The sequence below is a fragment of the Syzygium oleosum genome, unplaced genomic scaffold (assembly GCF_021117445.2).
Source record: "Syzygium oleosum isolate NSW1041296 unplaced genomic scaffold, Sole_v2.1 Sole_v2.11, whole genome shotgun sequence".
NCBI lineage: Eukaryota > Viridiplantae > Streptophyta > Magnoliopsida > Myrtales > Myrtaceae > Syzygium > Syzygium oleosum.
This window is the reverse complement of record NW_026607495.1, coordinates 8,218,449-8,277,495: the sequence shown is the minus strand read 5'-3', so window position 1 is coordinate 8,277,495 and position 59,047 is coordinate 8,218,449. Positions and strand designations below refer to the sequence as shown.

General features: G+C 39.5%; 3 protein-coding genes, 1 long non-coding RNA gene and 1 pseudogene across 16 annotated transcripts; 3 read left to right on the top strand and 2 right to left on the bottom strand.

Moving 5' to 3' along the window:
- Window positions 1–5,091: 5,091 nt before the first annotated feature.
- Window positions 5,092–11,650, top strand: LOC115686670 (probable 3-hydroxyisobutyrate dehydrogenase, mitochondrial). 5 transcript variants are annotated; one of them, XM_056315733.1, is made up of 7 exons: window positions 5,092–5,835; window positions 6,371–6,459; window positions 6,847–6,961; window positions 7,523–7,673; window positions 8,443–8,525; window positions 9,266–9,361; window positions 10,175–10,498. In XM_056315733.1, the coding sequence occupies exons 2-7, from the start codon at window positions 6,398–6,400 to the stop codon at window positions 10,304–10,306; spliced, it is 639 nt and encodes a 212-aa protein (XP_056171708.1). In that variant the 5' UTR covers window positions 5,092–5,835; window positions 6,371–6,397; the 3' UTR covers window positions 10,307–10,498. The 5 variants fall into 5 exon arrangements, 3 of the variants coding, with proteins under 3 accessions (XP_056171708.1, XP_056171710.1, XP_056171709.1); XR_008817422.1 differs by adding an exon at window positions 7,099–7,144 and having other exon boundaries at window positions 6,371–6,961; window positions 7,523–9,361; window positions 10,175–10,218; XM_056315735.1 differs by lacking the exons at window positions 5,092–5,835; window positions 6,371–6,459; window positions 6,847–6,961; ... (1 more) ...; window positions 8,443–8,525; window positions 9,266–9,361 and adding exons at window positions 10,853–10,908; window positions 11,058–11,127; window positions 11,248–11,367; window positions 11,464–11,650 and having other exon boundaries at window positions 10,316–10,643.
- A 2,917-nt stretch (window positions 11,651–14,567) lies between these two features.
- On the bottom strand, window positions 14,568–18,939 carry LOC130139222 (uncharacterized). 9 transcript variants are annotated; one of them, XM_056315732.1, is made up of 7 exons: window positions 17,957–18,888; window positions 17,071–17,221; window positions 16,912–16,950; window positions 16,726–16,800; window positions 16,255–16,314; window positions 14,909–14,972; window positions 14,568–14,682 (listed from the first exon to the last, which is right to left on the bottom strand). In XM_056315732.1, coding segments are annotated over exons 1-7 (456 nt in total). In that variant the 5' UTR covers window positions 18,022–18,888; the 3' UTR covers window positions 14,568–14,680. The 9 variants fall into 9 exon arrangements, 5 of the variants coding, with proteins under 5 accessions (XP_056171707.1, XP_056171705.1, XP_056171702.1 ...); XR_008817418.1 differs by having other exon boundaries at window positions 14,574–14,972; window positions 16,726–16,804; window positions 17,915–18,831; XM_056315730.1 differs by having other exon boundaries at window positions 14,574–14,972; window positions 17,957–18,939.
- A 2,821-nt stretch (window positions 18,940–21,760) lies between these two features.
- On the top strand, window positions 21,761–22,315 carry LOC130139223 (uncharacterized). The gene is made up of 2 exons (XR_008817423.1): window positions 21,761–21,822; window positions 22,002–22,315. It is a non-coding gene; the product is annotated as an uncharacterized LOC130139223 (long non-coding RNA).
- Window positions 22,316–37,589: 15,274 nt separating this feature from the next.
- LOC115686708 (kinesin-like protein KIN-14B) lies at window positions 37,590–43,385 on the top strand (annotated as a pseudogene).
- Window positions 43,386–44,191: 806 nt separating this feature from the next.
- Window positions 44,192–48,190, bottom strand: LOC115686685 (G-type lectin S-receptor-like serine/threonine-protein kinase B120). Its single transcript, XM_030612059.2, has 7 exons — window positions 46,773–48,190; window positions 46,078–46,188; window positions 45,770–45,999; window positions 45,481–45,691; window positions 45,139–45,376; window positions 44,888–45,035; window positions 44,192–44,592 (listed from the first exon to the last, which is right to left on the bottom strand). The coding sequence occupies exons 1-7, from the start codon at window positions 48,130–48,132 to the stop codon at window positions 44,284–44,286; spliced, it is 2,607 nt and encodes an 868-aa protein (XP_030467919.1). The 5' UTR covers window positions 48,133–48,190; the 3' UTR covers window positions 44,192–44,283.
- Window positions 48,191–59,047: the final 10,857 nt, after the last annotated feature.

Genomic DNA, 59,047 nt, shown 5'->3' with positions numbered 1-59,047 from the left:
GAACAACATATCTCTAAATTTTCTATTTTGCTTGAAAAAGAAGAGAAAGATGAGCAATATCTTGACCAAAACACCCTTTCGTATGTAAATATTCCAAAACATTACTGTTAACCTCTTTCCTTAAGAGGTTCATATTTACAACTAAACTAAACTAAACTTGAAAGAAGTGTAAATTAGGTTCGTGCTAAATACCTAATACTGTCATGGTTCCTCCAACTTTACTGTGAAAAGAGCGTGAATAAGAATGAGCAGTGTAGTGCCTAGAGCAACATAAGCTTGCCATGAAATTAACAAGAATTCAGGATTTTCATATACTCCTAGAAGGACACCAATTTGAAAGGATAATCGAATTTAGCTGTCACCCAATCCGAAACCGCCACGTATCATCTGTTCACGAGGCTTCCCCAAAGAGCCTCCGTGGCTTTTCCCAAATTAATTTGGTTTGTTTTCTATTTATTTTTATTGATACGCATGGCTTCATGGCTCATGCTTCGCGTTAGCTATGTTTAAGTCGTGCTCTTCCGACGAAGACCACATTGCCCCCCTTTCCGATTGTTATTTTTGACGGATTGGGTGGAAGAAATTCGAGTGACCCGGGGGCAAAATCGACTATTCCTATTCCTAATTGGTTGGCCAAATTATTATTATTATTTATCTAAATTTTTCCTAGAAAAGTTGGTCAAAATTAATTTAGGAAGGAAAGTATGGGGATGGATGAACATTTAATAGATGGTGGCAATAATTGACATGGTTGCGTTTGCCGAAATATGGGAGCATTTATTATGAGCATTGTGATTTTTTTTATTTATTTATGGAAAAGCGTAGATTTAATTTATGTCGACGTTAGTTTTTTTTTTTTTGGACATGCTCTGGTCGAAAACTTAGAATTAAAAATCATTTTGCTTTTTGGGCGTTTTTTTTTTTTTCAAAGGAATCTTTGTGGATTCCTCCGCTTTTTGAAGAAAAACTACTTTTTGAAAATGGTGCGTTTTATAAAGTCTAAATCATACGACTTTGCAGCGAGCGAACGTAGTCTACTGCTGCTCGTCATGTTTTGTTCTTGATGGACAGTGGAAAATGTCGACATTATGGCCGAAAGACAAAATTTACAATGACCTCCCATTTTCTTTATTAGCTTTTTATATGATGATTTCTTCTTGTGTTGTATAGTATTGTCTTCTTGTAATTTATGGTATGATATTTGTCAAAGCAAAGCAACTTATAATATTATTAAAATTTTCACAACACCAATTCTCACGATTCAACCTACCTCATAAAGTATTACCGCTTACCATAAAAGAAATGAAAATATCTTATCTCAAACTATAGAAGGTAATATATTCTTCGTTTCAATTGTTAAAAGGAATTTGACCCAAAAAAAATTGTTAAAAGGAAAAAGAACATTATCAATTCCCTCACATCATGAAGGAAATGGTTGTATCTACTTATTTATTTATTTTTTCCAAATCATGAGTGGATTTTCCAACTTTTTGGTCGGCCAGACACGGCCATTTGCATTGTAGCCCCAGTAAGAGGCGGTGAACAGAGCCTTCGACCAATTGATCTTCACTCGTCCGCCTTGTGTGGCCCAATCTTCAGCGCTCCATATAGTCACGTACATCCTCATCGGTCGGTTGGTCGGGTATCGCACTCCCTTCAATCCCCAGTTGTTGTAAACCCTAATAGGAACTTCAACCACCAAAATCTGGCCATCTTTCAGAAGCAAATGAAATTTGACATTATTGGGGTGCCTCCATAATTTCTTAAATAAATTTGATTATTGTTGGTTAGGCAGTACAGTACAAGCAAGAAATATGCGAACCATATGTTATTCTTGCAATGTTAGAACTTTTGAAGAAAAAATTTGTACAAGGGAGAGACGTCATCTTGCATGATGTTTTTAGGGTTTCACACATTTGAGTACAAATGGAAGTCCTTCGTGGGATCGAACCACTGAAAGAACTCCTATTCCTTGCCTCCTTTCCCTTGCAGGATTTTGTTCATGTGGACAATGTATGGATCTCCTGATAAATTGCCCAATAACTCAAAATCGATCTCGTCAAGGGTTGGTCCTTGAGAAGACAACTGCAATATTGGTTAACTATTGTCGCAATAGTATTGTTGTTGCATGAATAAAGGCTGTGGTTGATGAGAAATACGTATGTACGCACACATAAAATGTGGTGATTGTGCCAGCAGAATCTTCCGGGACTAATTTCATCCTCATGTTGAACCTTCCGAATAGATACTCGCTCTTAAAATGCTGGAAGTAGAATTCTAGAAATAGCATAGTAATACTCTCTATGAATATGAAATGCTGGAGACATGATATATTTCTTGAAATCTTTAAACCCTAAATATATATTTTGTAAATTGGATATCTTACATTGTTGTACTATGTTAAGAGTTTTTCTAGGGTTTATGCTAGTGGAGCATCTCCAATTTCCAAATGACTTTGAAAAAAAAAATACTAGGGCGAGTGATGACAATCCCCTTTCTTGCTTGCTTTCTGCATCATGAAGCATTAATACTACCTCACAAAGGCTAAAAACTGCTACCAATACCACTCTCCATGTTGTTCATCTGATTGCCAGAAGGATCCGCCCACGTGTCCAGGTCCGAGTAAACCAAGTCATTCATCACATCACTCTTCATCGGTTTGCACTCGCAGATGGCCCCCAGCCAAGGCAGCTCCACTACCTTCTCCAGTATGTCCCCCAGCTCTTCCAGTCTTGATACATTGTCGGTGCATGACGACGACAACAAGCATGAGGAGTAAGAGGACAACATCCTCAGTGTGGAGATAGGTGGTGACAATGCGTCCAAAGACGACGGTGTGGCGGCGTCGGCAGAGGCAAAGAAGCTGGTCATGGAGGCGGACTTGGTAGCGGTGGCCTTGACATCATCGCGGGAGGAGGACTTGGCGTGGGGGAGGAAGGGGGCCAGTTCGAGGAAGTTGAGGATGGAGGAGTTGTCCTTGATTGCGAGGGCGGCAGCATCGTGGGCACACGTTGCCATTTCGGCAGTGGAGAAGCTGCCTAGCCAGATCTCGCTAGGGTTCTTTCCCGGCTCGTGGATCCATGACACCCACTTCCCCAGCTCCGCATTTGCACCCCTTTTGTACACTGGGTGCTTGCAATTGCCCCAATTTGTCGACTCCGGCATCGTAGGCTGCTGCGCGCTCGGCAACGACCCCGACGGCCAGGGGCACGAGCTGACGCTGAAGGACTTCGGCTCTGAGTTCAGTGGTGCCGCCATAGACTATTTGGTCTCGGTTCTTTTTGTCCTCACCGACTCTCTCTATTCACGGCTTGACTTCAAATGGATACCTCTCTTTAATAATCTCCATTTATCTGTTTACCTGTTACATGGTAATGATCATATTCCCTCTGCATATTAGATCACTTACCCGAACGCGTGTTTCTATCCCTTGTTGACTAAAACTTAACTTCTTTGCACGTTTCTTGCACTTTTAATAATAACAGCTCTTTAAGCGAGTACAGGTGCAAGGATTGAAACTGACAAGATTAATTATCTTAGCATGCATCACCCATCTTCACAAACCACTCTCTCGACACGAGGCGAATGGGCTCCAAGAACAGAAAAAAAGAAAAAGAAAGAGCTACATAAAATCTAAATAGGCCATTTCTTATTTCGATTGAGGCCAAGAACTAGAGATGGGTGGAGACTAGGGAAAACGGTAATTTTGAAAATTATGGGTTAATTGGCATACATGACCAACATTAAACGGCGTATTCAATAATAGTAGATGGAGACGGGACCATGAGAATAGGCTTAACCCTCCCTCTTGTCGAGGACAAGGCTGCTCTTTGCTCCATCCCTCTATTTAGTGGGTATTCACATGAAAAAGAAGCCATCCATCTAGGCAACAATTAGACACAAATGCAAACATATTCCATGAAATGGATTAATGAACACTCAATAAATACAATACTCAGTTAGCACCTGCCGTCCTATTAGGCAATTTCAAGAAATGGATTCACAAACACTTGTTATGAACACGTTTTGTTTATTTTCTTGGTAACTTTGCCGCCCATGATTCCATATGCTTTTCCCGGGATTCGAACCTTAGACCTCGCCCGATCCCTTCCTTCTTTTCTATTAGGTTGTTCAGGATCGCAACTTCGCAAGTATACGAGATACACTGTCTTTTCGAATGAATAATAAATGTCCTCATATTAACTAACTTACAGCTCGAAAATCGGCGAAAAAGAAGTTCTAATTTTATAATTTGAGAAAGGAAAGATCGACCATCAAATAACGATTTCAATATAAAATACTAACGCAACCAATCATATCGCGATGCCTTTGCAAAATCATCTGGACGGTTTAATCCGTAACCACTCGTTGAATCATTATACGGCCTTGCTACGGATGGAAATGGATGGCGACTCACTTTGCTTGACCTCTTACATTAATGAATCTAACATTTAAAAAAATAACCCCTAATTCTCGGCGTCCCTAAATAATTGTCGAACTATCGGTCTTTGGAGAAAGAAAAATTAAAATCCGACAAAAAACATTAAAAGGTCACAAACGACATTATCGTATGATAATGTCGGGGGGCAGGCGGGTGGGGGACGGCCAATAAAAAAAAGGGGGGTGTACGATTTCCATGAGTTTCCGGGCATTATGCAAGAGAAGAGATTACCTCAAGAGACTGCGAAAGGACATTGCAGCAGTACTTGTTTGATTTTTTGGCCGAACTGCAGTGTTTTTTTTTTTTCTTTTGGGTCAAATCACAGCAGTTCTTGATTCGATAACTAGGTAGTGTTAGACTGTTTAGTACTCAAAGATAACAAAGCAGCATCATTGATCCCACACCAGTATCCTCTCTCTCCTCCCCTCCTCGGACCCTAGTAGCCGCTGCACAGTGGTCGTTTCTGCATGGGAGAATGTCGGTGGGGAAGTGGGACCCACAAAGAGAGACAGAGACCGAGAGAGGGAAAGAGGTCTTCTTTAACGAGAAAATATTGGGTACCACTAGGGATTCCGGAGAAATAACAAGTCTTAGGTGGCGACACATGTCCGAGGGGACCCACATGTCAGGAAGGCTTCCCGGTGGATGAGCTGAGCTGAGCTGAGAGCAGAGCAGCTGGGAGAAAATTTTTAAAAAACAGCCCTCTCTCTCCACACTCACTCTCTCTCTCTTTCGCGCTCCCAATCGAATTCAAGATCTGGAATTCGCTCTGCGCTCCGTCTCCCTCACGCCGACGAGCGAGGTCCGTCTCCTCGCCCCGACGCCGACGCCGCCTCACTCCGACGATTTCTCTGTCTTGCAGTTCGAGCCACGAAGCTTGGAGCAGCGGGAGCGGACAAGGCCCATATCCACAAGTGGCGCTCCGGAGTTTGGAAACCAAGCTTCCGAGATAATGCTTCACGAGTGAGTCGCGCTCCAATCCCCCTCCCTCCCTCCTTCCTCCTCTCTCTCTGCCCTTCTTTCCTTTTTTTTATGTGCTGTATGGCGAGTCGCGGAGCGAGAGCTCTCCTCTCTCTTCCCAAGCGCAAACTCAACGTGTCGTCTCCTCTCCTTCGACCGCCGCTGCCGGCGCACGGTCTCTCCTCTTCACCGGATGATGCACCGTCGAATCTTGGAGTAAGCAAAGCGAGCTCTTCGTCCTCCTTCTCATCCTTCTGTCGTACAAACCGCTTCAGTGTTGTACAGAACTAAAGAGATACGTTGTTTGTGGACGTTTGAGATAAAAGGGTGGCTTCGTGCTTTTGGGTTCTAGAATATCAACAAGATATGCTTATGTGAGCCAGTAATGAAGTCCTTGGCCTCGTTTTCTCTGTCTTGGTTCATCTTTCAATTGGGTACCGCTTGTTGCATTGAATTCTAATCCATGATTGGTGATATATAGTCTACTTGAAGAATATCAGACCTTTATGAACTGTGAAGTTGGTAGCCACAGTGCAGAGTGATGTTCAGTGGTAAAAATGAATAAGGACCCTCGAGTTTAGTGATGGTCTGTGGTATTACTACCCTTTGTGCTTGCAAGAAGTCTGAGTTGGCAAAAAGACTGGATGCCCTGCTTGTTTGCTTCTCCCGTGGGAGAGTTGGATCTTGTTCATATGTGCTGCCACAGCATCTTTTTGGTTTTTAAGTATGCTCTATCGAGCCATAGATTTCAAGGACTTTTGTTTTTGTTTTGAGTCAAGAACCTTAATCCATCATCGTCATGGTTTGCTCAATTTTTAGCTTCAACGATATCTCAAATATTGCCCTTTTAATTTACCATGTCCAGCTAAATCATAGATGGGGTTTTCCATGGTTAATTTCATATGACAGGTATGGTTTATAGCTTTTAGCTCTTGTTTGTTTCTGCTGAATTTGCTTTTACATTTACAGAATGTTGGCTTCATAGGCTTGGGAAATATGGGATCCAGAATGGCGAAGAATCTTGTTAAAGCTGGATACAACGTCGCCGTGCATGATGTGTAATGTTTGGGATTCTGTGAATCTAATAATCTGTAAATGCATTTCCTCGAAATGATAATACTCCAAAATGATCTCATTATGTTGCTATTTTGAGCTTCCAATGCTTTGACATTAACTGATTAGCTAGACCAACAAGGAGATGAATGTGTTATGAGCAGATTAGGATCAGAATCTTGGTTTATTCACATCCCTTAGGAGACGTTCAGAGAGTTCTCACTAGACGGAAGCTTATCTTTATAAGTAGTGTCCAGACTATCCTTTGACTTTCCCAGTAGCATCACCTTTTTCAATTTTGTATTCATGTATAATGGAACATTCTTGCAATCCAATTATTGTGGAGCATTTAGTGCCCATTTGTGTAAGTGAAAAAAAATTATTCCTTTCAGAAATGGTGATGCCATGAAGATCTTTACTGGCATTGGAGTCCCCACCAAGAAAACACCCTTTGAAGTTGCAGAAGAAAGTGATGTAATAATGACAATGTTGCCGTCATCTTCCCATGTAAGTTCTAAATTTTGTCTTTTATGTTTGTCCTTTTCTTGCAGTAGCCTTTCTGTCATCACAGTTATATTACAACTGCAGTTAATCTTTACGATTGTTGTATAGATTTTAAATAGAGAATATTGTCTTGGTTGTAGTTCTGATATGAACCAGGAGTTGTGAATTGAACTGACCAGAAAGAGGGTAAATGTTTCAACCTTGGGAAATAATATGTCTTAATGCTCAGAGGTCCATTCTTTCCGGCTATAAGTGATCTTATATTCGGTGGGAGATCATTGGCATTAACATATAGGCTTGGGTATTGATGAAGAGGTCCTGTTTTCCTATTTGAGGAGCACTTCAATTACTTTGGACTCATGTTAGGCATTAACTTTTTTATTTCATGCATCAATCGTAAGTGTATGCTAGGAGCATGCCGTACCACGGAGAAATGTATTTAAATCAATTTGCTCGGCGTGTACGTTGTTTATCACTGTGATTGTGGAGCCTTTCTCATAAAATTTGCCAGGTGAAAGACATATAAGGATAAAATTGAATAATCTATCTATACGATTAATGTAGGTATTTGATGTATACACTGGACCGAATGGATTGCTTCATGGTGGAAATCTCCTAAGACTGTGGTTATTGATAGATTCTTCTACGATTGATCCCCAAACATCGAGAAAGATTTCAGCACTTGTGTCTAACTGTACTTTAAAAGGGAAGAGAGGTAACGGGAAGTAAACTCAGAAGAGTTATCCTTTAAATAAAATTATTGCTTGTAAGTGTCATGCTTAATAGCCCATTGTTCCATCAAGATTATTTCCCAAATAGTGTGCAGTCCTTATTTCCTGAAAACTGCTTGACCGTCGTCGTCATCGTAACGTCCTAAAAATATGATTTACCAGGATATATGATTATTGCTATGGAGGCATACTTATGCCACATCTCCATGTCTATTTGCAAGAACATGCACTCTTTCAGTGATATTTAATGGAATGTATGTGGTAGTTATCGGTGCTTTTACTAGGACTTAATACTTTGGATGGAACGCCACCATTCTCACCATCCCCATAGTGTATGAGACAAATGGATGAGAAATTTAAGGTTTTCTTTTTTGTCAAAATAAGACTTGAGCATGTAATGTTCCATCAGGATTATCTTTGGAGGATTAAAATGCATATATCAACCCCTCCACAGATTCCTGCAGTGCAGGAAGCCTTGTGCACTTAGACGCCTTTTTTAATTGCTGTAATAAGTAGATATGGCATCTCAGACTTGGAATACTCAGATTGTTTGATGCAGGGCAAAGGCAACTACATACCTTGTATTAAGAAACTGAAGATGTATATAAGTCATACACATTCTATTACTGCCTTTTGAACATCATCTTTTGGTCCCAGAAGAATTGGTAGTTGCCCCCTTTGGATTTGTTTCTCATCTTTGTTTCTTGTGTTATATGTATATGCTGTACAAGCTTATATGTTGTAAATAAATAGATGGAGGTGGAGTTCCTATGATGCTGGATGCACCTGTTTCTGGAGGTGTTCTTGCTGCTGAAGCTGGCTCACTCACGTTCATGGTATACTCAGTATCTGCAATCGATAGATTCTGATATGATTATAATAGCTCAAGAGTATGAACTTGCTTTTGAAAGCACTCAGTTAAGAACTCTCAGTTGGTGTTTCTTTTGCTTTGTGCATGTAACTCTATTTCGATGAACATGAATTGATGGAAATATTTAACCATAGCTGCTCATGCTTTGGTTTCCAGAAAATAGAACCTTCATAACCACAATAATTGTGGGATCACCTACTTTATTCTCACTCATGTCAAGATTATCTCTTGTGGCGTCTTAGAGACAAAATTTCACTCGAAAAAGCTGAGAATCTCCACAATGGAATCACATAATCATATCTCCTGGTAATCATATTTTTTCTGTGAAATAAATGGATTAGTTAATACAGAAGCCCATAAGCAATCGTGCCTCCCTTGTAAAGTTTAAAAAAGAAGTCCTGGCCATGGTTTCTTTATAGTTTGAATAATTGGTAAATACATTCCTATTGATAGAGTTACTATTAGCTAGCTGAGATTTTGGTTAATATTCCAAAATCAAAGTTTGGTTTCTGTGGCCGTCTTAGATATTGCATTTTAGTGTACTGAATGAAACTAAATGCAGCAATACAGCTTATAGAAACAGCAGGGATTGGGAAGATAGTTAATGAATTTTCCGTAGTTTTGTGGAAAAGCGATTGCCTCAACACCCTAACTGATGCACTTCTCTTGAATGTTCTATTCGTTAAGTAACATGGCATTTGGCAGGTTGGTGGTTCAGAAGAAGCTTATCTGGCAGCAAAGCCGTTGCTCCTCTCCATGGGTAAAAGCACAATTTATTGTGGTGGAGCAGGAAATGGTTCGGTGAGTTCCATCATTATTGGTGCAATGACTCATAATCTGTGTGCATCTACGGGAAAGTGTTAATTCATGTACTGCTCATGGATGGTACAAGCCTCAATAAGTATTCAGTGACTGCAAAAGGAGAGAAACATTGCGAACAATTTTGAAAGTTCCTTGCTTTCTTTATACCACTGCTAAAGCTGGAATTGGTTGTCTGATTTGCCGCATAAGAGGATGTTGCCACTTATGGGCTGAATACTGATGCTTATACACCTAAAGCTTGTTGTCATCAACAAATAAGATTGAGATGGGGGTTCCCCTTGGTATCAATACATATTACTAATCATACTCTGAAGGTAGAATTTCGCTTGGTTGCTGCTTTAGTCTTGCTTTCACTTAATATGGTTAGTGGCTAGTTCTACTTGGTTTGCATTTACCAAGTTCTACCTTGCATTAGAATAGAATATCCATCTTGTCTTCTGAATTAATTCATAGCCATATCTGAAACTGAAAGGTTGATAAATGCTTAGTGTACGAAAGACAACTGAAATCAAATTGAACAAGACATCAGCAAAGCATCTTCTTGAGCTCTTAACGACATGCACTACATTTTTCTAGTATTCAATACCCGAAGATTTTGACAATTTTGTTCCATTGACTAAACTGATATCAGTTTCCAGAGTTCCTCAATGTTTTAGCACACATCCGTCATATGACAACATATATTGAAGAGACAATAGAAGTACAAAATTTGACCAAATGTAGTAATTGTTCACAATTACTCTCGCCAGCCTTTGCCTGCTTGTAATACTTTCAATGTCCTTTAATCTTTAGGCAGCAAAAATCTGCAACAACTTAGCACTGGCTGTGAGCATGCTTGGTGTATCTGAGGCACTTGCTCTTGGTCAGTCTTTGGGAATTGCTGCAAGTGTTTTGACAGGAGTGTTCAACTCTTCAAGTGCTTGATGTTGGAGTAGGTACTATTTGGTCACTTTTCTGTGGCACTAGTAGGGTTTATTGTGGCTTCTCTTTCTCCTGCACTTTTTTTTTTATCTTCAAAGGCTTGTAGTCATTTATCCACAGCATTTAGATGTGGCTTGGAGATATTGTTGGTGTTGAGAAATCATAAGCCGCTGTAATGTGTTTTGCAAGTTTGAATGACGGTGTCCTCTCTCTCTCTCTCTCTCTCTGTTTTTTTTCCTTTATAAAAGTTGTAGTAATGCCCATGGAAAATGACTTAGGTGAAAAAGTGGGGTATGCCATTCGTGTTGAGGATGTGACTGGGCCAAACACGGTAATTAAGGTGAGACTGTTTTCGATTGTCAAGAGCAAATTCTTTAGGATACTATTTTTTTAATGCTGACTTTTCTGAAGTAGTGTTGTTGCTTTTAATCTGGGACATATCTCAAATTTTGTTGGTTCCCTGATAAATTATAATCTATGCCTTTTCGTTTTGGTTTTGTGCTCCGTCATGTATAATTGTTTTTTTTGGTGGTCACTACCGTGTTGCAGTACATGACAGATGGAGTGCTTTTCCGTGAAACACTGAAAGATTCCGACCTTGAATGGTACCAGTATGACAATGTATGAGCAACTCTGATCTATTACTTCTTGTTAAACTGGGTTGGAGTGGATTTGTAAATGTATGGAGAATAACCTATGCAGACTCAGGTTCTTCAAGCAGAGCCTTACATTTTGTTGTTTTTACTTGTTTCAGGGTTATCGTGATGGATGAAGCACATGAGAGATCACTGAACACTGATGTTCTCCTTGGGATATTGAAAAAGGTGGTAGCTTGAGGTCGCGATTTTAAGCTCGTTGTAACATCTGGTACTTTGAATGCACAAAAATTTTCAAACTTATTTGGCAAGTAATAATCACATTTTATGCTCTTGATGGGCAATCAGTTAGGTTGCCTAGATGAGGTTTTGACAATTGTCTCGATGCTCTCGGTGCCGTCTGTATTTTTCCAGCCAAAAGATAGAGTGGAGGAGAGCGATGCTGCAAGGGAGAAATTTTTCGTTCCGGTATCTGGCCACTTAACACTGCATAATGTCTATCAGTAGTGGAAAAGTAAATAGTACAGAGGGGATTGGTGTAATGATCACTTTTTGCTTGTCAAGGGCTTGCGGAAGGCTCGAGAAGTGAGATCTCAATTGCTGGATATTCTCAAGATGTTGCGAATCCCATTAACTTCAAGTTGGCCCGACACAGATGTCGTTAGGAAGGCCATCTGTCTCTGCTGGAGCATATGAAGAAGCAGGAGGAAGAGAAGACAGCCATGGAGGAAGAAATGGAGAACCTGAGGAGATCGCAAAACTAACCACAATATATCGTAAAATTATAAGTCTAACTGCAATAACTCATCTCGCACTGAATATATGGGGAGATACTGCCTTTGCTGTGTAATAGTATTTGACTTCGCAAATTCACTCACCGCTTCACCCTTTTTCATGTGCTATGCAAACTTTGCCTTGTATTTAAAATCTACCTCGCCTCGTTCCCCAACTGCAGTAGTATCAGCATCATTCTAGTTTTAGAAAAATCAGCTTTCAGGCAATGGGCATTATTACAGCAACTTTTATAAAGAAAAAAAAAGAGAGAGAGAATTATCGAGAGAGCGCGACCAATGAACAGTGTGCGACCAGCGGCTTTTAGGCAGATTTTCGTCGGGTTTCGGCTCGATTTTGGGACTGCCAAATTAGAATTCTTGTAGTGCTACGAATGAGCTTTCTTTTAACTATAAGCTCGCTTGGAACGGAGTTTAGTGGAGAAAGTTATGACGCAACCAACTTTCGTGCTCAAGCTCCGCGTTGCGGATAATTTGGCTAGTCTTTATGTCCATTTGTGTTATTCGAGTGGCGAAGTCCAATTTTTGAGTCATTGAGCTGCGTATATATATAGAATTGATAGTTTAGGGTATTGCAGGACCGTGGGATTTTACGGAACTCGATTTGGACTTACGGTTTGCTGGATATGAATTTTTGAAGTTGAGAGCGCGCAGTGAACAGTGCGTGACCAGTGCTCCCAATCCGTGCAAGGAACATTGAAATTAAGATTGTAGAGATATACAAAAAGAAGACACTAATATTCAGACCTCAAATGTGGAATTTATTTACTGAAAAAGAAACAACCACTTTCTTCCCACAAACAGAATGCAATGTCGACAAATACAAAACACGTTCACAATAACACATTATGGCAAACTCATGACATCCTTGACCTTCAAATTTCCAAATAACATGTGAGCTACTATAAACATCGACAACACAGTTTCTTCAATCTCGAATTTTCTTTCTTCAGCTTTGCCGCATCTTGTTTCTCACGTTTTAGCTGTGCCTTGAGAGTTTTGACTTTAACATCCATCGAATTGCCATCATCCTCATTATGAGTCGACACTAGTTCTTCTTCGACATTGCTTCGGTGAAAATTTTTGGACACACTCATTGCCGATTGACTGGTTTCCACATCAACCTAAATAAAAAAACTGCAATTTTCCCCTCTTGTTGTAGTTGTATCTCGGGCAGCCATGATATCTTCTCCCCCAATTGTCTTTCATCCTTGTTATTCATAAAGGAGATTTCAGGCCATAATAGCAAAATAGATATGTATCGTTGTTAGTTGGAGGAATCGACGTCATTGACAGTGACAAATTCGCCGATCCCTTCATTAATTCGCTACACATTCTGAAACTTCAAAATTGACCAAAACTTGAACACAAACTTCAATAAATCCATGTCAAGAATGCTGAACGGTTCTTAATTCAATGATCCACGATACCTAGCCAGAGGAAATAAGGTCACAAAGTCAACACCACCATAGTATTTCCAAAGTTCAGCTTCTGTGGACAACATAAGCTTTCTAATTCATATCTCTGCTGTGTTTCAACTATAAAATGGATTATACGCATGTCAGTTCACTAAAATAGAAGACCCACAAGTCCTCTGAAGCTAAAGCCAATATATAAACTAAATCGACAAATTCTAAGAGAATTTCCATGCCTAAAGCAAAACAAAGTTATTTGGAAAAGAGACATGTAGAACTACTAGAACCCACATCTACACCACGAGTAGCGTTTCCAGCAAGAATAACAATGGCTCTAAACTGACCATAAAAAGAATAAAAAAATAAAAACAATGGCTCTAAACTGTTTATATATTCTTCAAGTGAACATTATGGGGCTGCTTTAGCCTAACGAAGCACGTCTTTCTCGGAAGCTCCTCGCCGGAGAGCCTCGTCAAGATTCTGCTGGGCTTTGAATGCCGCAAATCCATTTCTTCTGAGTGCAGCAAAGAATTCACAGGAAGAGAGCGAATCAGCAAAAGTTGGGAGTCATGAAAACAAAAACAAAAAATAAGATTCCCAGCACATACAAATGCAATAAATCTTCACCTCACTTCAGTCTCCACACAAAACATAACTATGGAACTATGGATTACATAAGGTGCACAACGCAACTTGTCAAGATAACAATTATAAGCAGAATAATTTCTAAATTTCTTAGACCACATGGTGTATATGTTAAAACATAATACAGAGGAACTCATTATTGAATTAGATTAATGAAGAAATAGCTATATTGAATAAGCTGCGCAGTGCAAAGATAAGAGCAGTCACAATCAACAATGAAGACCAACACCACCAAGACCTGGATCTGAAAGAAGTTAAGATGCCTTTAAGCAATGGCAATTCTGATTCCAAGAAAAGGAATAACAATCTCCATGGTCCATTGGCCGTTTCCTTAATTTACATACATGCAATATCTATGTGATGTCCATCATTGAACACAATATTGGTGATCAGACACTTCAAAACATCAAGCAGACAACACATGCAAACAAAACCCATATGACCATTTGAAACCCACTCGACCAAACACGTATCTTCCTGTTTGTTGCCGTCTTTGTTTTCTAAGTCCACTTTTTCAACTGATGCCGAGTTAGGTACGTGTTATTATTTTCAGGATCATAAACATAATAACTAACTAGTTATGTCAATCAAATGGATAAAAGGAGCTTGTCAAAGGCTCTAGAAATAGCTTTTAACTTGTCTTATGAGACATTTACTTCTGAAGGTCTTTTAAGAGCAGACGTTGTGATAACCTTTGAAATTTAAGAGATAACGGGAGTCTAATCAAACTATGGTGGTCCACTCAGCATTAAATAGGAAAGTTATTTCCATTCAAGATGAAACAAGGTTGGAATAGCAAGAGGACTTGGCATAAAATATTTTACCAATTGCTTGATGCTCAGTCTGAGCCTCCAGCCAATGCTGCTCAAACTGAATGTTGGAGAGAGCCTCCTCCAACTTCCCTATCTGTTCCAACAAGGGGTTGATATGCTCTGCAGATACATTCACAACAGATAAAAAAGAGTTACACATGGTACGTTCATAAAGTTTTCAATAGACAATAAAACAGAAAAAAAGCAGAGTCCTACTGTCCTTTGCAGTTTGCATGGTGATCGTAGTATGCAAAATGGCCAACATGTACATCAAAGTCGATGATTTCATGATAAGGAGACTTGTTAGTAAAGCAAAACCGATGAAAACCCTTATGGTGAGCCATACACTGAAATTTCTCACTGATCTTGTCATGAGAATCTTGAATCTGATTACCAGAAGATCCTTTCACCTGGCAATTTCAAAGGTTGCAAAGAACGTACAGTTATCTAGGTCATTGTCAAAGGATTAAAGATCGATAAGCACAATATTGACAGAATTAAGGAATTCGATAATCAATACATGACTTTAATTCAAAGCATGTCCTGACAAACATGAAAAACAAAAACTAAATATGCATATGCGAGATCTAGTTGACCCATCTAGGCCGCCAAAGGCTAATAAACTACACTGAATAATCTCCTTTAGGAAGATAATCAGCATCCCTAAAAAAAAAAATGTATATTTGAGTATAGTATTTCTTGTACATTACGTTCGATCCATTAACCATGTGCTATTACGTCTGACCCATTAACTATGTGCTATTAAGAACTCTCGCCTACTTTCCGAGATTAAGTGCATCACAATATATGCAGCCAAGTAACTTCCAATCAACAACCTCAGAATTACCCAAAAGAACCGATGAGCATTCTAACACGCCTATATTGGCTTTACCCCATCTATGTCCTGATATCCAAGAACCAACATTTTGTTTATAATATTTTCAAGAAGGGATACACAAACATAGTGTCAACATTTGCCGAAAACAGTCACAGCAATGCCTCGTATGAGGCAGCAGAGACTAATAAGAGGTCTAGGCAAATCAGAGCTCAACCTCAAATCCACCTATTTTGTAATTTGCAAATCCAAGCTCAACCTCAAATCGCGGGTAAACAAACACCCACCAAGCAATACACTTCAACTCTACCTGGGGCAAAGGAACCCAACAAGAGCAGAACCCGGAAAAACCGTTCTTCTTCAGAGTCCTGAGGCAAACACAGAATAGAACAACCTCAACATACTCGCACGACTAAACATAATGTAGCTCATCTTCTGTACTAGACCCCAAAAAAAGAAAACTTCCTTCCTTATTTTACTTTTAACAAAGACCCAGATAGTAACAAAAGCAAGCTCTCTCTCAGAACACGATGTGAATTACATCGAGTAATACCTCCTTGGTGAGCTATTGTTTACACGCATAACCTTCGATGATTTATGGTCAGTGGAAGAAACCAACTCTTTCCAAATAGTCGATGCAGTACTACAAGCACAGTTAACAACCTATACATAAATTCTCTTTTACCAGCCGAAAGTAAAATTTCTATTGCAACGTGCCTTGCTAGTATTTGCCAAAACCAATCACGCAAAAACATAATGATGAGTTCGCATTTGATAAAATATCTATGGAGTAAATGACCATGCGTTGTTGCACTATAATAACTTTCCAGTGTGTCTGCAAATTCAAATGTCATCACCTTCTTTGCACCAAGCAAGGCCACACGAGATACAAGATTTATAGCAGCCAACTGTCCGCCCTGTATCCCAACAAACATAATTAAATAAGTCAGATTTTCAATCTCCTTGTAATTATTAGTTCAAGCGCCATGCCAAATAAATACAAAATTTTCATTAACTACAGCGCAAAACCTTAATTTGCTAGGTCATTTATAAAGTGAGTATAGAGACTTCAAGAGAATCATTCAATTATGAAGGAGACCCCCTGCATACTCGCTGCATGCTTTGTCTTCTAATTTACTCAATTTTGATCCACAATTGTTTATCCCATTGGAAGAAGGATAACGCTTCTTACGCACTTTCGCTTCTTACGCATATATTCCACAAGCATTAGATCATCCAGTAACCAAATGAACAGGATGTGTATTCTATTTCCATGTCGTGAGGACTTGATGAAGTTAATGACAATACAAAATTTGCCAAGCACTTACTTTCTTGACAACTTCCTTTCTTATCTGATAGTTAGCAGCTTCTATGAGGACTTTCCCCAATAATCTTCTTGCAATCTACCTTAAAGAGGAAACTAGGTTAAAACATATTAAATGGACCTAGTGAAGGAAAGATTCTCTTTGACCAAAAAAAAAAAGTAAAGATTCTCAGGTGAATGGTGTGCTTACCAGCTGAGAAATCTTTGCCAAAGTAATCAAACCTCCCCCCTATGATATTGAAAAGGAGGAAAACAAAATTGAGTTGGTAGAAGTATGGAAGGACTAAAAGGGTAAAGAATAAAGATCACGAAATAAATGCAGGCATAAAAATGGATAAAAAAAGAGGACCTTAAAAATCAGGGAACGGAGTTCTCTTGCCCCGAATTTTGAAGCTGCAAATGCTTGAACCTTCTGCTCATCAAGTCCAAGTCCTAGGCTATCTTGCACATCAGAATTTGCAGAGGATTCCCACGTGGGCAAAGAAGTTCTAGATTCTTCACTACATGAAAAGCACCTTACTCTCATTAGAACTTTAAGAAAGGTAAGCAAAATCAACTAGAAGATGTCATCAACCAGGAGATGTCAGACATGATGCAGTAAACCACAAAAAATATATGGAAGAGAGATATAAATTGCACAGTTTCCTGCTCCAATCCTAACAGCAAGTAAGACGGATGAGTCATCAGAGTTTCCCATACTATGAGCCTGCAGTTTTAATCTAAACCAAGTACTGCTCCTGCATTATTTTTAGTGCACAAAAGAATTAGTCCTCTTCCATTAATCGGGAGGTACAGTTTCAATCTCCGAAAGGCACAAAGCACAGAATTAGAGCTGATGACATCCTTTTTTTGTTTCCCTATAGCTACTCAAACGAACAATCGCAACACAAGATAAGATGTTACAATCCATGTATTTAAACAAATCCATGTGATGGACATGCCATTAATCTCCCTATCTCATAAGTGACTATTTACCTACCGAGAACAATCTGCTCATTAAATACTGTTTTGCGAGAAATTTATACCATAGATTAAGATAGATAGAAAGAATACATCAAGTAATCTTGCAACAGATGTAGAAAGATTTCAGCTTCTAGGTCCTCGGTTGAAATTTTAGTTGAGCAAGGCATGTTCAACTTTTTCCTCACAAAAGACCCTAATATTAGATATCGGAAGAAAAGAAATGGTTCGACCTGCTTTCAGTTCCAAGTGTACTCTTTGGCTTCGCGGTTTACCAGAGCAAGGAGAGAAGCAGAGGGCGAGTAGCTTTCACGCTTCCGAGTAGAAGAAAGAGCAACATTCCGCAAGCAACAGGAGAGCAGTTGGTGGTTCATAAATCAAACACCCCTGAAACGGGAACCTGAAACAGAATGAAAGCGATGAGCGAGATGTAACAAAAGCATTCCCCTTTTCCGGCAATGTGGAATACCTGCCCATATTTAAAATCCTCGAATCTCTTATTACCACCAATACCCCCCCCCCCCCCAAGCTTTTGCACAAGCCTGTAACTAACTTCAGCATGATTAAAAGTAGAATAGATTTTTCTGGTTCTGAATACCAAAGCCAAATGGCAACGACAGTAAGGAATAGGTGATTAATTGACTCACGATCTCTTCTATATGTATCTGATAACATGAAGAAGTAAAGCTAACTTTAGAAGGGAATAAAAAACTTTCTGATCTGCTCTTAAGGAAGCTGGAATTGCATGAAACTTCAAAAACCTCGAAAAAGGGCCTGAAGTAAACACACACCTGTTCTTAGATTTCACATCAGCTTCTCTTTATTACTACACTGGATTCTCAACCCATTCAACTTCTAAGTAAGTTGAAATGTGGATCTCTTAAAGATGGTGGAATAGTGAAAAATTTTGGACCCAAAGCAAACATCCGTCATTTCACCTTAAGAACATTGGCTCCAATCCCATCTTTATAGATAGAAATAAGGAACCGGTCTAAAAAGAGTTTTAAGTGCTGGAAATTACGCCATCTACCAAACCAGAACATTGCTTTTCTCCCATCACCCATAGTGAAAGTGGTACTAATCCTTCCTGATATAATTCCAACCTACCAAATCTTAAGAACACCAATTAGTATAGCCATGTACACGACACATGTAACTCTACTAGTACTTCTCACGACTAGTACATGTCTCCTTGTGCATAAACATCCTGTGTGAAGTCTGGTATACAAGCGATGGGGAGTATTAAAGGATGGACCCATTTCCCAACACTTGAGCTTTTGGGCAAAAACAGCCATGCTCACACTTGAAGCAAGAAATAAAGGTGCCTTCATCTAGAAATTTTTGGCATCACTGATGATCATTCACGGGTATATGCACTCTTCCATACTCAAAATGAACATTAACTTCCTGACTTAGAATGATCACTAAGCCACAGGTGATCAGTCCCGTGCAGTGCATTTTAGAAGAACATATGAATCCAGCAGCAACGTCACAATTCTAACTCCTAAATGGTTCCTCATTAACTGCTTCAAGAAAAAGAAGTGAAAGCATATCAAGGCACGCCAGCTATTTCATCCCATTTGTTCATCTAAAGGGACCAGGGACAGTGCACTTGTTTGTAACCCATCGAACACTGGTTATTCTCTACATCAACCGAACACTGTAATTTATGCAGCAACCCAGAGAAGGCTCATAAGCATCCGAAGTAGGTCTCTAGAAACTCCACAATCCAAGATTCCAAACGAGATTTTCAAGATCCAAAATTATTGCCACTGACCCAAACGGTTCTGTGCTAAAAAAAAAGAGAGAGAGAGAAAGAAATGAAGACCCACAGTCAGCCCAGATCCTCTTCCAAACCTTCACTACCAACTATTCTGAAACTGCTCTAGCTCTGAAGCTCACTGAGCATCTAGCTCTGAAGCTCACTGAGCATCCATCTCCGATAAAATAGGAACACTGGAAACAAACTCTCCTAGAGTATCCGCTCACACTTCCATTTCCAAGGCGACGTCCTTTACCACCTTCACAAGCTCCCAATCACTCTTACCCCTCCAAGCACCACTTCCGCAACAAAAGCACGAATACGAAGGAAAAAAAAGCAAGGCTACAAACAAGATGCTCGAAGGGAAGCCGAGAGACACGGACGTCACCTGAAGCTTGTCCCCGGACTGACGAGCCGGCTCGCCGCGGGGGACGACGAATGGCCGGCCCGCTCGAGATGGAGCACGGCCTTCACCGAGGAAGGCGGCGCGGGCTTGCCAGCGGAGAGGAGGCGCGGGAGGCCCTGAAACGGGAGACGCCGAGTCGACGCCTGGCCCACTTGTACTTACAGCAGAGGCCGACGAAATCAACGGAGAAGAGACCACCACCGCTCCCCCATCCACGGCCGTTGGGGAGGAGCACCGAGCTGGGTTTGGCGGCGGAGGCGACGGCGGTCAGAGCTCGGGACCCAGCTGCCCTTGGGCGGAAGGAGGCGACGGCGGAGGTCGGGACCGGCGGGCGAGGGGGCGGGCGAATCGCGAGGAGACAGACCTCGCTCGTCGAAGGCTAGGGGTCGGCGTTGGCGCGAGGAGACGGACCTCGCTCGTCGGAGGCAGCGGACCTCCCTCGTGGGAGGCGACGGCTCGTGGGCAACGGCGGACCTCGCTCGTCGTAGGCGTCGTCGGCGTCGGCGTCGGGGTCGGGCTTCGTCGGAGGCGTCTTCGGCATGGGCGTCGGGGGCTAGTACGGAGGCGGAGGCAAGGGCGTCGCTCGTCGGAGGCGGCTAGGGCGTCGGGGCGAGGAGACGGACCTCGCTCGTCGGCGCGAGGGAGACGGAGCACAGAGCGAATTCCAGATCTGGAATTCGATGGGAGCGCGAAAGAGAGAAAGAGAGAGAGTATGGAGAGAGAGGGCTGTTTTTTAAAAAATTTCTCTCAGCCGCTCTCAGCTCGGCTCGGCTTAGCTCAGCTCTGTGCCGTGGGAGTTATTCCACCGTGAAGCCTTCCTGACATGTGAGTCCCCGCGGACACGTGTCGCCAGTTTTAGACTTGTTATTTCTCCACGGTGGAATCCCTAGTGGTACCCAATATTTTCTCCTAACTTCTTTAACAACTCAAAAGCTTTAAAAATAATTCGCATCGTTCTTGGAGAGCCACCCCAATTCACATGACTTCACCAAAGCTCCTCCACCAATTCACATAATGTGCCGCTCCCCGTTCTAACATTTATAAATTTTTATTGTATACTCTTGCAATTGATTTCCATTTCGATAACTATTTTCTATCTTTTATATAGCTTGACTGATTATTTTTCTTTTGAGACTACCCATGTAAAAATAAAAATAAACAAGTTTTTCATTACAGAATCTATTTTAAATATGAGTGTAAGTGCATAGTACTTATGCTCAAAGATAAGAAGATTTTCCTAGAGCCGGATAAATTAGTGCATACGTGTCAACGTCGGCTGGTCGAGTAGGGGATTCTACGGCCTACGATTAGGGGCCTTATTTTTCGAGGTTATGGTTCTGAAAAAAAAATGTTGTTCGTATCTCGTTATGCATACTAGGGTTTTGTGTGCTGGTTTAGCACAACAAATGTGTTTCACTTTTGCAGGCAAATATGATATAGAATCGAATAGGCGGTGGGAGAGAGTGCCAATCTAACTCTTGGCTTCTTTTTTAGTTAATTAATCAGATGAGACACACATAAATAAAGACAGAGCTCATCACGCTAGTTTCAAACGACTAGTCGGTGACGACAGGGAGTAGGCTAAACGTAACCCATGTAATTGATTCTGTCAATAGAGTGAAGGAGTTCCTTTAAGAACGAGAAATTAGAGAGGCGAAAAGAGAGTTTTCAGCGATTCCATAAGCTTAAACACGGTGCCGGGTGAACTATTAAGACTTTATTACAAATCCCCATCAGTGGCTTAAACCTTTTAAGGAGACGGTCGCGCCTTCAACTCTAATACATGACGAACAACGTCAAGCATACGAAGTGTTTACAAAGGCTCGACACAAATTATTAATAAATAATATCGACTTATATATAATATATATGTATGTATGTATGTAAGTAAATGTGAAAGTCGATATCTGCGGCCCCCGCCCCTCGCGCTCTCTCGCTCTCTTAGCTGATAAAGAAGAGATTGGACGATCACAGTAAGCTTTTCTCGCTATAGCTACGTAGCTCGATAGGCAGCATTACTTTCCAGTAGTCTTCTTCTTTCGCTTGAGCTGTTTATGTTGCACATGTATGTATACGCGTACGTTCTCGCTTTTAATGAGTCTCCGGAAGCTCTGGCTTAGTTATATGCTTTTTTTGCTTCTGTTCATGGCAGTCGCAGAATACCCACCGAAAGGAATGATGGAGGAGACGACCGCATGCTTCGATGCGAACGCCGTACCTGCGCGAGGGGAAGATGTAGCGTATTCACAAGAAGATCAACATCACCATCATCATCAGCAGAATGTTGCCGCTTCCACAGCGGAAGAGGTTGATCGCCATCGCCATTATCAACAACAAGAGCTAATGGGCTTCACAGCTGAAGACGACGGCGTCGTTGATTGCCGAAACATCTCCCTTGTAACTCTGGAAGAAGTGATTTGTCAGGTCGGCTCAGATAACAATGATTATAGCAATATGAACCAGTTATTGCCTTACGATGCTGGTCACTCTTCCTCAAATCTTCCTAAAGAAGGCGGAGAAGGGAATGACAAAAGGGATTCTTCTTTCAAGATTTTGGACGTTCGCTGGAGAAAAAGGTATGATATTTAAAGTGATGAGGTGGCTTGTGTGAAAAAAAAGAGAGAGAGTGTTATGCGTGCATTAAAAAATATCTTCAAATAATCTTTTTGTCAAATATTTAATTTATGCTTTTTTTATTCATCTTGTAGCATGCAGATATTTAATTGAAATTCTGGGGCCGAAATTTGGAGTTGAATAATGCTTTTTAATCTGCTTTCAGTTTGGATAGATCGAAGAATTATTTAGTTAATTGAAACTTGTAATTCGAAACTATATATTATCATAAAACTCGATTAAAGATAAACAATCTTTAATAAATTATATGCCTCATCCAATATGAAGTAATATTCGATCAAAAAGAAAACGATACATGTTTCTATAACTGTAAAAGGAAGCGTATAACCATCATTTCTAGAAAAAGCCTTTAAAAACTTGCTTCGACAATTACCTTTTTCATTTCTTCACCTACTAAGTAAGACTCCAATTGAATTCCATTTGGTGTAATTTACGTTTTCTTATTTCATATATGCACACTTTTAGATGAAATTGTGCATTGAAGAATTCCTTCTATTTAGCTATTGCTACTAGCAAAAGTTGCACACATTTTGTGTATATTCAAAAAATTGAAACTTAAAACATTTTGCAAAATGACCTTGTTATGAAATACTTGAGTTGTTTGTTGATGGAAAGAAGTTATTGACAGAATGTGAAAAAATGTTCCAAAATTTGAATTTTTGCAAGGTTGTTAGAAAAAATTTAAATTTGGAAATTGAAATTACCCATTAATCGAACGAGTCCCTCTCTTTTCTCTCTCCGTCTCTTCCTCAATTTCTCTCCCACCTCTTCGTCTTCAGCAAGTTATTTATGATTATGATTAAATCAAATTGTAATCTATAGTTGAACTATTTATGATAAAATAATAAGTTGTAGAGAATATTAATATAACTAATAAGTTATTTATGATTATGAATACGTCAAATTGTTAAACTAAAATTTATGATAAAACAACAAGTTGTAGAGAATATGAATACAACTAATATTATTGTCTTAGTTATTCGTAATTAGAAAATAATTAATTAACAATATTTTAAGTTACTATTAGTAGAGTAATAAGTACATAATATATTAATATAACTACTATCACGATATTTAGTTTCTTGTAATTAGTTATTGCTCTAATGGAAAAAAAAAAGAGAATATATATTATTATTTTTAATTAATCACGTAAGTAGCAAAGTCAAATAATATAAACGAAATTAATATGAAATTTACATAGAGCAAAAAATATATATCGATGAGATTAACTTTTGATTTTGCACATTGCATGAATGTTCTAAAGTTTGAATTTTCGAAGTTTGTTGGAAAAGAAATTCAAAATTGAAATGACCTGTTAATCAAACAAACATAACCACCACCATCAAACAAACATAACCACCACCCCTTCTCTCTCTTCCATTTCACGCTCTCCAACTGCCTCCGTCCCCTAAGTAGCCTACCCTTCACGAGCCCTTCACGAGCCCTCTCTCAGTTTGCTCTTCATACTTTCTTTTTTCTTTGATTCTTGAAGAAAAGTTTTTTGGGTTTGTGTATAATCCTCTGTTCATCTTCGTCAGTAGGCAAAAGGAAAATTTTTGAAGAGTCTCTCCATATATGGCTGGCCGGGGGAAACATCCACAATCATCTCCTTCTTCCGGTCAAGATGAAACCCGAAACTCAGTGGACTACATCAGCTCATTGCCCGATGCCTTAATCCATCATATCATCTCCTTCTTGACCACAGAAGACACCGTCAAAACCAGCATTCTGTCCAAGCAATGGCGTTCCACTTGGACGTCTAGTCCACATATCACTCTCTATTTTCCCGAGGACCGTATTCCACAATTGCACAACCTTTCATATTCATTTCATTACATGTATTATGACGTGTTAAATTTTACCCCAATTTGGGTAAATATATAGATAAATATTATTTTTCATAATTTTACCAAATTAGATGATATGAAATACTTGATATTAAGAGCTCCTTCCTCGAAGACGGTGAAGAAACGGAAGACTAAGATCGGGCAATGACAATGGGCTTCCTGTTCCACTTACCATCACTTGTGATTGAGATTAAAAAAACGTTTACCACGGTTTGCTCATGATAGAACCAGCTTGTGGTACAAAAATTGAATGGCTTGAGTTAGTTGCTATTGAAGTTCCAGCAAGAAAATATCATGGTCATCCGTTAGGTCAAATTCTTGAAAATCCGATTCCAACATTTTTTTTTAAATCGAAACACATTTTTGAAATCATAGGGTCACGAGGTTCCCGTAGATGCAAAAATCGAGTTAATGGGAAGTCGAATAGAAAAGTTATGGCAATTAAAGTGTGTCCAAATTTGGGTTAAAATATATATAAATATTATTTTTCAGAATTTTTCCCAATTATATGATATGAAATGGACCTTGTAAGATTCGGAGGTTCTAATCATCTAAATTACTTAGCCAAGAATTGTCATCTACGAAAATTATGAACCAGACAAGGCCATAAACCACACATCCCCTTATCCAAGAATTGTCATCCAACCAGTAGAAACAAGTACTTGTAATTTATCAAGAAAAAGAAATGTGTGATTATCGCATGATAAATATATGTTCAAGGAGGCTCACGAAAATGAAGAGCTTCAAATAAGATCAAAAATGCAAAGCACGCATTGAAGTGTAATTCTTTCCTCTCGAAATCTATGTGCCTTAAAATCGGGGAGGAAAAACATAGCGCAACTGCAACACCTAGTGTTATTTGACATTTCTTACTGGTTTATTGTCAGTTCCATCATGCTGAATAAATGACATATACCTTATTGTTGACACCTGAATTTTCGTCGACCATCCAAGCATCCATTTCTTTGGCAAGATTATAAAGATAGAAATTTTCAACAAAAAAAAAACGTTTGGGCCTAATTCATTCGTTGGCCCAATTTCAATTTTATTTTACAGCCCAACCTTTCCTTCACTTTATTTCCTTTCAGCCCATTTATCTTACGGAAGCCCAACCCATTGGCTCTTTTCCCATCTCCTCCTTACGCTCACTTGTGTGAGCAAAGGAACAAGAAGGTGACGAAGAGAAACAGTGACGGACGCCCTTTGTCTGTGAGCGAATCAGAGGTGACCGAAGCAAATCCGATGGAGGTTCTAGAAGAAGAGATGAGCTGGCATGTCTGTTGGAAATAACAAACCAAAAGAGAACGGTTTGAAGAAGGGGCGTAGGATAAAAAGGCGGTGGAAGAGACATATTAAAGAGGACTGAAGAAGAAAAGAGGAGAACAGAGGAAGTTTCGCCGGAGAAGGGTCTTTGAAGAAGAGAGCGTTCGGTTTCTCTACTTGCGTAGAGGAATTCCGGCAAATCTCTTCCCCTTCTTCCATCGTCCGTTCACCGTCGCCGGTGAACAATCCCTGTGAATAACCATTTCGGATATACGAGACATCATTGTTCGTCGCTTCGGAAGCTCGAGTTATTGTTGTTCGTCGGTTCTTCGCCGTGCCGAAAGACGCCTAGTTCCGTTGCGGTCCTGTTCGTAGACGACCGTGAGGACTTCGCGTTGCTTCCAAACCAGACGATCGTGAGGACTTCGCGTTGCTTCCAAACCAGGTAAGACTTCTTTCTCTTATATGTACTGTTTTGGCCGAGAGAAGTTGATTCGATTTTCGAGTTTGTGTGAAAATCGAATGAAATAAGGCTATTTGTTGTAGAATAATATGATTTAGGCATATGTGCATCACTTGTTGATTGAGAATCATATCGAAATCAAATCGGAATCTCGTTTTTCAGATCGCATATCATATGTTCGACAAAATGCTTGAAAGAAGAACCGAATTGATTTTTGTGAAATCAGTGCGTAGAACTCGTTCTTTTATGCTTGATGTGTTCTTAGGTTGATGAATCAATACTGAATCTGTGTTTTTCCTTGATTTTGTGGCATATTCATCATTTTTCCGAGTCGGCCATTGATGGAACCTTCAACGGAGATCCATTCCATTTTTGCCGGAATGATGCCTGCGGTTAGAGGCCGCTTCAGTTAGTCTATCTCACGATTTGATTTGCATATATGTTTCAGTTAACGTGATTTTTTGAGTTTGAGAATTTCTCGCCGGAGTTAGTCCGGCGATGTAGAAACTGTCGGCCAACTAGTGGCCGATGGTCATTAGCCGGCTGCGGTTAATTGAAGTCGACGATTGAAGGTTGAAGTTGATGGTGCTATGGAGTTCGTCGGAAAAAAAGTGTTCTCTGTGAAAACGTGAAATAGCTATTCTCGGCGAAGATGAGGGCGTAGAAAGAAAGCCATCGGGGAAGAAGACCAGAGAAAAGGGAATAAAGAAAATGAAAGAAAAGAAAAACTAGAAATAAAAAATAATAATAAGAGTTGAATATAGTGGAGATGAGATCGCATTCTAATCTGGCTGGAGTGGCTGGAGACTAGGACAAATAAATGGGCTTAATTTTAGTGTGAATGGGCTGAATTTGGAGTTGGGCTAAATGAATAAAAAAAGTTGGAAAACTTGGGCTTGAATTGTTGATAGCCCATCAGAAGAGACCCAAATTCGGACTGGGCCGCAAGAACTGATCCGAATTGCGAGTTTGACTGGACCGTTAGCGTCCGGGTCAAACCGGCTAAGCGGACCGGGTCCGAAGTCCATTTTTCTATAATAAAAAATAATATAAAAATAAAAATTCAGAAAATTCAAAAATAAAAAATAAAAAAATAAAAAATGTGAGAAAAGCTAAAAAATGTAGAATTCTCTTAGTTTGGGACTTTTAATAAGCACTTTTGGCTTGAACAAAAATTGAACCCAAAATTGAATAAGCCTTTAGGGCTTTACCCTAGGGATTCTTTATTGTTTTTTTTTAGAGACGATGCTAGGTCGCTGTTTGTGCACTTTCATTTTGATTTCATTTGATTGCGTACTTTAAATTCATTGATTGTTGTTTTCCCCTTTTAGAATGGTTAGGATGAAAATTCAAAATTCTCGATTAGTATAAGACTGCCGTGATATTTTGGTTAGCAAATAGTCGAGTTTAGGTACCGAAAGGGCATTAGTTGAAAAACTAGTGTAATCAAGTCCCCGATCCTTAAGAATCTCTGGTTGCGTATGTTTTCGAGATGACATTCCCGCATCTCGATTAGGGTTTCTAGCTAACCCTTAATCATGGCTAGTGGCGGCTCCTATTGAACAAATAGATTTAAACGACTAATGTCACGTGAGGTATGGACTTAGGGAGAGTCCAATAAAATACCTCTAAACCTATTTCTCCCGAGGAGGCCCTCGAGGGTTAGGTCGTGACACTTATCTTACTATGTAGTATGTCCTTAAAACACTTTTTGACATGCCCGACAGTGAGGATGATGCATGTCGATTTTTTTGTTAGTATATTTGATCTGCCAGACAACCGCCCATGGCATTTTTATAGGCGGGACCTCGACGCAAATGCAAAAGTGGACAATGCATGTTGATGTTTGTTACATAGGTTGTCGTAAATTTCTCATGTTGTTTCATTGCTACTTGAAGAACACGGAGGTTCCCGTAGATGCAAAAATCGAGTTAATGGGAAGTCGAATAGAAAAGTTATGGCAATTAAAGTGTGTCCAAGTTTGGGTTAAAATATATATATAAATATTATTTTTAAGAATTTTTCCCAATTATATGATATGAAATGGACCTTGTAAGATTCGGAGGTTCTAATCATCTAAATTACTTAGCCAAGAATTGTCATCTACGAAAATTATGAACCAGACAAGGCCATAAACCACACATCCCCTTATCCAAGAATTGTCATCCAACCAGTAGAAACAAGTACTTGTAATTTATCAAAAAAAAGAAATGTGTGATTATCACATGATAAATATATGTTCAAGGAGGCTCACGAAAATGAAGAGCTTCAAACAAGATGAACAATGCAAAGCACGCATTGAAGCGTAATTCTTTCCTCTTGAAATCTACGTGCCTTAAAATCGGAGAGGAAAAACATAGTACACTTGCAACACCTAGTGTTATTTGACATTTCTTACTGGTGTATCGTCGGTTCCATCATGCTGAATAAATGAAATATACCTTATCTTACTATGTAGTATATGCCTAAAACACTTTTCGACATGCCCGACAGTGAGGACGATGCATGTCGATTTTTTTGTTAGTATATTTGATCTACCAGATAATCGCCCATGGCATTTTTATAGCCGAGACCTTGACGCAAATGCAAAAGTGGACAATGCATGTTGATGTTTGTTACACAGGTTGTCGTAAATTTCTCATGTTGTTCATTGCTACTTGATGAACACGGAGGCAAATTCCGGCTTGACATCCAGAATAATCAACCATTACATGCAAAATGAAATGAAACTAATCACATCCTTGGAGGAAAAAGCATATAAGCATCGAAATCAACATACAATAGCCAGATATTCAACTTACTTCATGTTTTTCAGTGTCAACTCCAACGTTCCGACATAAGTCGACGGAAGAAGGGGAGTGAAAACCATGTGATTTCGGGGTGAAATGCGCACAATAACGTATATGTTCATATCAAGCCCCTTCATAAACCTGCAAGCCGCCCAACCTTTCAAAGGCTGTAAGATGCCTAATATCCGTTAGCTAAAAAATAACTGCCCGTATTAAAAATAATAATAAGAAACATTGATTAGTGTCAATTCTGATTCACGAACGCACAAAGTGCTAAGTGCTCCTAATTATTCGCGCACTCGCAAGCGGGTATTATAGGTTTTAGCCCACTTAGCGCATTGTCTTCAATTATAATGTTAGAATACTTTCACACTTATATATTGGTCCACACACTCCCATCTATTCTACGTGGGACAAGGCACTTTATGTTTGTTTTACGGACAAACAATCAAGAGAGAGTACAATTGGAAATAGTACATTGAAATCGTGAGAGTTAGGTAAAAATTGCATATATTTTTCAATTATGAATTTATTGTGTAACCCTTTATTTTGTGAAGAGTTACGGCAAAAATTATCAGTTTTAAAAGCTTATAGTTGTTGTTCCGCAGCTTAAACAAATTCATTGAGTAAAATGTCTAAATTGAGTAAACTTTTTTTTAAGTGTCGAAATTATAGAGATTTAGGTTTAACAAATTATTAAAAAATTGTATGTAGTTATTATTTATGAATTTATTATGCTACCCTTTATTTAATGTGCTGAAATTTGATTATTTGCGAAGCATAAATTAAGATTGATGGAATTGACTCCATTTAGATCTCTAATAAAATGTTGACATACAACTTAAACAATAAATTCTGATAAAAGTTTGAGCACATGAATTAATTCTTCTTGTTTCTGGACTTCACCATTGCTTGTTATAAAAAAAATTTATCTTGATACGTAACCTTAGTAGGGGTCAAACTTTCAATAATGTTTTTCCAGTCCACGACTTCGGACGAAACCCGCCGTACGCACACAAGGTCAAAAAGTCAAAACCCAACAAAAACAAATCAGATAAAAGCCCCATGCAAAGTGACAGTTGGCAACTCCAGGTTGGTCATCCAGGAATCCACAAACCCACCAAGAAAGTCAAACGGTCAAAACGAGATTGCGGCTTGTTTATTCCTCACCTCCGCCTATATAAACAAGTCACCCTCACAAACAACCCATCAACTTCCCACAGTCTCATTCTCATCGTCTCTCAGTAACACACACGACAAGAATACCGAGAGAGAGTATCGAGGACATGGCGGGTTCGAGAAGGTCGATAATCAACATTGTCGGTGGTGGCGATGTCACGAGAGGCATCATGAGCCGGCCGATCCCAAGGAGGGGCCGGGTGAAGGTGGCTATAGTGGCGGGGCTTGCACACCAGTTGGCCTCCATGTTCACCATCCACGTTCGATGTGCAGTGCTCATTTTTCGCAGTAGGATTGTATCTTCAAGACAAATGTCATCTTCTCTTAATGATTCTGATTGAGGCCACGGTTTTTGAGTAGACACAAGAAGGTGGTGGGGCAAATGAACTAAGTTCATCACTTAGAAAGATCCCAGTTTAGAGAGAGAGATCGATCTTGTAATCTTTGTTGGGAATCTTTAGGAGGAGAGGCTTGTTGCAATTAAGAGGTTCTTGATTTTGTAACCATTGTGTAGAGTGAAAGAACTTTGCGGACACTCGATGGGATTCTCCTTATTTGTTTTTGGGTACTTGCTGTTTTCTTTAAACCTGCTGTCTTTTGCTGCAAATTTAAAGCGAGACTGACGACATTCAATCTAATATGTTACAAATCTCTTTGAGATGTTGGAGGTCGAGAGTTCGAACTCTACTTGTGGGAATTTTGGGGTGGGAACGGCCGGTAAAACCAACGTATGGCAAACAAAAAGGCGAGACGAACACAATTCAGTCTAGCAAGACAAAAAATCAACAAACCTCAACAGCAAAATGCTTGAGGATGGCGGAGAGGTACACCGCAGCTCCGTTACTGATGCACTTGGCGTACTTACCAACCTTTGAGGAACCGTGCGATCGATCTTGTTGTCTCAGAATTTGCCATAGTTGGGTGAGCTTACAGCCGCTCGAGCTCTCTCGTGGCCACTTGAGCTCACAGCAACTTCTTGTACATTGCTCCTCTCTTGTTTAATAAAAAGAGCTAAAGATTTGTATATGACAAACCTTAATCAATAGTGATATCTTGGGAACTTTCCAATCATCTAGCAAATAATTATCGTTTTCCTTTGCACTGTTATTGAGATCACATCCCCTTAGATGAACAGTTTATGTTTCTAATATATGTCAAATATGACTTTAATTAGGCAAACTTTATTGGCATCCCATCTAGCCACGTTAAATGGGAAAATTGTCCAAAAAGTCATAAATCTATTGCACTTTACCCAATTCATATTGTAGAGGGCAGGTATTACAATTTGTAACTCGTGTTCCATGACAATATCATACTTTGAAATGGTATTTCGTGAATGACTCGATAGTTTTCTAATAACAAATTAAGAGATTTCTAGTATAGTTATAAATGTATCATGCGCTATATTAAAATAATAAAAAAGGATGTATCATATGGTATTATGTTGTATCCTTCATGCACTCTATCATGGGGAAAAAAAATTTTCCGCTACACCGCTAACATGAATTAACCACCTTATAACATTACCCACATGATACACGCTTGCTGTTTGATTTTTGCAACAGTCGTTTATTCATTTGGCCACCTTCTCCCTATGGTATGACTGATACATAGGATACGTTGTCCTATCTCAGACATTAGACAACGGATATCTTAAAGTGGCAATACCTTAAGGTTGGTTGGAGCAATTTCTCGATAGCAACATCATCAGTTGCGCAGTGTTTACCAAACTTGTACAGAAAAGGTACAACACTACTGTGGCCATAATCAAACATCGGAAAGTTTAGGAGCAAACTCCAACCCAAATATTGCTGATTTAGGTGCAATTATAGGTAGATTCAAATCTAGTTTTCCATTATTAGAGACGACACAATGCGGCATAATCACAATGATATCTCTATAGCAAATGCATTTAATCAATGCTGAAGCTGTCCCAGGCAAGATGGTTCAATGAACATTTATCTCCTTTTTTATGTCTGATTCATTATCTTCTTTGCTTTGCTATCTCATCTAATGTCAAACCCCTCTACCATATGATAAAATTCTACTCAAAGACAGAACGAGACATGGAAGCCATCTTACTAGGGTTAGGATTTGACGGCACTTGATACTCCATTTTTTACCTATATTAACGTAATAAAGGACAAGATATTAGACATGTTCGAATCTTAAATTAGATCTCGCATTTGAAAATGAAAGTCGATGGCTGCATCTTTAAAAATTAAGCCTCGTTGTTGGACCTCGCCCATATTATGACTTCTTTCAAATAGTAAAAAAAAAAAGTTCAAGCAGCCAATAAACCACGTGCTCTTTAACCACTCGTTAAGACAACCACACAATATCATGTAATTATAATTTTATTGAACGGTGAAAAGATTGCCTGCCCTATCACCAAAAACTTCACCTAATTTTCGAGACTAATATATATTAAATCACGTGTAATATTCGGATTGATTATAAAACGGTGCTGTTCTTGGAAATAGTACATCGAAAGCATAGAGAGTTAGGCTTAATAAATTATTAAAAATTGCATGTACTTTTCTTTTATGAGTTTATCTTGTTACCTTTTATTTTGTGAAGGTTTAATAGGGCTAATATTATCAGTTTCAAAAGCTTACAGTTGTCTAGATCGAGTATACATTTTTTAAGTGTCCAAAGTCTAATTATATAATTATATGGTATATGTATGTATGTATATATATATTATATACGGGTCAAACTTTCAATAATGTTTTTTCAGTCCACGACTTTGAATGAAACCCGCCGTACCCATCCACAAGGTCAAAAAGTCAAAACCCAACAAAACAAATATTTTTTACTCTAACCAAAACAAATTATACAGAGTCCCATGCAACGTGACAGTTGGCAATGCCAGATTGGTCAACCAGGAATCCTCAACCCCATCAGAAGGTCAAACAGTCAAAACTAGATGGCACTTGTTTATTCCTCACCTCCATAAAAACCAAGACCACACCCTCTCGCTAATAACTCATCAACTTCCCCATCAACTTCCCACACTCTCAATCCCAGCATAACTCAGAAACGCACTCGAGGAGAACACTGGAGAGAGAACCGAGGGCATGGCGGGTTCGAGAAGGTTGACATTCAACAGCATTGGTGGTGGCAATATCACAAGAAGCGTCATGAGCCGGCCGATCCCGAGAAGGGGCCGGGTGAAGGTGGCTATAGTGGCGGGGCTCGCACGCCGGTTGGCCTCTGTGTTCACTGTCCACGTTCGATGCGCCGGTGCTCATTTTTCACAGTAGTGATTGTATTGGGAAGATAAATGCCATCTTCTGATGATGATTCTGATTGAGGCCATGTTTCTTTGAGTGGACACAAGAAGATGGTGGGGGCAAACGAACTGGGTTCATCACTGAGGAAGATCCCATTTTTCTGTAGAGAGAGAGAGAGAGAGAGAGAGAGAGAGAGAGAGAGAGAGAGAGAGAGAGAGAGAGAGAGAGAGAGAGAGAGAGAGTTGTTCTTGAGGGTTGGGACTCCAAATGGTGTGTTCCTCTGTAACCATACAGCGAACTGTTGTTCTCTTTAATTTTCCCGAAATGACAAACTTTTTTATTTCTTGGAGTTTCAGTGCTATGAAGAGGTCACAATTTATGCCGGGGGTACAACGCTAACGTGAAGTAACCACCTTATAACATTACCCACATGATACACACTACTTGTTTGATTTTTGAAACTCTCGTTTCTTCATTTGGCCATCTTCTCCCTTTGGTATGACTGATGCATAGGATACATTGTCCTATCTCAGACATTGGACAACGGATATCTTAAAGTGGCAATACCTTAAGGTAGGTTGGAGCAATTTCTCGAAAACTACGTGATCAGTTGCGCAGTGTTTACCAAATTTGTACAGAAAAGGTACAACACTACTGTGGCCATAATCAAACATCTGAAAGTTTAGGAGCAAACTTCAACCCAAATATTGCTGACTTTGGTGCAATTATAGGTAGATTCGAATCTAGTTCTCCATTATTAGAGACAACACAATGCGGCACGATCACAGTGATATCTCTATAGCCAATGCATTTAATCAATGATGTTGCTATCCCAGGCAAGATGGTTCGATGAACGTTCATCTCCTTTTTTTATGCCTGATTCATTATCTTCTTTGCTTTGTTGTCTCATCTAATGTCAAAGCCCTATGCCATATAATAAAACCCTAGCTTAAAGACAGAACGAGACATGGAAGCCATCTTAACAGGATTAGGATTTGACAGCACTTGATATTCCACCTTTGACCTCTGTTAACGTAATAAAGGACAAGATATTAGACATGTTCGAGTCTTAAATTAAATCTCACATTTGACAATGAAAATCGATGGCTGCATCTTAAAAATCAAGCCTCGTTGTTGGACCACGCCCATATCATGACATCTTTCAAGCAGTAAAAAAAAATTCCAACAGCTAATAAACCGCGTGCTCTTGAGGCACACTCATTAAGACAACCACGCAATACCATGTAATTAAAAATTTTATCGAATAGTGAAGAGATTCCCTGTCCTATCACCAAAAAATTTACGTAATTATTCGATATTAATATGTATGAAAACACGTGTAATATTCGGGCTGATTAAAAAACGGTGTTGTTTTTGGAAATAGTACATCGAAAGCATAGAGAGTTAGGCTTAATAAATTATTAAAAATTGCATGTAGTTTTCTTCTATGAGTTTATTATGTTACCCTTTATTATCGAGTATAAATTTTTTTTTTGGTAAGGGAGTATACATTTTTTAAGTGTCCAAAGTCTAATTATATAATTATATTGTGTATGTATGTATGTATATTATATACGGGTCAAACTTTCAGTGATGTTTTTTCAGCCTACAAAACCGCCACAATCACCCACAAGATCAAAAAGTCAAAACCCAACAAAGCAAAACAAATCAGACAGAGCCCCATGCAATGTGACAGTTAGCAACGCTAGATTGGTCAACAACGAATCCTCAACCCTATCAGAAGGTCAAACGGTCAAAACAAGACGGCACTTATTTATTCCTCACCTCCACCTTTAAAAACAAGACCACACACTCTCACTAATAGCTCATCAACTTCCCATACTCTCAATCCCATCTTAACTCAGTAACGCACTCGCGAAGAACACAGGAGAGAGAACCGAGGGCATGGCGGGTTCGAGAAGGTCGACGATCATCGGCATTGGTGGTGGCGATATAGCGAGAAGCATCATGAGCCTGCCAATCCCGAGGAGGGGCCGGGTGAAGGTGGCTATAGTGGCAGGGCTCGCACGCCGGTTGGCCTCCGTGTTCCACGTTCGATGCGCCGGTGCTCATTTTTCACAGTAGCGATTGCATTGGGAAGATAAATGCCATCTTCTAATGATGATTTTGATTGAGGCCATGTTCTTTGAGTGGACACAAGAAGATGGTGGGGGCAAATGAACTGGGTTCATCACTTGGGAAGATCCCATTTTTCTGGAGAGAGAGAGAGAGAGAGAGAGAGAGAGAGAGAGAGAGAGAGAGTTGTTCTTGAGGGTTGGGACTCCAAATGGTGTGTTCCTCTGTAACCATACAACGAACTGTTGTTCTCTTTAATTTTCCCGAAATGACAAACTTTTTTATTTCTTGGAGTTTCAGTGCTATGAAGAGGTCACAATCTAATGTTTCTCATATGTATAAACAAGAAAAGAAAGGAACTTGATGCATTCTTTCTCTCTCTACTTTTCTGGGGAGAGAGATTTCTCTCCAGAGTATGCTCGGCAGGAAATATAGTTACTGATCGATGCGGAACTACGATTTCACATCGATCAGAATTTGTTTCGATTCTCCCTAAGATCATGCATTCGGCTCAAGCATCTACTTTTGTTCCTGCTTTTGATCTGAGATCTGCTGTTTTTAAATCTTCTACTAGTGGTTAAGCAGCTGCTGTTGGGTTGGCCAAATTCTAGTACGAGAAGAGAAGTCCATTTTTGGTCCCCGAAGTAGGGCGTTCTTTGTAATAAAGCCCTTCAACTTTTAATTTGTCACATTGAAATCTTCAAACGGGTATGTTTTTTTTTTTTCGAATTAAGTTGATCGGAGTTGACGTGTCTGTTGGAGCTGGCAAGAGTTCGACGCGGAAAGCTTGAGTGTAGCGTTCATGCTCGGAAATCCCTTTACTGTAGGTCCGATTATACATGATATTTATCTTCGGGGTTTCTAGTAACAAGCATTAAATGATAGTTCACTATTAGCGGGAAAAGCTTTTTCTACGCCAAACTCTTACCTAGTCTAACTTCCACATTAGTTCTAATTCACTTCCTTTGAAGTTGGAGGCGCTTGATTGCAAAAAATTAAAAGTTCAAGGACTTGACTTGACAAAATACACTAATTCGGGGATCAGAAGTGAGAATTTTCCTATATAATTCCCTGTCCTATCACTAGATACTTTGCATGATACTTTCGAGATTAGTAATTTAATATGCATGAACACACGTTTAATACCTAGGCGGATTGTAAAACAGCGCCGCCCTTGGAACTTGAGCCTGGAGATTACGGTTGGAATATTACATCAAAATCATACAGGGTTAGGTTTGATGAATTTATTAAAAATCGCAAGTAAGTTCTCATTTATGAATTTACCGTGTTGCCCTTTGTATTAGGAAGGTATAATACAGCAAAAAAAAAATGTTCGTCTTAAGAGGTTACGGTTATAGTTCCGCAGCTTAAACAAATTCAGCGAATAAAATGTTTTTTTTAGTGTCCAAAATCTAATTAGATCAAAATATAAATACAAAACGGGTCAAACATTCAATAATGTGTTTTTTAAATCCACGGCTTTGAACAGAAGCCGCCGTACCCCACGAGCTCAAAAGGGTCAAAGCCCTACAAAATAAATCCCGCGTACGCTGTCTTGCCCCGCGCTCCTTATCTTAAAAAAATCAAAATTCATTTCTCGCCCTAACAAAAAAAGAAAAAACAAATAAAAAAAAACGATTAATCGGGTTGGGGGCAGAATAGGTAATAACGACGGAAGCTTCGAGAGCGAGGCGTGAAGTAACTCGGAGCCCCAAAGCAAAAGTGTGTCTTCGTCATTAATCTTTGGATTATATTAACACCAAAAATCCTAAATTGATATATCTATCACAAATTTATCCTCTATTAATTTTTATTAAATTTTACTGTCAAATTGCTGAATTAGATAACACGTAACAGTTGACGAGTGTACAAGCTTAGAGTTTTACCCTCCATTTGACACGGGTGTACCAGTTTGTTCAATTTAACAGAAACTAACGGACGGTAAATCTGTCACAAATATATTAGTTTGGGATTTGTGACGACGAAAAAACTAGTTTGAGGCAAATTGACACGGATGTATCAATTTGGGCTTTTTCATGACGTTAGCTCCTAATATTTTTCCTTCTTTTTTTTTTAAAATATTCACTTTTATTTTTCGTATATAATGAAATTCGTAGGCAGGACAGGAGGAGTGGAGACGACGTCGCATCGTCCTCGGCCGCACCAGTACCACCACCTCCCGCGAAGTAAAAAGCTCTCGTGATCAGTAGTAATGGAAGAGCTCTGAGAAGAAGAAGAAGAAGAAGGAGCAGGAGAAGAAGAAGCAGGAGGAGGAGGAGGAGGAGAAGAAGAAGAAGAAGGCTCGCTCGATAGGTTTCAGGTTAGCAGGTGTGGCAATGTCGGGCCCGAACAACAGCCGGTGGAAGCGGGCGGCATCGTCCTCGTTCGGCGCCGACGACGATCGGCGGACGCCGGACGCTCCTCCCGTCCGGCGGTACTCCATCTCCGCATCCTCCTCGCTCTCTCAGCACGCGCCGGCCTCCAAGGTCCGGCGGCTCGAGGACGATGTGCAGGTATGCTCCGATGATCTCGTCTTCGTTTTCGCTCCAGATTCTCCTTGCGTTGGTCGGTTTCCTTCTTGTCGCCGAGCTTGAGCTGGTGTATATATGGTCTATGGGCACAAACCCACATTAGAAATTTTTTTTTTTGTTTCTCCCTTAAAGCTTTTGATTTCAGTGGACATGAGAAGGTGTCCATGTCTGACTTCACCTTTCGGTCGCCTGTTGCCTGAATAACTGACTTGTCAAATTTTTGTTAAATTTCCAGTTATCCCGAGTATACTCTTTTCAGCGTGTCCCCTGTGATGTGATTTGTTCGATATCTTGTCATCATAATAGAGTGCAACTTCATAGTGGCATTTCTCCAAGTCTTTGCGTGGAACTTGTATGATGATAAATTACTTTGGTTGATACATGTCATTTGCACTCCTGATTATCAAAGTTTTTAGTTATGATAAAGTTTATGGGAAATATTCTATGATGTTAACACTCATAATTAACTTTTTCCTCATCTCTAGTATGTGCATGAGCAGTTCAATATAAATCCTGGAAAATGTCATGTTTTAATTTGGAAATGATTTGCATCTGTGGTTTTTAATGAGGATTATGTACTGAAATCGTCACTTTTCTGATGCAGTCTAAGAACATAATGCTGGCAGATAAGCATAAGATTGAGAAGGAGCAGAATGCGCAGCTCAGAAATCAACTTGCTCAATTGGTACGGCTGCAGCAGGATCAGAAGCTGCAGATACAGCAGCAAGATTCAGCTATTCAATCTTTGCAAGTTCGTCTTATTTGAAACTTAATGCTTTTCAGCATGTGCTTTTTCATCTATCTCAACACTAAGTTGATCATATGCTTTGCTGTTCTTTGATAGATCTTGGATTCTCGGTATTTGCCTCTTGGAACTCTTGAAACATTCTTTTTATGGCTATAGTTGCTCCTGGAAAGCTTTGACAATGGTCCTATTTCTGTCAAATAAACCACCAAATATTACTGAAAAATGTCGATATAATTTTAGTTTGTATATGATGGGAGACAATTGATATGGCTCCAATGTTTTGTTGAAGTACAGGGATGTTGGTGTCTGCATGTGGTCTTTGTGTGCCTTTAAGTGGGAGCATGTGCTTGTGTGCCCATGCTTTCTCATTGGTGTATGTGTCTGTGGGCTTGCAGATGCTGTCTCAGGATCCACAAAAGTGCGTGGGGGTGTTCCTATGTACCTCAGTTTGGTACACACAGTTCTGCTGCAGTAACATTTAATGGGAATGCATTAGACAATTTGTATCGTTTAAGTTGGTCGGTTGCTTTTCATTTTTTTGTCGTGATCTGTAAGCCCTATCTGTGTTTCATGTTATCTGGTCACTTAGTTACTTTTTTAAAGGGGGACAGTGCATCCAAGTCATTTGGAAACTAGTTTTTGCATCTTCTTGTCCTGCCATGAATTGTTTTCCCTCTTTTTGGTTTAATCAGTACGTGACTTCACTTAGATGTAGAAAAATATATGCATGGTGCACTTCTTGTCTGTGATAATGCTTTAGGTTTATGGTCATCCAATATTAGAAAGTCAGATATGTGATATGGCATCTTCTGCTTCCAGGTTAAATGCAACTCTTGTAATGAAAATTTTCTCTTGCCCTTATTTTCATAATGCAGGCCAAGATTAGAAGTCTTGAGCATCAGCTTAATGACGCCCTTCATTCAAGTGAAACTAAGTCAAAATCTGGTGTAGATTCAGGCCTCGAAGACAGTCACTTCTGAAAGATACAATGGATTTTTCAATAGTGACCAAGAAACTTGAAGAGGAGCTAAAAAAACATGATGCATTAATTGAGGTATGCTCATTCACATGGATATTCTGTTGTATGATCAATTCTATATGCTAGGTTTGCTACTCTATTCCTCCTGCCTCCAAATACTCTCTCTCTCTCCTTCCGTCGTGCGCACACGAGAAAAGAGAAAAACTCGTTGTCTTTTTTCCCTTATTAGGTGTTACTTTCTTGTGATCCGAAGTAACAATTACTAGAGTCGGTGTGCCTATATGCCTAATTGCTTTATGCTGATCCTGTAATTCTTTCAATTATTTTCCATGAGAAAATTATCCCATCAGAAAAGGATTTGTTTGGTATATTGCCTTTCCTTTTATGGTTAAAGGTCAACGGCCTATTCAGTTGGTGGTTTCGTCTGCCGTGATGTGTCAGGCAGTCATTAAAGGAGTTATGTTGTTTATCTTTCTTCTCTTTCATTTGCACTTTCTGTATTTTTTATGTTATTTGTTTTGGTGGGGATGGAGGCATTGTGAGAGTGGTAAAGATGGGCATTACGGTCGCGTTGCTCACATATTGACAAGGAAGATGCTAACAACGAATTGAATCTGAAATCAGAACCAGGGCTAGTGGCTTCCAGTGCTAGTGACCATAGCAAATCCAATTTACTTTTTAAAAGCATGAAATATCATGATTATATTTTATTCAGCAAAAGGAGCAGCTGTAACAATTCTATATGGAACAATTTCTATGTCAATAGAACAGTACCGAAGCAGATCAGTTGTTAATGTTGGAAACTAATATAAAAGCATAAGTTGATCTTATGGACCCTTTGGCTTGAGGTGATCATAATATTTTTGAAATGATCTGTTTGTTTTTTATATGCATGTGTAGTTTGATGGCTGTGACTGTGTTTGCCCAACAATGGGCTTCTTTGTTTTCAACACGTCTAAATTTTATGTGGGCAATATTTTGGGAAAAATCCGACCAAGAAAAAAAATATGTTGGGAAAATTGTAGTTTCATAACGGGCGAATTTAGAACACACTCGTAAGCAGTTAATTTCTTATAAATCATGGTGTTTATGCAGTCTCTATCTGGATGTCGATAAGACATGATGCTTGTAACAATGAATTACTCTTGCAGAGAATGCATGACGAAAATGAGAAACTATTTGATAGAGTTACGGAAAAAGCTTCGTTGACCAGTTCACCCTAAATAAAGTCTTGTTCCTGTTAGTACTATAATTTTACCTGGCACTAGCTGTGCCATGATGCAGGGGAAAAACTGCAGATGGACTTTTGTACAACCTCAGTTTCTTTGAGTGTTGTATTCAGTTCATATATATGACTATTGCTCTCGTTATCCTCTTCCTTGACTCTTTTTAAGAGCTGCAATGGCTCTCGGGTTGCATAGCAGCTGTAGACCACTGTGAGGTCCCACCTAGGGCTTGAGTGGATCCACAGTTGTTCAGACTTTGGATTGGAGTAGCCCAGTTGTGCCTAATCTTCACTGCCTCAGTTATCGTGTTTATAATTTCCAGTGCAAGTCAGTAGGTTTGCCTAGTCATTGTTCTGCAAAGATATTGTTGAACCTTTGCTCTTCTGCTTTCAGCAGCTTTCCATTGTGATAAGATGAGATCTATGTTGGTAATCCGCTTGTGACTTGTTTGTAAGTTGTAGAGTTCTCATGGGTGCTGAACTGGCAGATGCGATGGATGAAAAGATACTAGCAGAAGCTATAATATGAAATTTATTGCAGCATTCACATATATCGTCGTGTGCATCAATTGACAATTATTTTTGCTCTCTCCGGTTAGAGAAAGTGTTTTCTGTTCTCTATGCAGAATGGAATAAAATTTCTGGTGGTCCAAATGTACAGATAGGAGAATGTCAAGTCTTACCTGGTGTCAGTTTGATAGCATTAGGAGTTCATGGTTTGAAATACTTGTGAGAGTGTGAAATCTGCTCATGGTAGTTTAATACATCCTTAATCATTTGTATAGCTGCCTGCACGGTCCAATTTATTTGAGTTGGGGGGTGTATAAGTCGGGTCATAAAAGGAGGTGTAATTCAGGTCATCTTTAGGTTAGAGCTGCATTGACAATGAATTTGGCAATAATATGTGTAGGGAAATTAAAATTCGTTTAGATGAAATGTTTGAACACGTGGTAAAATTTCATTTGAGTTCATCCATGCTGACTAAGAATCAACTCGGCCTCTTTTAAGTTGCGGGCTAAAGTGAAAGGCATTTGACTTGTCTTCCTTCTCTACTATTTTCAAGGGCTGTATTGGCTTTTCATATTTGGAGGCTTCTACTCCATTGACTAAGCTTTTCTATAGTTTTGGGTGACTATGCAAGGTGCTCTTCAGTTGACTTGTTTCTTTTGGTAAGGATACTTTCTCAGATTTCTGACATGCTTGTCAATCTTTTTAGACATCAAGTCCATTATCAAAAGGAACAGCAAATTTGCCATATTGGTACGTTTCTGAGATGAACCTTGCTTTGTGTTATTCTAGCCTACAGCATGCTACACATTGTCCTTTCTTCCTTTGTCGGTTTTTCCAGGACAAATAGCAACATTGTTGGACGTACTCTTGATGTTGTTCCTTTGCCATTAACTGCTGAAAAGTCTGCCGGTTCTTTTGCTCTCGTCAGAACAAGTTCTGAGAAAGTTAAAACTACGCCAGGGGGAGAATACCTGACTGTGGCATTAAATGACTTTGATCCGGAACAGTATGACAGTTATGCTGCCTGTTGTGATGGAGCAAACAAGCTTTTGATGTTGGTATGCTTACTTAATGATATTCCTGTGCATTTGAAAAATAATGAGGGCTTAATCACGCGTTCATTAAGTGGAAAGGAAAAAAACTTCTGATGAATCTTTCATCGCCGGCTTGTCATTCCATGTGTATAAAGTTATATCTTTTTGTAAGTAGTATTTGCATGATCGAATCATTGTCAATTGGTGTGCTTTGTCTTTGCTAAAGAAAAATAGTGATTGGTAATAGTTTGTTACTTTATCTTCTAATTTTTATCTCAAAATTGTTCATTTGCGTTTCTTATTGAGTGTGTTACCATTCATTTTGTGAAAGATCAAATAGTAGCTTTTGGTTTTCGCTTTTGAATAGTACGTTTTTGTAATTTTTAAATGATTCCACATGACTTCAAGTGATCTAAATGCCAATTTTATGTCTTTAAACATTTGATGTGTTCAATATCAAATAAAACTCAAAGCTCAAATGCTAAAACAGACGTATGAGCAAAAAGCTAAAAAGCAGTAATTGTAAGTACAGTATATTTCATGAATATACAATTTCTGGTCTCCACAAATTGGGCTTGAATGATAATTTTGACTATTTTAGAAAGAATTACAGCATGCTGGTGAATGGATGTTTCAAAAATAGAAAGATAATGCTGCTGTTGATGACATGTTGTTCATCCAATTTAGTATTTATTCCATTCCGGATAATTTGGTTATTTCTGTTAATAATGGTGAACCTCTTAAATTATATCATAGTTAATTGCCAATATTATGGTAGTGCAGGTTTTGACTGTTGTCGTCAAGGCCGGTGCTTCCAGAGAGCATGATATTCTTCCTGAAATTAGAGATGCTTTTTTTATGTTTATTCGTAAAATGGAACTGTGGAGAGTTTTGGATACCGTGCTTGTCTCAGAGGCCAGGATATTGTATATTCGGTCTTTGCTTGCTAGATCACCAGAGCTGCAGTCTATCGAGGTAACAATTTCTGATACGTCCTTTTAGGCTCCAATTTCTGCCGTCAGCATTTTATAATATGCATGTTATCTGGACTTTTTTACATCTGACCAAACATTTTATTTTACCCCTGGTGCTTGTTGTCACTCTTTCAACTGTAGTTTTCTTCAGTTGTCTTAAAGCTTCGAGGTGTCGATCAGGTTCGCGCTGTTCTTTTAGTGTTGCTAGTCTTTTGAAAGACGTGAAAGATACACCTGCCACCAGTCTAAAACGAAATAGAAACTGACGATAAGAACAGAACTATGTTGAAGGGCATCTTCAGTCTGGCCCCATTTAACTTTATATCATGAGCTTCTTGGCGGGAGTCTCGCGGCGGCGGCCAACAGATGCATGTTATCGCTGCTGCTGCCTACAGCTAAACCTTACCCTAAGCCGAGTTACTTGAGACCTCCGGCTCTGGTAGATTTATGTAGGCATTGATTTGTATTAGAAGTTTGAACTGTTTGCCCTAGTTAAGCAAGATCGACTTTGTCTCCAAAAATTGAACCGTCCCAAAAAGATGAATTCTCACTTCAGGCATAGGAAACTGCAAAAAGCTGGAATAAAACGGGCAGCCAGTGCATGGAGCTTCCGCTATGCGTGGGAAGATGGGACAGTTCCGACCACTTCAGGTCTAATGTCCGCAGCCTCACCTTGCAATTTTTGCAAGAAAACTATTTCCACGAGGTCACACGGCAACAACTTTTACCTGAAATGCTAGTCCTAAATGCAATCAAACGCGATACTACAGTTTAAAAAGCAATGATAACACTTTCATAACAAGACCAAGGGAATCAAGTTGTGATTTTTCTATTTCACGTGCGCCCCTTTGACAACAATACATCCGCACACTTCTGAGGACACTTCTCTTATTGTAACGACCGCAAGAACAAACAGACGAAACGACACGAACGAATGACATTGGCCCTATCTACCATCCACCGAGCTAACTGTTACGCCATTCGAGGACTCAATCTCTTGGCTTTCATACAAAGAAGAAGTATCTATGGAGCCCGCGATCGAGGTTGACCTGGGTAGTTTCGGGAAGGGAAGATCCACTGTTTCGCTTTCTAATAGCAGCACAACAGAAGGCATGGCCGGTCTATCTACGGCGGAGTCCTGCACGCACAACAGTCCGACTTGCATGCATCGCAACACCTCATCCGTAGAGCATGCGTCCCTGATACAGGGATCAATAAGTTCCATCCCCTTCCCATCATTCCAATGATGCCAAGCCTGAAATCGTAGTGAACTTGTGTGAAAAACAGTTCAAATAACCCCTTAGATGTAAACAAACGAATAGCGAGTTCTAATGTATCTTGTCCTAAAGTGCGATAACATCTGTTGATATCATATACTTTTTTATGTGAATGACTGTTTCTAAGCTACAAAAAATGGAGAAAAGGAAACCAGACTGAGACAACCCTAATCAAGGCCAGTTTTTAATAAAACAATCTGAGCAGATGCAAACATCTTCTAGAATGAGAGTTTTGGTGCCTAGTAGCTCGAATGCAAATAAAAATGAACTCACATGGCGGATTAGATTAGATTGTTCCGGCGTGCGAAAGCCAAGGTTTTTCTTGCCGCTAATGATCTCCAGTAATAATACCCCAAAGCTGTACACATCGGATTTGACCGAAAATACACCTTCCATTGCATACTCTGGAGACATGTAACCACTACAATTTAAATTGACAGATGAATCAGTCCACTCCACACTGATCAAACATTTGGAGTCAGATATGCACTTTCTATTTCTCACTAGGAAGAAATTCAACTTACTATGTGCCAACCACTCGATTGGTACTTGCTTCGTTTTCGTTCGTACCGAAAATTCTCGCCATGCCAAAGTCCGATATTTTCGGGTTCATTTGTTCGTCCAACAAAATGTTACTGGCTTTTAGATCACGATGGATAATCCTTAGTCTAGAGTCTCGATGGAGATAGAGGAGGCCTCGTGCTATCCCTTCAATAATCTCAAAACGTTTCTTCCAGTCCAGTTGCGCTCGCTTCGCTGAATCTGCATCAAATTTGAAAAGTAAAGAAAAAACACATGAATAAATTTCATGACAATTCATTCATGGAATGCAAAAGACCAAATTCAGATGTTTTGACTCATCTTACCAAAAATAAAACAATCCAAGCTCCTGTTGGGCATGTACTCGTAAACGAGCATCTTATCTTCCCCTTGAACGCAGAATCCAAGGAGTCTCACGAGATTTCTGTGTTGTAATTTCGCAATTAACATAACCTCATTCTTAAATTCCTCAAGCCCTTGGCTCGACTTCCTCGAAAGCCTCTTAACGGCTATTTCTTGTCCTTCAAAAAGCTTTCCCTGCAGGTTCAGAGCGTACACAATTAATTAGGCCTCTATGACATCTAAAATCTACAACGGGTGATCATTTAGCTGTACCTTGTAAACAGGACCAAATCCTCCCAGTCCAAGCTTGTTTCCTTCAGAAAAGAAGTTCGTCGCAGCTTCTATGGAACTGAAGTTGAACGCTGGTATATCAGTTCCTCCTACTTGCTTAGCATCTCTACCAAGACCATCTGCTCTGGATAATTCAGCAGATAGCTCTTCGTTCTTAACAAAATCATCAAACAAGGGAAGATCCTTGTTCTTCCGATAGAAAATCGAGAATCCTGTATTTAAAATTCACTAACATGTAAATAAGAAAAAAAGGACCAACAAATCATTCACTCCACAGGATAAATTCTCACCTTTGAAATTGTCCTTGAACCTCCACAACAACCATACTGCTACACCGAGAACAAACGCTCCAACCAAGACAGTAATTATTATGAACAGGTTCGATAGTTTGCTCTTTGTTCCTATTCATAGATAAGAGAAAGAAATTACGTTATACGGTTCATCGCTAGCTGCAAAGAGTTCAAGTATTCAACAAAATATCCAAAGTAATTAGCACAGATAAACTCTGACAATAGATGTATTGTCTATTCGCAGGCAGGTCACGACTTCTTGTCGCAGGCAGATCAGACAAAAGAGATCTCGGCTAAGCCATATAAAAAATCATGATATGCTGATGAATAGGACCTTTTCATGCGCAATGTTCTGATACTTCACCTTCATATAAGCTTGAAAACACCTGGTTATGCCGGAGTTTTTATTTGAGACTGGAAACATCTTATGGTGATCTCTGTTGACAGTGATTAATTTCATTCCTTTCTGATACTACACAAGGCTAGATTCATGTTATTCAGTTACACTAATTGTTATAATCCCTGACCTTCATTAACCTAATTCTATATATGAGAATCTCGGTGCTTTTTTTGGCTGAGTCACACAATCGGGGTTGGCCTTTATCACACTAAAGAAGATCACAAGGAATAGGAAACGTGGGAGAAGATCATCCAAGTTTTAAATTGCAAAGGGAAATACAGAAAAGAGATCATACCTAATTCAGAATTGGCGAGACGAATTTGGAGGGTCAGTCCACCCATGGCAAATTGCTGCACATCTATCAAATCCTCACTCCACAGCATGCACCCCATTACTCCAAAAGCATAAGCATTGCACGAACAATTCTCCAGACACTTCGCCTCACACTCTTCCCTGCTAATGTCTTGAACTAAATCTGCGAAATCTGGCAACTTCATGCGGTCCAATTTCGAAAAGCTGTCCATCCTGCCGCCATCTCCCACCGAAATGCTGCTGTTGTCCCGACACTGTAATTGGGTCTTCCGAGCACAACCTGCGGACCAGTCACCCCTGTTCCATTGATCCGGTGACTTCGGACTGAACCCTTCCATGCAACTACATTTGGGAGAGACCGTTTCATTACATATCGCAAAATTTCCACACTTATTATAGAGGTCACATTCCTTAGCAGGCTGTTCTTGCAGCACAGTCCACTCATTAATAGTCTCATCCCAGCCTAACTGCTCCTCCGTCCCATTCCAAAGTATACGGAACATCAAGAGACTGGAGCTATTTAATGGCATGTACGTAAAGTACGTGCTTCCGTCTGCCTCACTCAAGAGCCTGAACCCATACAGATAATTGCGGGTCATATTTGGCACGCCGGTGAAAATCAGCCCATTCCAATGCCCGCTCCTCCATTCCCGGCCTGACTGGCCCCAGATCACTATCTGTAGCGGCAACCGGGGATCGATGCCCATAGAGAAATTCCCAGGGGAAGGGTCATCCGACGATTTCCACGACCTGAAGGCACGGTTCCCTCCAGCCGCAGAATTCACCCTCACTCTCATGCCGGGCAAGTATGTGTCTGTCGGGTGTTCGAAGCTTTGCCAATATGAATTGGTAATATCACCATCAGCACTAACAGAGTCAGCATCTGCACTGGCCAAAAGAACAAGATTTCCAGTATCCATCAAAGTAGCTGTTGAGTTGGTGGGCACAGAGGAAGAATTAATGCCACTAGACCAAACTGTGCGATTACGCCCATCTAAAACCATCAAATTTCCATCACTTGAAACTGTCAAAACTCCAGATTCATCAGAAACAGGGCTATCTCTGTTCGCGACCCACACGACTGTTTGAACACTTATCTTGTGGTACCAAATACCAACATGTCTAAGAGACGAATTCGCAGGGTTAAAGAACCCCAGTTCGAAATTCCCAGAAGAAGAAATCAGAGTCTCGCCATCTATGACAAACTGCCCTCGCGAGATCGAATTTGCTGCACGTGAACTCGAAAACAGAGACGACGACACAAAAAACAAGGAGAAAAGGAAGAAACTTGCTCTGTTTCGGCCGGTGAAGGGCGTTCCACCATTGACAAATGCCCCAAGCATTGCTCCGGAGAGAGGGAGAATCAGGAACACAAGTGGAAACTTTTCAGGGTGAGGGGAAGAATCAAGTACACAAGTGAAAACTTTCCAGGTTGAGAGAGGGAGTTTTAATGGCGACCCACGTTAGGTGTTGCGGTTTATGACCCGAGGTTGACGGCTTTCTTGGAATTAGAATCAACACCAAAAACATGCATTGAATCGAAAGTTGAAACCTGTCTCTTCTTTTTCCGGGTTTTTTAGTTGACCCGACGTGCAGAGAGGGCCACAGCCAACAAAAACTACAGAAGGGATGGGTGGAACCCCATGATGGACGCGGAGGAGGCGTCGACTTGAAATTGTTTATGTGAAGCAGTCCAAGATGAGTACAAAGAAGAGGGCGATAGAGGTGCCGTCGTCCGTCACAATTCAAAGCGGGGGTTGGTTCCAACCCGAGTAAGAGGGTTGCCGAATAATTGTCCAGACTGGTTTTCCAGCAGAAAGCAACTCGTGGGACCCGGCGACATGGGAGTTCCATCGTTTTCATCTCGTTTTTCAGGAGTGTATGGAACATCTCTCCCGTACATTTCTCCTCCTAGGAGAGATCGAAACCGCGCGCGTCAATAAGGCTATCAAGTGCCAAGAGTCAACGGTCCCTCGTTTTTTAAGCATAAAAATACCAGAAAGCATGCTCCAACACTGGTCCAAATGATGTCGATTGACGACCTTTGTTCCTTGAATGCAGAGTCTCTCCTCAGGAGATCTTCCCCAACATAGGATGGAGCACATGTTCAGAGAAGCAAATCAACGTGCTGATATCATGAGGAAGAAAGGACGCCTTCTATGAGGAAATCTACCAAGTTATGGAAGACCCACCCCAAGAAATGTTGCAGAACTTGCAGCTGCATTTTACAAGCTGTTGCCATCCGAGACATGCTTGAATTACCTAGTATGCTTCTCTGTTATTAGGTCTGTTTCCTCCTTTGTTGCACCGACCAAAAATTCGCTTCGCATACTTTTGGATCTGAACACAAAACAGCGCAATCAAAAAGACCAAACTGCTGTCATTTCAAAAAAAGAAACTCTAGTGCCAAACAAATCAGTCAAGAGACCCTAATCATTTCAGATACCCAAACTCTAGTATCAAACCCCTCAACCGTTACTACCATCGTGCTCCGTCGCATTTGGCAACTAGGGTGATAAAGACCGTAAACCCTAGTAATAGTACACGTAACATTCGCGCCCCACTTGGCAAACTAGGGAGCCAGGATCTCGAGACCATACTCAGGATCACAAGTTATGACCCTCGTACTTCGGTGCTCAAGCTCAAAACATTGAGGACCGGACTCGGAGCCCGAGTATCGGATCCAGGACCCCTAAACACAGCGCCTGGACCCCACGAAACCAAATAGTGTAAATCACATTACATTGTTCAAGCCAAACTGCGTGATAATTATTAAAACTTTATTACATTGACATTCCCATTATTATATCATTGGAACCAAATGAACTGATAACTCTTATTCCTTTCTTCTGATATATCTTTTCTTTGAATAGTTTCTGGTAGTCGAAGTTTCTTTATAGTCAAGTTTTTTTTTCGCTAAATTTCTTTATAGTCAAGTTGTCAACTGTAAACAATGGAAACAAAGACAGGAGTCCCGCTGCTGAGTTGAGAAACTAGTAATATATTCGGAGATCACCAGATTTGACTTGGAAAAAAGATTCCGACGTTTGTCGAGTTGGTCGACCAACCTCATGTTGGGCAACCAACCTCATGTTCAGTCCATGCTGGAGTTCGAGAAAGATACAAACGTTGAGCCAGTGCTATGATTATTGAAATCGCCTTTAAAGTTCCTCTCCTGAGCAATTTGGTAGGCAAAGATGATGGCTTCAATAATTCACTAATAGATCATGCACCGCGTTACAGGGTAAATAAGATTTTACTTCGCTTCATCTTTCTTATTGTGGTCACGTGATGTGACGGACTAAGTTTCGTATACAAGGTTCGTTGAATTAAGTCTCGGGTTTAAGCTCGCGTGCGAAATCCACTTTTCTATTTGGAATTAGGGTTAATTTGACAAAGTAATCGATGGTTTCCAATGACGGGGCTCACAATTATATCTAAGGGACCCGCATATTCTATAAATATATATTTATTTATTTGTGGAAGTAAAAAGTCTTTGTCGAGGAAAGTAAATAAAGAAAAGGAGAGGATTTTGCTTTCTTCGTATTCCAGCCTGCCGCAGCAGTAAAAAGTGAAAAGAAGTGTGAATATTTTGTGCACGTAAGCTCACTACGTCTCAATCATCGATCATGTGATATTTAGGTCTAATTTCAAAAAAAAATAACTTTATCTTGAGTGATAATTCTAGCACAAATTTCTTTTTGTCTCAATAAAAGCACAAACTTTTACTCTAATCCCAAATCCGACCTCCATGATGTGAAATTGTCAAATTGTTCGGGTCAAATTTGAAATTTAAGTTAAAGTTGATGATTTTTTATGGGATAAAAGAAAGTTCGGGCCAAAATTGTCACTCAATATAAAGTTTGCACTTTTTTTTAGAATTAACCCATGATATTTATGTAAAGCTCATATTATTCAATGGCTAAGACGGAGTGGACTCAAATATCTCGAGTGTATACAAGAAATTTTCCTCAATGCTTAATACCACCAAAATTCTAAACTTTTTATTATGTTGCCGAAAATTCTAAATTGTGCCCACTGCAGCACTAACACCCAAAAATTCTTTTTACGTCATAAATAAAGGTGACTAGTTCCAGGGATGGGCAAGTCCCAAATCATGTTGGTTTCTAATTTTTTGAATCAAGAACCCAACCCGTTAAACTTGGAACCGGCTGGTATTTTTTTCTTTTTATGGGTTTCATTTTATCATATAACCAAAACATTATCAATTGCCGCAATCAGATATTGTTGGTAGTTTGTTTGTAAAACAAACAATGAGGTGCCTTGTCCCACATCGAAAGGATGTGAGTGTGCACGTGGACGAGATTTGGCACTAATCAACGATCATTTTTATTTATTTATTAAATTTCGAATTTATTATTATAAAATAACTGTCTTATCATATTGAAACAGTGTGACTGTTCGCAATAGAGTGGCGGTTATTTTTTAATAATTTAATTTCGAATTTTTATTTTCTGCCTAATGGTAATTAGGCTCTCTCATAACCTTTGGAAGGTTGTGTCTGTTCAGACATAACTTCTTTACATTCGAAAGGTTGTGCTTGTTCAACGTATAAATATTTCAACGTTTTTGTTCATTAAAAAAACGACCATTTTTTCCATTTCTTCCAAGAGATATATAGCCATCTTTTCTAGTTGTTTTCCTAGAGAGACCCTGGAAATATATCGAAATTGCTATTCGGTATTCTCAATCGAGACTTTGTTGTATCCTGGAGGAAATTTGCCGGTGACCATTAGCAGCTTCGTGAGGCAAATAATTTCTTAAAGAAAGTGATATCACGCCTCAAAGTCTCACTTCATTGTTCATCTCATTTGAAGTTGAAGTTTCTTTTCTTCTACAATTTAGAGGAGCACATTTTCCAACAATTTTAAGGAATTTTTTGGGCAACGATGGAGTCAGACTTTGATTACCTAATCGCATACAAATTGCGTAATCCTTTCCGTTTTCTACACATTCCATGGCGATTTGTGGAGATGGCATGGTTGAGTGTGTGGTTAGTGATGCCAAGTTAGACGTGCCAAGGAGGAGGATGTGGAATTATCTTGTGGAACCAAACCAACGCAAACGAAGAGGCAAATTCACAATGGATTTTGTCCTTCCTGTGACGTGGGTATGCATGAAGAAAGGGAAGATTTATTAGTGGGGAGGACAGCCAAGTGCAGAAGCATTTGAAAAGGTTAGACTTGATAAACTTTAATGTTGAATTTCATAAATGTGAATTCTGCCAGAGATCGTGAATGCGGCTTAGATGAGCGTGGAGTTGGCCAAAGGGTTGCTGGACATCGTGAGGCAGACTCTTGGTAATGAGAACTCCTTCCTCGTCAAGTACTTCGGAAGGAACTCGTACATCGTGGACAGGCCACAGGGGCCGTGCGCGAGGGCGTCCGTGAGATTGGAGCGTTTGAACGAGTACTTGCCCGAGTACAAGGACCCGACACATGTATGATCGGTCATGTTGTTCGTCTTCGTCGTCGTTGTCGCAGAAATTGGAGAATTCCGGTGACTCTCCTCTCAGCGATCTGAATTCGCATATATATATATATATATATATATATTGTTTTGTTGTTAATGAATTCGGATGCACACAATCGAAAGCTCTTGCTGAGATGGTGAGTTATCGTTATTGAGGGACAAAATAATAGTCATGGGAAGTGATGTGTTTGCATTTCTTCAACACTGTGGTGCCGAAAGTAGAGAGTGTAGTGTGTTCCAAAGGGCAATACTTCATGCAAGAGCCTTGGCTTTGATCCTTCCATAGTCGATCCCAGGGGTGTTAGCCAAAGGTAGCCACTTGAAGGTGCTCAACTCAGAGTTGTTCCAGTTGCATTTGTAACAAAATGGTACTGACAGTGGGGTCCTGAGAAGGATGATATGAGAGCTTCCTTAAATTTAATATCATGAAGAAACGAGGGCCATGATGATGATGTCTGGCTAATCTTGTGCCTAAGACTGCCCAGCTTGTGTTGTTGGTGGTCATATGGCTATAATTGATGTTAGCCTTACTCATATGAGACTCTTCATCCTGTAAGAGGTAGGTTGCCTGCTTTATGATTTAAACTGGAAAGTTTTGAATGAGAAATTCGAACAATTACTTGGGAGGAGCAGAGTGGAAGATGAAGATGATTGTAGGTACTTATGGTGGCTTACTGTCTCTGGATGTCTCCTAGTGCAGCAAACCATAGTTGTGCTGAGCTTCCAAGACATGTATGCATGACTTTCATCAACAAGACATCTGATTCTATTCTGCTAACCATTTTCAAAATGTTTTTGCATTATTGATTCAAAGGACACTAAGGCCTTGGAACAGAAGAATGCATGTGCAAGTTGCTTTTCTTCTTTCATGATATTTTAGTGTGCTTATACGTTAATAATATGCTTATTTTTTTTTAACCAATATGACCGGAGTCATTGAGACTAACAAGTATCTGACTTTCATTTTTAAAGTGAAAGATTTGGGTGAAGTGGATACTGTCTTGGGTATTAAAGTTAAAAACATATTGGGGGTTATTCTTTGAGCCAAAGTGTTTACATTAAAAAAAAAAAGTTGAATAAAATTCAACATCTTGGTTTCAAAGAAATGAGTACTCCATTTACTTTCAGTATTAAATTAAATTATAATACTGGTAAAGCAGTAGCACAACTTGAATATGCAAGTGTTATAGGGTCTTTAATGTATGTGATGCATTGTATTAGACCTGATATTGCTTATTTCGTGTGTAAGTTGAGTACGTATATTTGTAATCCAAGTATAGAACATTGGAAAGCTATTACCCGAATTTTTTGTTATTATAGAGAACAAAAAGTTTGGGACTGTTCTATAATAATTATTCGGTTGTATTAGGAGGATACATCGATACTAATTGGATTACAAGCGCGGGTGATAAACAATCTACTATTAGGTGGATTTTCACATTTGATGGGTGTACTGTTTCTTAGATGAGCAAGAAACAAATGTGTATAACTCACTCAACTATAGAATTTGAATTGTTACTTTAGTAACAACTAAGAAAGAGGCTGAATGGATTAGGAATTTGTTGGATATCAAATTATGACCTAGTCCTATGCCTCATATTTCTATTGATTGTGACAGTTAGGCTATTTTGGCAGGAGCTTATAATAGCACTTATAATGATAAGTCTAGACATATTAGCCTAAGGCATGAGTATGTGAGACAATTGATTAAAGATGGTACCGTAACAATTGTCTACGTGAGGTCAAACAATAATCTAGCTGATTCCTTGACAAAGGCTTTACCAAGAGACATGGTAAATATGATCTCACAAGAAATGAGGCTAAAACCCTTTAATTAAAATCACCAGTAATGGTAACCCGACCTTTTTTCTAGAACATCACTAGTTACAAGGTTTAATGGGTAAAAACAAGTTACTAAGTGATTGTTTGATACTGACATGAGCCCTGACATGAGAAGTCAATATCTTCTGTTATGTTTGTAGGTTGAATTAAATTCTTAATGAAGTGTGGTTCAAATGTGTTATTAGTAACAGAAACACATGAAAGATACTTCACCTATATGAGCTTAGAAGTGGTGCCGCTTCTTACGAAAGTTGGGGTTGCTTTCTAGAGAGCTCGTGAAACAGGTACAAGCACATGGCCATAATAGTGCTGAGTAATATAGAACTTCTCGCTGAAACAAGATGTTATTATATGTGTGGTATGTCCGATTCTATTATTTAAAAGTACAAGTTTAAAGCCGAGCTACTTGTCACTTTGATAGAGTTTTGAGATACTTGCACTAAGTAAAGGTTTAACTCGAAAGAGACCTTTATTTATGTATATTAATCTCACAGAAATTTTGGCTGTATATTTTTAACGTTTTATTTCAATTTTGTTTTACAGACAAAGTGGGGGATTGTTGGTAGTTTGTTTGGAAAACAAACAATGAGGTGCCTTGTCCTACATCGAAAGGATGTGAGTGTGCACGTGGACGAGATTTGGCACTAATCAACGATCATTTTTATTTATTTATTAAATTTCGAATTTATTATTATAAAATAACTGTCTTATCATATTGAAACAGTGTGACTGACCGCAATAGAGTGTCGGTTATTTTTTAATAATTTAATTTCGAATTTTTATTTTCTGCCTAATGGTAATTAGGCTCTCTCATAACCTTTGGAAGGTTGTGTCTGTTCAGACATAACTTCTTTACATTCGAAAGGTTGTGTTTGTTCAACGTATAAATATTTCAACGTTTTTGTTCATTAAAAAAACAACCATTTTTTCTATTTCTTCCAAGAGATATACAGCCATCTTTTCTAGTTGTTTTCCTAGAGAGACCCTGGAGATATATCGAAATTGCTATTCGGTATTCTCAATCGAGACTTTGTTGTATCCTGGAGGAAATTTGCCGGTGACCATTAGCAACTTCGTGGGGCAAATAATTCCTTAAAGAAAGTGATATCACGCCTCAAAGTCTCACTTCATTGTTCATCCCATTTGAAGTTGAAGTTTCTTTTCTTCTACAATTTAGAGGAGCACATTTTCCAACAGATATGACCAAGGATACTCACAAATTGAGCAAATACAGTAAATCTCAGTGAAGTTGTGAGACAATCACGGCAGAATACTAGCTTCTCCATTTCACAATTGAATAACGTAAGAAGAAGACCCATTCTGGAGAAAATAGTTGGTGAACAGGAAAGGACGAAATGCCTTCGCAGCATGCCAACCCCAGCTACGGATTCACAGTATATAAAGAAAGGTCGGTCCCATACAGACATTGATTTTCAACATTACCATTGAAAGATGTTTTGTTTATTGCCGATAATTAGCAGTGGAAGAGAAAGTGGCCATTATGATGGCATTAATTACAGGAAAAATTATCCAAAAAGTTTTTAACCTATTGTACTTTTGTCAATGTATTCCTAAACCTTTTTAATTTTATCAATTGAGTGATAAACATTTTCATGTTTTGTTAATTGAGTCCATTTGATCAATTTTGGCCAAAAAATTGCTGACGTCGATGCCGGACGTCCTACGTAAGATGGGCACGGCTGACGTGAATAATTTTTTATAATATTATATTATATTTTTGAATTGTTATTATTGTTTTTCCACATCATGTTCGCCGGCCACAGGCGACGGCCAGCGGCCCTCGCCTAGTCTAGGCAAGGGTGTCATGGCCCTCGCCAATTGGTCGGTGAGGGGGTTGCAGCCCTCACCTGCTGACCCCCTCGTCTAGACCAGTCGAGGCCCGACGCCCTCGCCCGTGGCCGGCAACTTCGCCAGCTAGAGGTGTAATAAATAAGAAAAGAGAAAAAAAAAGGAAAAAGAAAATAAAAATAAAAAAATCAAAAATATATTAAAATTGTCCACATTAGCGTCGGCTGTGCCTCATAGGACAACTGTCGTCCACGTTAGCGATTTCCAGCCAAAATTGGCGAATGGACTCAATTGGCAAAAAGGGAAATGTTTAAACTCAGTTGGCAAAATTAAAAGTTCAGGATTGAATTGTTTAGAAAATTTTCCCGTTAATTACTCAACAAAACCAATTGGGCCCCGATATAAAATTGGTTGTCTCGGTTATACCCTGTTAAGGCCCTAAATCAGAGACTTAACCCGATAAGGCCAATGCCCGAATTGAACTGGTCTAGTTGCTCGCCCTTAATCACACGTATCCCAAATTAGTCTTGTTATTATAAATTGAGGTACTTGTGATAAAGAAAAAGTTTGGGATATCGATGTCACATTAGATGAAATTTATGTTTTCATTTTTATCACAACGGTACAAATTTAGGGATTTTGGAAAAAAATAAGTAAGATGATTATATTACGATCGGTTTTTTTTTTTTGGTCAAAATATTAGGACCGGTTTAATTTAGGATTTTTTATAGCTATTCTCTGCTTTCCAGGCACGAACCACGAGGGGAACACTGTGGTCGCTGTTGCATTTGGACCGGAGTGCGCGTGGGAATACGATGGGGACAAGAGGGATTGAGAGCCGACTTTGGCAGAGTTCTTCTTTCAACGACGGAATTTTTTGTACAAGAGGAACTTTCCCATGAAAGCCGGACTTTGTTTTACGCTAAGAAAACCATTCTTCTTCTTCTTCTTTTTATTTTCCTGTTGACATGAAATAATTTTCTTATCTTCTACAAAAATTATGAAAGTATTCCTGACCTTAGATCATTTCGAGTGTCGGTACCTACATTTGTAGAAAAATTTGAGGTGCTCCTTATGCAATTGAAATCAAAATTCAAATAAGCTAAAGAAAGCATAAACATCGTGCTCTGTTTTTGGATAAAAACCAATTAAAATGCAACTTTCTTAGTCTCATCAAAATCTAAAATATTAATCGAATTTAAAGCATTTTGAAGAACTTGTCGCGACCTAAAATTTCTCTCAGGCTAATGGATTATTAAGGCTAATCTTAACTCGAGCCCTCCCAAGCCCTACCAATTCGCAACTCAGGATTTAAGTTTTTAACATGCAAAAATTTTCATGCTTAACTTAGTCACTAGCATGTGAGGTGATCATGCGGGAGCGCAAACCACCAAAGTAACACCCAATAATCAAAACATTAAATAAATTACAAGATTGGGAGAATTATTTACCTCGAAGCAACGTAAGTATCTACATTGTTAGCTAGAAAATTACATCAATAATCCTAATATGATTTCTAATTAACAAGCAGTTCACTCAATATTTTTTAGGATTTTCACTTATTTAAATGAAAGCTAACATATATGTAATGACGTGCAAAAATTAACATGCGATTAATGCAGCCTAACATGCAAACTATATGTCATGCGACGACGTGACCTAATTCTAATGACGGACAAATGATTTATTTTTGGTATTTTCAAATGAAATTCGGAATTAAAAATTACTCAAATTAACACGCAATCTATCCTAGAGAAAATGATTTGATCTATCCTAAAGTGATTCTTTTTTTGGGATTTTTATTAAAATTCGAAATTATTGAATATCCTAAATAATCCACTAAGATTAAAACAATATCTAATTTAAACTAGGAAATATGCTACCCTAAATCCCAATTTAAATCAAATAATTATCTTATTCTTTTGGATATATTTAAGATTCCCCAAGCATGCAAAATTTCTAATTTAAATCTAACTAACAAATTTTTAGATTTTCTTTATTTAAAAGGAAAACAATCAAACAAAGATACCAATCACATTCAAGCAATCCACGCAATCCGCAAGATTCTTCAAATTCAGATAAAGCAAAGAAATCAAACTAACGGTCATATCTGTAGGGTTAATCAACCGTGGTGTCAGGCCCTGAACCCCGACGGCTCGCGACACCCCTTCGACGGTCGTAATGAACGCGACGTCCCAGGACGCGTCGCCGACCCAAACGAAATATGCAAGCGGAAGCAAAATATAAATGACCCAGATAATTAATCATGACCAAGGGATGGCACTAGCACAGAATCAATATACGCATTTTATAAAAATACTTGGCAGATACAAACAGCAGAATCACGTTCATCAAAAGGGGGTAAAGGTTGGGTAACCTACTTCACTATACAAAATGGGGGCAACCAAAAAGGTGGAATGAAACATCAAATGCCCAAAGTCACTCCCAGTCTCCGAACAGCACATGACGACTATCTGTCACTCCAATCCTGAAAATGTTTAACAACGGGGGATGAGATAAATCTCAATGAGTAGACAACCTAAACCCCACGTAGGCCAATGCGTACCCAGACGAGTTTCCACATGCAATTTAACAACCGACGAACTAAAATTTACAAACACATACTTACCTCGCCTCAAATCACACGCCAACTCTGCAAGATAGTCAAATCACATTAATGCATCCGGCATAACACATATTCAGAGCACGCAAAGAAATTTCCAATGCATCGTACAACCACACTCCCGCGTGTCTCGATTATAAGGTAAAACCACTTAAGCACGTCCCATACCATGCCTAGCAGTATTCACCCCATAACAAAATACTATGCAACATGTGTGGTCCAGCCAACTTTCTCACGACCTCCCAGGTCCTTTCACACTGCCCGCGTAAACACTCCTCAGGCCCAATCTCACGACCCGCGCTACTGCGCCTCATGTCCATTCTCACTGCCCACGCCACTGCGCCTCAAGCTCAGCCCTCCGATCAATCCAGGCTTAGTCTCGCGTAACCACACCTTAGGACATTTCTTTCTTTCCAATGACCCGCGTAACCTACGCCTCAGGTCTAACTCACCTTCCACAGCCCGCGTAAACACGCCTCAGGCTCAGCCCT

Coding starts and splice junctions, on each gene's coding strand:
- LOC115686670 (XM_056315733.1), top strand. CDS start 6,398: ATGGGATCCAGAATGGCGAAGAATCTTGTTAAAGCTGGATACAACGTC. Junction 6,962..7,522: donor TGTTGCCGTCATCTTCCCAT/GTAAGTTCTAAA, acceptor CGATTAATGTAG/GTATTTGATGTATACACTGG. Junction 8,526..9,265: donor CTGGCTCACTCACGTTCATG/GTATACTCAGTA, acceptor GGCATTTGGCAG/GTTGGTGGTTCAGAAGAAGC.
- LOC130139222 (XM_056315727.1), bottom strand. CDS start 18,021: ATGTTGCTCTTTCTTCTACTCGGAAGCGTGAAAGCTACTCGCCCTCTG. Junction 16,801..16,911: donor TGGCAAAGATTTCTCAGCTG/GTAAGCACACCA, acceptor TCTTTAAGGTAG/ATTGCAAGAAGATTATTGGG. Junction 16,315..16,725: donor GAAAGGAAGTTGTCAAGAAA/GTAAGTGCTTGG, acceptor GTTGGGATACAG/GGCGGACAGTTGGCTGCTAT.
- LOC115686685 (XM_030612059.2), bottom strand. CDS start 48,132: ATGCTTGGGGCATTTGTCAATGGTGGAACGCCCTTCACCGGCCGAAAC. Junction 45,692..45,769: donor GATTTGGTCCTGTTTACAAG/GTACAGCTAAAT, acceptor CTGAACCTGCAG/GGAAAGCTTTTTGAAGGACA. Junction 45,377..45,480: donor CTTGGATTGTTTTATTTTTG/GTAAGATGAGTC, acceptor AATTTGATGCAG/ATTCAGCGAAGCGAGCGCAA.